Source organism: Schistocerca serialis, chromosome 11 (genome assembly GCF_023864345.2).
Source record: "Schistocerca serialis cubense isolate TAMUIC-IGC-003099 chromosome 11, iqSchSeri2.2, whole genome shotgun sequence".
Lineage (NCBI taxonomy): Eukaryota > Metazoa > Arthropoda > Insecta > Orthoptera > Acrididae > Schistocerca > Schistocerca serialis.
In genome coordinates, this window is record NC_064648.1 from 118,017,897 (window position 1) to 118,089,985 (window position 72,089).

The following is a 72,089-nucleotide window of genomic DNA, read 5'->3' on the forward strand; positions in this document are numbered from 1 at the left end:
TCATCAATGGTGGCTGGGAGAGGTGGCCGAAACACCATATCCTTAACATACCCCCATAAGAAAAAATCGCAGGGGGTAAGATCAGGGCTTCTTGGAGGCCAGTGATGAAGTGCTCTGTCACGGGCTGCCTGGCGGCCGATCCATCGCCTCGGGTAGTTGACGTTCAGGTAGTTACGGACAGATAAATGCCAATGTGGTGGCGCTCCATCCTGCTGAAATATGAATTGTTGTGCTTCTTGTTCGAGCTGAGGGAACAGCCAATTCTCTAACATCTCCAGATACTGTAGTCCAGTTACAGTAGCACCTTCGAAGAAAAAGGTACCAAAAACTTTATTGGCTGAAATGGCACAGAAAACGTTCACCTTAGGCGAGTCACGTTCATACTGAGTTGTTTCCCGCGGATTCTCAGTGCCCCATATACAGACATTGTGACGGTTGACTTTCCCGTTAGTGTGGAAAGTTGCTTCATCACTAAACACAATCTCTGAAACGAAAGATTCATCTGTTTCCATTTGAGCAAGGATAAAATCACAGAAATCGATTCTTTTAATCTTATCAGCTGCAGACAGTGCTTGAACCAATTTCAGACGATAAGGTTTCATAACTAACCTTTTTTGTAGGACTCTCCATACAGGTGATTGTGGAATTTGCAGCTCTCTGCTAGCTCTGCGAGTCGATTTTCCTGGGCTGCGAACAAATGCTTGCTGGATGCGTGCTACATTTTCATCACTCGTTCTCGGCCGTCCAGAACTTTTCCCTTTGCACAAACACCCATTCTCTGTAAACTGTTTATACCAACGTTTAATACACCACCTATCAGGAGGTTTAACACCATACTTCGTTCGAAATGCACGCTGAACAACTGTCGTTGATTCACTTCTGCTGTACTCAATAACACAAAAAGCTTTCTGTTGAGCGGTCGCCATCTTAGCATCAACTGACGCTGACGCCTAGTCAGCAGCGCCTCAAGCGAACAACTGTACAACTAAATGAAACTTTATAGCTCCCTTAATTCGCTGACAGATAGTGCTTAGCTTTGCCTTTTGTCGTTGCAGAGTTTTAAATTCCTAAAGTTGTGGTATTCTTTTTGAATCACCCTGTATATCATATTTAAGTGATGGTTAAAAGAGAAAATTGAAAGCCTGCTGAGATGAACAAGTTAAAAAGACGGTGGAGATAGACAGAATCTTCCAGTGATCAGCAAGACTCCCAGACCAGATGTGCACTAAAATTACTACCAAAAGTGAAGTTATTGGAGAAAAGTCTGGTGATTTAACCCTTTCAGACTGAATTTTTTCTGGAGGAAGGACAATTTTTCTTTAAGTGGTAATGCTCTTAGGTGATTTTTAATGATTTTAGATGCAAGGTTTTTCCAAAAAAGGTGTACGCATTTTCAAAACGTACTTCGTACATTTGGCTTCAATTTATGGACTAGAATAACTAATTAAAAAGTATTCTCTGTTATAATAAATAGTAAAATGATCACTTAATAATTACCATACAAAATAACAATAACAGCATTCAGTTCTACAGTGGAATACAGGGAGGCAACCACATCTGTGTATTCTGGTGATTACAAGCTGCTGTGCACTGCTACATTGACTTGCTGATATTGTCATGGTGATGCTCAACAATTGGCAGCACTTGTTTATAATGAAAAGGTTGAACATTCACAAATGTGTACCTTGTGTTTCCATTGGGAAAAAACACTTCTGTTGCAGCTAAGACACAGTAATCATTCATCTACACAATCGTAACCAGAGATCGGTTGCATATTCTGATGATACACAATATGTAAACTGACCTCCTGCAATAGATGCCAATTCAGCACCAACGTATTTTTCTTTTCAACTTCAAGATTATCAGCAAATTACACCACATAACACTGATACAGATAAACTAAATGAAGGGACTAAGATAAAAATTGAAAACAGCAAGCCATGTAAAACCCAGGGTTCTTCCCTAAAGACACAAAGACAAAAACATTGCTTAGCTGAGCTTTTTATTAAAATTATATTAAAACAAGTCAGGAAATTGAATGATTCTAGACATGCAATTCCCCAACTTAAAATGCTGTATATGGTGTAGTGTGCTGGTTATTCGGAGATGGAGAAAACCCATGGCGTGATTGACAAGTCAATGATTGGCAAGGTCTGTGCTACGTATTTAAATGTGTGATTTATTTACAGAATATGGAAACATGAAAGAACCATGAAAACACTTTTTAATGAAAGGTGTGACCAAATGCAATTTGTAATTTCTAGGATATTGGATATAACAAGGACATTAGCTCTGTGTCAAACTGTTTTACGCAGCCATGGTGAATCTGGGGGGGAAGGGGGGGGGGGAGGGGAACTACAACAAAATATTTAAGCCCACAAATTCAAAGCAAAATGATACATCTTTGAAATGATTGTGTTTTAGAGCACATCATCAGTGAAATTAAACAGCAGCCATTCTTTTTACTTACTGTAGACACAAGCCAGATGATCAAGAAAACACCGACTCAGTGTTTTTGTAAGATATCAGCACTAAGATTTAAGCAAACAGGATAGATCATGAGGTAAGTGGCCATGCTACTGAGTGTTTTTAAAAAGAAATAATAACTTATTTATAGAAGATGAACAAACAACCTGATAAGCGCTGAGCTCAAGGATCCAATGGTGCTGCATCTATTGTGGCATACCTGTGATTGTTTTCCTAACCAAATACCCAACTAGAAACCTATTTGTGACTTTACTAGGGTGAAGTACAGCTCTATTTCTACACACATGTATATATTCTGTAAACCACTGTGAGATGCATGGCAAAGGGCCCATTGTAGCAGTTTTTAGGGTTTCTTCCTGTTCCACTCTCATATGGAGCGTGGGAAGAATGATTGTTTGAATCCCTCTGTGCGTTCAGTAGTTATTCTAATCTTATCCTCACGATCCCTACATGAGCGATACATAGGGGGTTGTAGTATATTCCTACAGTAACCAAGCCATTTTTTGAAACTCTGTTAATAGGCTTTCTCTGGATAGTCTTCCGGTTCAGATCCTTCAGTGTCCCTGTGACACTCTCCCATGTATTAAGCAAACCTTTGACGATTCATGCTGCTTTTTCTGTTATTCCTATTTGGTACGGGTTCCACGCACTTGAGTGATTTGTGAGCAATCTCCTCTGAAGATTGATTGCACTCCTCCAGTATTCTACCAATAAACCGAAGTCTATCACCTGCTTTACCTACAACCGAACCTATGTGATCATTCCATTTCATATCCCTACAAAGTGTTACACACAGGTATTTTTATGAGTTGGCTGATTCTAACAGTGACTCATAGATATTATACTCATAAGATACTCTGTTCTATTCATTTTTTGAAGTGCAAAATTTCACATTTCTGAACATTTAAAACAAGTTACTAATCTCTGCACCCCTTGAAATCTTATCAAGATCTGACTGAATATTTATGTAGCTTCTTTCAGATGGTACTTCATTATAGAGAACTGCATTATCTGCCAGAAGCCTGATTTTGCAATTAGTGTTATCCACAAGGTCATTAATATACAGGGTGATTCAAAAAGAATACCACAACTTTAGGAATTTAAAACTCTGCAACGACAAAAGGCAGAGCTAAGCACTATCTGTCGGCGAATTAAGGGAGCTATAAAGTTTCATTTAGTCGTACATTTGTTCGCCATTTCAGGCAATAAAGTTTTAGGTAGCTTTTTCTTCGAAGGTGCTACTGTAACTGGACTACAGTATCTGGAGATGTTAGAGAATTGGCTGTTCCCTCAGCTCGAACAAGAAGCACAACAATTCATATTTCAGCAGGATGGAGCGCCACCACATTGGCACTTATCTGTCCGTAACTACCTGAACGTCAACTACCCGAGGCGATGGATCAGCCGCCAGGCAGCCCGTGACAGAGCACTTCATCACTGGCCTCCAAGAAACCCTGATCTTACCCCCTGCGATTTTTTCTTATGGGGGTATGTTAGGGATATGGTGTTTCGGCCACCTCTCCCAGCCACCATTGATGATTTGAAACGAGAAATAACAGCAGCTATCCAAACTGTTACCCCTGATATGCTACAGAGAGTGTGGAACGAGTTGGAGTATCGGGTTGATATTGCTCGAGTGTCTGGAGGGGGCCATATTGAACATCTCTGAACTTGTTTTTGAGTGAAAAAAAAACCTTTTTAAATACTCTTTGTAATGATGTATGACAGAAGGTTATATTATGTTTCTTTCATTAAATACACATTTTTAAAGTTGTGGTATTCTTTTTGAATCACCCTGTACAACATGAACAGCAAGGGTCCTGATACATTTCCAATGGGGCACACCCAAAGTTACATCTACATCTGACGATGACTCTCCATCCGAGATAACATGCTGTGTCCTCCCTACCGAAAAGTCCTCAACTCAGTCACAAATTTTACTTGATACACCATATGATCACACTTTTGATAATAAGTGTAAGTTTGGTACGGAGTCAAATGCCTTTTGGAAATCAAGAAATACACCATCTACCTGATTACCCCAATCCAAGGCTTTTCAGTATGTCATATGGGAAAAGTGTGACTTGGATTTCACATGATCAACGTTTTTAAAATCCATGCTGGTTGTTATTGACGAGGTCATTTTGTACAAGATATTTCATTTGCTTGAGCTCAGAATGTGTTCTAAGATTTTACAACAAATTGATGTCAACGATATCTGACAGTAGTTTTGTGGATCACTTCGACTACCCTTCTTGTAGATGGGTGTGACCCGTGCCTTTTTCAAGAAATGGAAATAGTTTTTGGTTGGATGGGTCAACAATAGATTATAGTTAGAAGAGGGGCTAACTCAGCTGCAAATTCAGTATAGAATCTGACAGGGATTCAATGGGGCCCTGGTCCTAGTGCTTTGTTCAATTGTAGTGATTTCAGCTGTTTCTCAACACCACTGACACTAATACTGGGGCAGTTCTCCTTGGTTTGAAAACCGAGTTAAGCATTTCGGCTTTTGCTGTATTGCCCTCAATTTCAGTTCCTATCTGATTCACTAGGGACTGGACACTAATTTTGGCACCACTGACAGCTTTTATATGCAACCAGAATTTCTTTGGGTTCTGTGAAAGATCATTTGACAATATGCTGCTACAATAGTCATCGAAGATACCATGCATCACTTTCTTGACAGCCAAACGCATTTCACTCCCCACCTCTCTGTCTATAGCCCTACACTTTGTTTTACACCTATTATGCAGTAATCTCTGTTTCTTTAAAGTGACATCTAGTTTACTGAACATATATGAATTAATAGAGGGAAACATTCCACGTGGGAAAAATACATCCAAAAACAAAGATGATGTGACTTACCAAACGAAAGTGCTGGCACGTCGATAGACACACAAACATACACACAAAATTCTAGCTTTCGCAACCAACGGTTGCTTCGTCAGGAAAGAGGGAAGGAGAGGGAAAGACGAAAGGATTTGGGTTTTAAGGGAGAGGGTAAGGAGTCATTCCAATCCCGGGAGCGGAAAGACTTACCTTAGGGGGAAAAAAGGACGGGTATACTCTTGCACAGCTTGTGTCTGTATATGTGTGGATGGATATGTGTGTGTGTGCATCTTTGTTTTTGGATGTATTTACTGAACATATATGTCTTTCTGCTTGTTTTACTTGTCTTTTGTACTTTGGTAATCATTTTTGCCCCAACTGCGTCATGGCCATGATACCAGTTTAGGAGAGGACATCCTCAAAGAGGTCAGGTCTGTTTGTTGCCATGTGATCCAACATATTTCCATCATGAGTGGGGCTCCTTAATATCCGTTCTAGATAGTTTTCAGAGAAGGCATTTACTTAACTTTCACACGATGTCTTATCACACTCACAATTAAGAAAACTGTAATTTACCCAATTAATTGTTGGGTGATCGAAGTCTCCACTGATGATTACAGTAAGATTGGGGAACTTGTGTAGAAGTAAACTAAAGTTTTCTCTAAAGGTTTCAGTTACATCAGGAGATGAGTCTGGTGGGTGATAGAAGGAACCGGTTACCATCTCATGCCCACCCCTGATACTGAGTCTTGCCCAAACGATCTCACAGGCAGCTTCAATTACTATCTCAGTGGGTTTGAGTTTCTTGTATACTGCGACAAATATATCACCTCCATTTTCCATTTGCCTATCCTTTTGATATCCTCTACAAACGAATGTGGCTCCAAATAGTCATAGGGTTAAGCCATACACATCTGCTTTCATGCCCAGCAGTATATTTCACTGCAGTATTGTAGTTTACCTTCGACATTGCAGTCATATTGCCCAAGCATTGGCATGTAATGCAAACAATTTGAAACATATTGAGAATAATAATAAACAAAATGGATTGAATTTCAGTGAATAATTGATGATGGTGACAACAAAATATTTAAGTTGTATGTACTAATTTATTCAATCAGACAAAACATCAAAACTATTAGAATGATGGCCCTACAGAGCTTCCTTTAAATATGCAACAAAATTAATGATGATTATTGACTGTAGTAAAACTTATGTAAAATGAATGGTAGCGCAATCCCCATGCTAACTAAACATCATCAGTTTATAAAACAGAGCTTCTGTAACACATCACTTGGAAAATTTATAAGTATTAGCAAAAGTCAAAGTATTTGCAGTCATTTACCACCCTGAAATCAGCACTTTACCTCATCCGTATGATCCATCTAGACCTCAGTGTCTCTTACAGAGTCCACTCCACATCGAATTCATCACCCAGATCTACACCATGTCTCACCTCCAGAGTCTCCATTGAGAGCGTCTTCCAAAACTGCTCCACAAATGCTTCCTAGCTCCCCAGAACCAATCAGAATGCTTGGGCGCCAAACTACTCGTGCCATTGAAAATGTGCATTACCCACCATTGCTACACAGTTTTACTTAAACTCTAATAAATGGACCACAGCCTGATTATTAACAAATATACAGATTAGGCATACTAAGTTCATTCAATAAATAACTGGAAAAGTTGTTCAAAAAATATGAAACTTTGACAAAGTTTGCGCTCCTTTACAATTTTTTGGTGGTGTCCTACATCTATTATCAGCTTGGGTTGGCATGCCTGCCTCACAAATAGGATGCTGGGGATCAGTGAAACAAAATGGCAGCACCCTTGCAGTTTACACCAGTGTGAAGCTGTAGAGTATCATTAGATTTGTGTTAGCCGATTGTTTGAAACCAGTCAAATTTTACCATTGGATGGCAGTGTAATATGGTGAAAGTTATTTGAGACAAACACAGGTATACAAGTGGGCAGATAAGTTTAGATGGAGTGTAACAAGTGAAGATTCACCACACCCAGGACAGTCACAGAGAACAACATTGCAATAGATGAGCCGATATAGAAAAACAGGCATATTACAGTGAGCAGTGCTCTTATTCTAAAAAAAAAAAAAAAAAAAAAAAAAAAATGCTCCTGCTGAGGATGCACAGAGACATCATGAGATTCTCCAAGACTTGACCCCTAGGGCAAGTATAGTTCAAGCCCCATAATACATTATGAGCAATGAAATCACCCAGAAGGAGAAATGGACAGGTGTTTTATAATATCTGTGAGAGTCTCCGAGTCTATCACATCCTGCAGAGGTAAGAACAGTGAGCAACTGGTCTTCTGGACCAACACCAACTACAATGGCTACTGCTCGTACGTAAGTAACTGAGGAGAGAACAGAGGAACTCCCTTGGCTCTTTCTGCAGAAATTTCATCCTTTTGGTGGAAGGTATGCCTCTACAGCACAGAGGCATCAGTGGTTTTAAAATGCATTTCTTGGAAACAAGCACAGGGCATGTGCCCGTGGCAGGAGTTTCAGTTCCTCCACATGTTACACTGTAGTATGGGAGCTATTTATCATGGGGGTTGCACTTTCACCCTGTCTTTCCACTAGGGAGGGGAGCCCACAATCGGAGGTTTAGCCTCGGGGCAAGATGGTTGTCCAGTTGACTTTGCGTTCTGCTAGCTCCAGAGCAGAGGCATCAGATTGAATGACATTAACATAGTCTGATGGTCTACTTCCTGTTTTTGCCCCTGGTGGAAGCTTCCCTTTTACTTTCCTGGCCTCAGAGGGATTTGTGGGAAATACCACAGGAGGGGCAGAGGCAGTGCTGGATTTTTTACCAGAGTTTGCCTTTGCAGGTCCCAGGAGCTCCACAATGGCGGCAGCTGCGGCTTTCTCTGGTATTCTGGGTGGGGGTGGGGGCTATGGGCTCTTGAACAACAGCAGCCTGACAAGTGTACTGGTGACAAATGTAGTGGCATTGGTTTACTCAACTGACTGTGGAGGAACTCTAGTAAAGGAGATAGTGAATATGGGGACTGCATGGTCTTGTTGTAGACCTTTTTGGCCTCACCATACAGGAAGCACTTCGTTCTCTTAATCTCCTGTATCTTCCTTTCTTCAAGGAACACACTGCGGTCCCTACTCTACACGGGATGATCCACAGAGCAAAAACACACTCAAAAGGAGATAAGCAACCATCTCCTTCGCGGATGGCCCTGCCGCATGTGGCTTCCTCCTTACATCCTAAAGTGGTGTGCCCAAAATGCTGGCATTTAAAATGGTGCACTAGGTTGTGGACATAGTGAAGAAAATTTGTCTTGGCATACTCTGGAACTACTGAATGTAACGATAAATGAGTCTGATTTGACCAGATCACAATCCACACTTTTCATTATTCGAGGGCTATCCACAAAGTACATTACGTTTTGGAATTAAAAATAAATAAAGTATTGGAAATTTTTTTTATTATATACAGATAAAAGCCACACTTAAATACTACTTTTCTACATAGTTGCCATTTAAATTAAGGCACTTATCGTAGCGATGGACGAGCTCGGAAATTCCTTCGTCGTAAAATTCGGCCACCTGCGCCTTCAACCACGTGGTTACCTCTTCTTGAAGCTGTGCATCGTCATCAAAACGCTGCATAGCCAACCACTTCTTCATTGCTGGGAATAAGTGGAAGTCGCTCGGTGCCAGGTCGGGACTGTACGACGGATGAGGAAATGACTCCCACTTAAAAGATTCGAGAACTTCACGAGTGGCATTAGCCGTGTGGGCCTGGGCGTTGTCATGAATCGGCAAGATCTTTGAGCCCGACTTTCCCCTGCGCTTGTTTTTTATTGCTCTTCTGAGGTTGTGCAGAGTTTGGCAATACCTTTGAGGGTTTATTGTAGGGCCTCTTTCCAGGAAATCCACAAAAATCACACCTTTTCTGTCCCAAAAGACAGTTGCCACATGGCGTAATGTACTTTGTGGATAGCCCTCGTACCTTGCACATCCACAATACCTTCTTAGGCCCACTCCACTTTCTGTGTCTCCTTGGGAATATCTATACGATCCCTGTGTGACACAACACCTTTGCTGTTGTTCGAAGGGTTGTGTAGCTCTATTTCTATGATATATTCCCAGAGACAGCAGGCCTTTTGGAGGTTCATTGCTTGCTGGGAACTAGAAGTTTTTCACCAACTGCATCTCCTGCTTCTGTTTTTAATACAGTATTTTCCAACATTTTAAATGAGCACCACAAGAACAAGGGTTCTTTGAAAAGTCTGTGCAAAAATAAAAACTACTTACGTGTTTGGGGTAAACCTTTTTTATTTTTCAACATAGTCTCCTTTTAGACTTATACACTTTGTCCAATGCTGTTCTAATTTGTTGATCTCTTCCGAATAATAGGAATTGTCTAAGTCTGCAAAATAGCTGTTAGTTGCTGCAATCACCTCCTCGTTTGAATAAAATCTTTGTCCTAGCAGCCATTTCTTCAAATTGGGGAACAAATAGTAGTCCAAGGGAGCCAAGTCTGGAGAATAGGGGGGATGTGAAATGAGTTGGAATCCTATTTCTATTAATTTTGCGACCACAGCTGCTGATGGAAAAGGACATTTTTGTGGTCCATTTTTCTTGCAGCTCAGTTTTCAAATGGTCCAATAACAATGAATAATATGCACCTGCAATAGTTTTACCCTTTTCCAGATAGTTGATGAGGACGATCCCTTACTAATCCCAAAAGACAGTCGCCATAACCTTTCTGGCCGAAGGAATGGTCTTTGTCTTTTTTGGTGCAGATTCTCCCTTGGTAACCCATTGTTTAGATTATTCTTTGGTCTCAGGAGTATAGTAATGTATCCATGTATCATCCACAGTCACAAAACGATGCTTAAAGTCCTGCGGATTCTTCCTGCACAGCTGCAAACCATCCTCGCAATACTTCACACGATTCCGTTTTTGGTAAAGTGTGAGCAATCGCGGAACCCATCTTGCAGATACCTTTTTCATGTCCAAATGTTTATGCAAAATATTATGTACCCATTGATTCGAGATGCCCACAGCACTAGCAATCTCACACACCTTAACTCTTCTGTCATCCATCACCATATCGTGGATTTTATCAATGATTTCTGCAGTCGTAACCTCCACAGGGCGTCCAGAACGTTCAGCATCACTTGTGCCCATATGGCCACTCTGAAAATTTTTCAATTACTTGTAAACTGTTCTAATCGAAGGTGCAGAGCCACCATAATCTTTATCAAGCTTCTCGTTAGTCTCCTGAGGCTTATTGCCTATCATAAACTAATGTTTAATCACCACATGAAATTCCTTTTCATCCATTTTTTGACAATCACTCAACTTCCTTGATTCACACGAATGCTAAACACAAAGAAATAGACCAATATGGCTGAAACTTGGTGTGCATTCTTTCCAAAGACACTACTAACTAAACATGACCTCAATACACGCCGATGGTGCCATCTCTCGGACTTTGCACGGACTTTCCAAACGGCCCTCGTAGGTAGCTGTATTCACAGATGGGTCTAAACAGGGGTATTCCGTTGGCTGCTCTGTTGTTTTCTTGTATTTTTTCCTCAAGATTTGGTTGTCTTCAGAGTTCACTGTATTTGACGCCAAATTATCTGTGATCTTGAGGGTGGTGAGCAGATGAGATGTGCCACACCTGCTAAATTCCTCATCTGTTCCAACTCCCTGAGTGCCATTCAGTGTCTGCAACATAAGTATGAAGCCGATTGATTTGTCCAAGATATCCAGGACAAGATGTATGAAACAGGCGAAATACCCTCAGACTTCAAGAAGAGTATAATAATTCCAATCCCAAAGAAAGTAGGTGTTGACAGATGTGAAAATAACCGAACTATCAGTTTAATAAGTCACAGCTGCAAAATACTAACACGAATTCTTTACAGACGAATGGAAAAACTAGTAGAAGCCAACCTCGGGGAAGATCAGTTTGGATTCCGTAGAAACACTGGAACACGTGAGGAAATACTGACCTTACGACTTATCTTAGAAGAAAGATTAAGAAAAGGCAAACCTACGTTTCTAGCATTTGTAGACTTAGAGAAAGCTTTTGACAATGTTGACTGGAATACTCTCTTTCAAATTCTAAAGGTGGCAGGGGTAAAATACAGGGAGCGAAAGGCTATTTACAATTTGTACAGAAACCAGATGGCAGTTATAAGAGTCGAGGGACATGAAAGGGAAGCAGTGGTTGGGAAGGGAGTAAGACAGGGTTGTAGCCTCTCCCCGATGTTGTTCAATCTGTATATTGAGCAAGCAGTAAAGGAAACAAAAGAAAAATTCGGAGTAGGTATTAAAATTCATGGAGAAGAAATAAAAACTTTGAGGTTCGCCGATGACATTGTAATTCTGTCAGAGACAGCAAAGGACTTGGAAGAGCAGTTGAATGGAATGGACAGTGTCTTGAAAGGAGGATATAAGATGAACATCAACAAAAGCAAAACAAAGATAATGGAATGTAGTCTAATTAAGTCGGGTGATGCTGAGGGAATTAGATTAGGAAATGAGGCACTTAAAGTAGTAAAGGAGTTTTGCTATTTGGGGAGCAAAATAACTGATGATGGTCGAAGTAGAGAGGATATAAAATGTAGGCTGGCAATGGCAAGGAAAGTGTTTCTGAAGAAGAGAAATTTGTTAACAACGAGTATAGATTTAAGTGTCAGGAAGTTATTTCTGAAAGTATTCGTATGGAGTGTAGCCATGTATGGAAGTGAAACATGGACAATAAATAGTTTGGACAAGAAGAGAATAGAAGCTTTCGAAATGTTGTGCTACAGAAGAATGCTGAAGATTAGATGGGTAGATCACATAACTAATGAGGAAGTATTGAATAGGATTGGGGAGAAGAGAAGTTTGTGGCACAACTTGACCAGAAGAAGGGATCGGTTGGTAGGACATATTCTTAGGCATCAAGGGATCACCAATTTAGTATTGGAGGGCAGCGTGCAGGGTAAAAATCGTAGAGGGAGACCAAGAGATGAATACACTAAGCAGATTCAGAAGGATGTACGCTGTAGTAGGTACTGGGAGATAAAGAAGCTTGCACAGGATAGAGTAGCATGGAGAGCTGCATCAAACCAGTCTCAGGACTGAAGACCACAACAACAACATCCAGGACACCCTTCTCCACTTATAACAGATGAGGAAGGAGGTATCTTTCTGCTGGGTGCCAGGGCACATGTGTATTTCAGGGAATGAAATGACAAGTGTAGCAGCCAAGTGGGAATGTCGTGATCCTCAGTTCAGTATGCCTATCATCTCACTGTTGAGGTGGATTGTCATGTGTCAATGCAAGGACAATTAGCTGGAAGTGACTGATAATAAGCTGTGCCTAATAAATTCCAGTATGCAGGTGTAGCAGACTTACTTCCAGCCATGCAGACGGAATAGTGTTCTACTTGCTCATCTTCACATAGGCCACAGTCGTCTGATGCATGGCTTCTTGCTCCAGTGAGAGGACCCTCCAGTGTGAGGTGCTTCCAGCATACAGATCACCATGTGTCGTGTTTTATTAGACTGTGTTTTATTTTCTGTGCAGTGGAGTGCAGCAGACTTCCCAACAAACCTGCCCTCTGTTTTAGGTAATGTTGAGACAAATGTAGAGTTTGTGATTTGTAGAGCTTGTTTCCTGAAGTTTTAGGGAGATGTTCTTAATGTGTTATCAGGACGATGAGCTCACCATGTTTTCTGTAAGTGGTCAGCCTATCAGATTTCCATTCCACTGCTACATTAGCTCCCCTGTCGTGTTCTTTATGTTTCAATCCCAGGTATAGTACCTTTCACCCTTTATTGTCTTAAGGTGTGCGAGATAGAGTGATTGTGTGGGTGTGGGTGGGAGTGAGTGAATAAGCCTGTCATTTTATAGATTTCCTCCTCACTGTGTGACAACAGTTGTACTCATTTTATTCACATTCGTAACCATGGACCTTGCCGTCAGTGGGGAGGCTTGCGTGCCTCAGTGATACAGGTAGCCGTACCGTAGGTGCAACCACAACGGAGGGGTATCTGTTGAGAGGCCAGACAAACGTGTGGTTCCTGAAGAGGGGCAGCAGCCTTTTCAGTAGTTGCAGGGGCAACAGTCTGGATGATTGACTGATCTGGCCTTGTAACACTAACCAAAACGGCCTTGCTGTGCTGGTACTGCGAACGGCTGAAAGCAAGGGGAAACTACGGCCGTAATTTTTCCCGAGGGCATGCAGCTTTACTGTATGGTTAAATGATGATGGCATCCTCTTGGGTAAAATATTCCGGAGGTAAAATAGTCCCCCATTCAGATCTCTGGGCGGGGGGACTACTCAGGAGGACATCGTTATTAGGAGAAAGAAAACTGGTGTTCTATGGATCGGAGCGTGGAATGTCAGATCCCTTAATCGGGCAGGTAGGTTAGAAAATTTAAAAAGGGAAATAGATAGGTTAAAATTAGATAAGAGAATAGAAGCTTTCAAAATGTGGTGCTACAGAAGAATGCTGAAGATTAGATGGCGAGATCACATAACTAATGAGGAGGTATTGAATACAATTGGGGAGAAGAGAAATTTGTGGCACAGCTTGACTAGAAGAAGGGATCGGTTGGTAGGACATGTTCTGAGACATCGAGGGATCACCAATTTAGTACTGGAGGGCAGCATGGAGGGTAAAAATCGTAGAGGGAGACCAAGAGATGAATACAGTAAGCAGATTCAGAAGGATGTAGGTTGCAGTAGGTACTGGGAGATGAAGAAGCTTGCACAGGATAGAGTAGCATGGAGAGCTGCATCAAACCAGTCTCAGGACTGAAGGCCACAACAACATCATCTCTTAATATGTGTATGGGTGCTGATAACCTGACTGTTGAGTGCCTGTAAGTTCCAACACACTCACACACACACACACACACACTCACACACACCAAATTACTTTCTCCAAGGCTAAATTAAAAAGCAGTGGTGAAGTGACATCATCTTGTCTCACACCTGTTCTTGGATAGCTCCCCATATATTTCACCTTTGCTGAGTGGTCAGTGCAACAGACTGTCAACCCTAAGGGCCCGGGTTCGATTCCCGGCTGGGTCAGAGATTTTCTTCGCTCAGGGACTGGGTGTCGTGTTGTCCTAATCATCATCATTTCATCCCCATCGACGCGCAAGTCTCCGAAGTGGGGTCAAATTGAAAGACTTGCACTCGGCGAATGCTCTACCCGACGGGGGGCCCTAGCCACACGACATTTACATTTTACCTTTGCTTTTGTCTCCACCGTGCACACTTTCCCGAAGCTACTTACCTTCCTTGGTATGCAGAGCTCATTCAAGATGTTGTACATGCTTAACCTGTGTACACTATATCATCTGAATGTAATTGAGTAAATTACTAAAGAAGCTGTTGGTTTCAAAAAAGCGGCACCTTCTCAGTTTCACTAAAACACTGAGGTGACAGAATTCATAGGACAGCGATACATACATGTACAGGTGGTGATACTATTGTGTACACCAGGTATACACTCCTGGAAATGGAAAAAAGAACACATTGACACCGGTGTGTCAGACCCACCATACTTGCTCCAGACACTGCGAGAGGGCTGTACAAGCAATGATCACACGCACGGCACAGCGGACACACCAGGAACCGCGGTGTTGGCCGTCGAATGGCGCTAGCTGCGCAGCATTTGTGCACCGCCGCCGTCAGTGTCAGCCAGTTTGCCGTGGCATACGGAGCTCCATCGCAGTCTTTAACACTGGTAGCATGCCGCGACAGCGTGGACGTGAACCGTATGTGCAGTTGACGGACTTTGAGCGAGGGCGTATAGTGGGCATGCGGGAGGCTGGGTGGACGTACCGCCGAATTGCTCAACACGCGGGGCGTGAGGTCTCCACAGTACATCGATGTTGTCGCCAGTGGTCGGCGGAAGGTGCACGTGCCCGTCGACCTGGGACTGGACCGCAGCGACGCACGGATGCACGCCAAGACCGTAGGATCCTACGCAGTGCCGTAGGGGACCGCACCGCCACTTCCCAGCAAATTACGGACACTGTTGCTCCTGGGGTATCGGCGAGGACCATTCGCAACCGTCTCCATGAAGCTGTGCTACGGTCCCGCACACCGTTAGGCCGTCTTCCGCTCACACCCCAAAATCGTGCAGCCCGCCTCCAGTGGTGTCACGACAGGCGTGAGTGGAGGGACGAATGGAGACGTGTCGTCTTCAGCGATGAGAGTCGCTTCTGCCTTGGTGCCAATGATGGTCGTATGCGTGTTTGGCGCCGTGCAGGTGAGCGCCACAATCAGGACTGCATACGACCGAGGCACACAGGGCCAACACCCGGCATCATGGTGTGGGGAGCGATCTCCTACACTGGCCGTACACCACTGGTGATCGTCGAGGGGACACTGAATAGTGCACAGTACATCCAAACCGTCATCGAACCCATTGTTCTACCATTCCTAGACCGGCAAGGGAACTTGCTGTTCCAACAGGACAATGCACGTCCGCATGTATCCCGTGCCACCCAACGTGCTCTAGAAGGTGTAAGTCAACTACCCTGGCCAGCAAGATCTCCGGATCTGTCCCCCATTGAGCATGTTTGGGACTGGATGAAGCGTCGTCTCACGCGGTCTGCACGTCCAGCACGAACGCTGGTCCAGTTGAGGCGCCAGGTGGAAATGGCATGGCAAGCCGTTCCACAGGACTACATCCAGCATCTCTACGATCGTCTCCATGGGAGAATAGCAGCCTGCATTGCTGCGAAAGGTGGATATACACTGTACTAGTGCCGACATTGTGCATGCTCTGTTGCCTGTGTCTATGTGCCTGTGGTTCTGTCAGTGTGATCATGTGATGTATCTGACCCCAGGAATGTGTCAATAAAGTTTCCCCTTCGTGGGACAATGAATTCACGGTGTTCTTATTTCAATTTCCAGGAGTGTAGAAGAGCAGTGAATTGGTGGGGCTGTCATTTGTAATCAGGTGATCAATGTGAAAAGATTTCCGACATGATTATGCCCATATGATGGGAATTAACAGTCTTTGAATAAGGAATGGTAGTTGGAGCTAGATGCAGGGACGTTCCATTTCAGAAATCATTAGGGAATTCAATGTTCTCAGAGCCACAGTGTCAAGAGTCTATTGAGAATAACAAATTTCAGGCATTACCTCTCAGATCTGACAATGCTGTGGCCAACAGCCTTCACTCAATGACTGAGAGCATCAGTTTTTGCTATAGCCGTCACTGCTAACAGACAAGAAACTCTGTATGAAATAACCATGGAAATCGATGTCGTACGTACAATTAACATATCCATTAGGACACTGCAGCAAAACTGGGCATTAATGGGGTTACGGCAGCAGATGACCGACACAAGTGCTAACAGTGTGACGTCACCAGCAGCAACTCTCCTGGGCCTATGACCGTATCGGCCGGACCCTAGATGACTGGAAAATTGTTGACTGGTCAGATGTGTTCCAATTTCAGTAGGTAAGAGCCAACAGCAGGTTTCGAGTGTGACGCAGACCCCACAAAGCCGTGGACGTAGGTTGTCAATGAGGCACTGTGCAGGATGCTGGTGGTAGTACAATGGTGTGGGTTGTGTCTCCAGTCAATAGATTGAGTCCTTTGGTCCAACAGAACTGATCATTGATTGGAAATGATCATGTCTGGCTATATGGAAACAATTTGCTGCCACTCATGGACTTGATGTTCCCAAACAACAAAGGAATTTTTATGGATTACAGTGCACCATGCTACCAGGTCATAATTATTCGTGATTAGTTTGAAGAACATTCTGGACAATTTGGGTGAATGATTTGGCCACCCAGATCATCTTATACTACTGGCCATTAAAATTGCTACTCCAAGAAGAAATGCAGATGATGAATGGGTATTCATTGGACAAATATATTATACTAGAACTGACATGTGATTACATTTTCACGCAGCTTGGCTGCATAGATCCTGAGAAATCAGTACCCAGAACAACCACCTCTGGCCGTAATGACAGCCTTGATATGCCTGGGCATTGAGTCAAACAGAGCTCGGATGCCGTGTACAGGTACATCTGCCCATGCAGCTTCAGCACGATACCACAGTTCATCGAGAGTAGTGACTGGCGTATTGTGACGAGCCAGTTGCTCAGCCACTATTGACTAAAAGTTTTCAATTGGTGAGAGATCTGGAGAATGTGCTGGCCAGGGCAGCAGTCGAACATTTTCTGTATCCAGAAACGCCTGTACACGACCTGCAACATGCGGTCGTGCATTATCCTGCTGAAATTTAGGGTTTCGCATGGATCGAATGGAGGGTAGAGCCACGGGTCGTAACACATCTGAAATGTAGTGTCCACTGTTCAAAGTGCCGTAAATGCAAACAAGAGGTGACCGAGACGTGTAACCAATGGCACCCCATACCATCACGCCGGGTGATACACCAGTATGGCGACGACAAATACACGCTTCCAATGTGCGTTCACCACAATGTCGCCAAACCTGGATGCGACCATCGTGATGCTCTAAACAGAACCTGCATTCGTCCGAAAAAATGACGTTTTGCCATTCATGCACCCAGGTTCGTCACTGAGCACACCATAACAGGCGCTCCTGTCTGTGATGCAGCGTCAGGGGTACCCGCAGCCACGGTCTCCGAGCTGATAGTCCGTGCTGCTGCAAACATTGTCAAACTGTTCATGCAGATGATTGTTGTCTTGCAAACGTCTCCATCTGTTGACTCAGGGATCGAGAGGTGGCTGCACGATCCGTTACAGCCGTGCGGATAAGATGCCTGTCATCTCGACTGCTAGTGATACGAGGCCGTTGGGATCCAGCACGGTGTTCCGTATTACCCTCCTGAACCCACCGATTCCATATTCTGCTAACAGTCATTGGATCTTGACCAACGTGAGCAGCAATGTCGCGATACAATAAACCGCAATTGCTATAGGCTACAATCCGACCTTTATCTTAGTCGGAAACGTGATGGTACGCTTTTCTCCTCCTTACACGAGGCATCACAACAACGTTTCGTCAGGCAACACTGGTCGACTGCTGTTTGTGTATGTGAAATCGGTTGGAAACTTTCCTCATGTCAGCACGTTGTAGGTGTCGCCACCAGTGCCAACCTTGTGTGAATGCTCTGAAAAGCTAATCATTTGCATATCACAGAAACTTCTTCCGGTCGGTTAAATTTTGTGTCTGTAACACGTCATCTTCGTGGTATAACAATTTTAATGGCCTGTAGTGTACATGGAGACCATCAAACATTTTTGGTACATAATTGAGAGATTGTTGATGCACCAAATTGTCCACTGGCAACACTTTCACAATTATGGGTGACTATAGTGGCCACATGGCTCAGTATTCCTGCAGGGGGCTTTCAATGACATGTTGAGTCCATATTATGTCAAGTTGCTACATTATGCTGGACAAAAGGAGGTCCAACACAATATTAGGACATATTCCGTGACTTTTGTCACATCAGTATGTAGCTGCTGTTTACCTGCTATTAGTAGCTTAAAATTTACATGATTACAATGGTAGTTTTCAAAGAATATATTTTTTACATCTATAAATACTGATTCATACTGTGATTTTACCCTCCCGCACATCACTATCAAATTCACTGTCTTAGTATCTTCACTATTTTCAAAAGCTTCGTGAGGAGTAAGATTAAAAGAAACAACTTTTTTACTTATCTTGATTATCTTGTTGTTGATGTTGATGGCTCAAAGTCTGGTCTAGGAGTACATTTTTGCTGCTGAAAATTTTGATTTGACTTTAAGGGTTCTTGCTATACTAAACAACTGTTGAAGATTTGCCTGTTGCTGTAAATATCTTTTTATTTTATCCCATTCTTCTAAATCACACTGACTTCACAATTTCCACATTCAGAAAAACAATAATTACATTATTTTTGACAAGTTTAGCAAAATACATGCATTTTCATTCTGCACTAATCACTATTTTTCAAAGACTTTACAAATAAAAAGAGTTTACAAACCAAAAGATGAATCATCACTAAAATATATCATTGTTTTATAAATTAATCCAGAAACAAATTTAAGAATTGTTGTTAGATTGTGCAATGAACAATATGAATTTAAGTGTGACACAATTTTTGTAATTTCAAATATTTTTAAAAGAAGAGTAATTTTAACTGTTAGTACATATCAATTGTAACACATTAATTTCTTTTTTATAAATTTTAGCCTGAAATATAATACATTGTATACAAAATCATATGAATGATGATTCGTTACAATATGTATAGTACATTATTGTTTATCATACAGCTTTCTAACAAACACTGCTCCTTGCCACGTAAATAACATGAATTTCTAATCCTTGAGTTTACATAATTGGCTGATTTATAGGAGTGGCTGACCAGGTATGATTTTAATTTTCCTCTGAAATGGTAACGGTTCCTAATTTATTGTTTATGTTACATGGGAATGTGTTATATATTTTACTACCAGAGTCCATAGCTACATTCTGATCTATGTACAAGCAGGCAAAATCTACATCAAAATTATTTTTGTGCCTTATACTGTGACCGTGTACATCACACTTCAGCGGAAACTGATTTTTATTATCAATAACAAATACATCTCAGTAGTAAATGTGTTGGGAACGGAGTGTAAGAATTTGTATTCTTGAAAAGGCTTCTGCAAGATCCGCTTTACACAGTAGCCTTATTGCTCACTTTTGCTTAGTAAACAATTTCACTGCCTCTTCCCTTAATGCTCTTGCCATCTGAACCAGATCTTGCTCATTCTGTGCTATTAAAATAACATAATCCACATAGGCCGTGGTGTTGATCCTTCTACCCAGCCGAATTCCTGTGTTTAAGGTTGTTACATTTTCCAGTGCTTTTTCCAGAACCAGGTTAAACAGAACAGTGGAGAGGTAGTTCATTGTGCATGTTGTCTCTTGTGCACAGTGAGTGATAATAATTGAATGCTCTGGTCTTTGTGGTAACACAGCGGGCATAACACAATGAACTCATTATTTTTTAAAACATTACTGGAGGTATCAGCAATCAAAATATAATCTATGAAATTAATTATAACAGTCTAGCTCACAAGGCATTACTAAAAGGTGACCAACCGGTTTCAAGCATCTTCTGACCTACAGCCATAGTGATGGACAATGGCTGTGCATGGAGCAGAAACCACTGAATTACAGTAGTCAACTCATTTAACTATTTTAGTTCAGCAGTTCTTGCTTTGTGCTCAGCCATTGTCCATCAGTATGGCTGTAGGTCTGAAGACAATCAGGTGATGATCAAAACTGAGTGCCTTTTAATAAACATGCCTTGTGACCTAGACTGTTATAATTAATTTCAAACACTGAACTCAGTTTTTTTATTAGTTTAGCCATGTGTTGACCCCATTTTAACTAGTTATCCAGCGGGATCCCAAGGAACTTCACACACTGTACTACATTCAGTTGGTGACCATTAATGTCTATTTATTTTTTGCAAATCCCTGTCATCCTTGGGTCTTCATGATTTGCTCCCCCTCCCACTGCCGCCCGCATCTAATATCGCAAACCCTGTCCCCCTTTCCACGAAGAGTTTCAAAAGTTAGGAACCATTATTTCTAAATAACATGTTTTCCGGTAGTAAAACCATAAAGGCCTTACTGCCATCAGACACATTAAATATATGTTGGGAAGAAAAGAGAATGAAGAAGAGCACATGGTTCAATGAGACATGTCTGAACGCTACAGAAAAGAGAAGAAAGGTGAGAGAGAAGTGGCTGGCTGACAAGGAGAATGAGCAGAAAAGGGAACATTTTCTCAACATCAGAAAGGAGATGAAGCGAATCCTGAGAGCTGAGAAGAGAATATACACTATGTGGTCAAAAGTATCTGAACACCCCAAAAAACATATGTTTTTCACATTAGGTGCATTTTGCTGCCATCTACTGCCAGGTACTCCATATCAGCGATCTCAGTAGACATCGTGAGAGAGCAGAGTGCGGTGCTCTGCGGAACTCACGGACTTTGAACGTGGTCAGGTGATTGGGTGTCACTTGTGTCATACATCTGTATGTGAGACTTGCACTCTCCTAAACACCCCTAGGTCCACTGTTTCTGATGTGGTAGTGAAGTGGAAACGTGAAGGGACACGTACAGCACAAAAGCGTACAGGCCGACCTCGTCTGTTGACTCACAGAGACCACCGACAGTTGAAGAGGGTCGTAATGTGTGATAGGCAGACATCTATCCACAACATCACACAGGAATAACAAACTGCATGAGCATCCACTGCAAGTACTATGACAGCTAGGAGGGAGGTGATCAAACTTGGAATTCATGGTGGAGCGGCTACTCATAAGCCACACATCACGCCGGTAAATGCCAAACGACGCCTTGCTCAGTCTAAGGAGGGTAAACATTGGACAATTGAATAGTGGAGAAATGTTGTGTGGAGTGATGATTCATGGTACACAGTGTGGAAATCCTATGGCAGGGTGTGGGTATGGCGAATGTCCAGTGAACGTCATCTGTATTCGCGTGTAGTTCCAACAGTAAAATTCGGAGGCGGTGGTGTTATGGTGTGGTCATGTTTTTCTTGGAGGGTGCTTGCACCCCCTGTTGTTTTGCATGGTACTATCACAGCACAGGCTTACATTGGTGTTTTAAGCACCTTCATGCTTCCCACTGTTGAAGAGCAATTCGGGGATGGTGATTGTATCTTTCAACATGGTCGAGCACCTGTTCATAATGCACGGCATGTGGCAGAGTGGTTACATGACAATAACATCCCTATAATGTACTGGCCTACACAGAGTGCTGACCTAAATCCCATGGAACACCTTTGGGATGTTTTGGAACGCCGACTACAGGCCAGGCCTCACCGACCGACATTGATACCTCTCCTCAGTGCTGCACTCCATGAAGAATCTGATGCCATTCCCCAAGAAACCTTCCAGCACCTGATTGAATGTATTCCTGCGAGAGTGGAAGCTGTCATCAAGGCTCAGGGTGAGCCAAAACCATATTGAATTCCAGCATTACCGATGGAGGGCGCCACGAAACTACACTACTGGAAATTGAAATAAGAACACCGTGAATTCATTGTCCCAGGAAGGGGAAACTTTATTGACACATTCCTGGGGTCAGATACATCACATGATCACACTGACAGAACCACAGGCACATAGACACAGGCAACAGAGCATGCACAATGTCGGCACTAGTACAGTGTATATCCACCTTTCGCAGCAATGCAGGCTGCTATTCTCCCATGGAGACGATCGTAGAGATGCTGGATGTAGTCCTGTGGAACGGCTTGTCATGCCATTTCCACCTGGCGCCTCAGTTGGACCAGCGTTCGTGCTGGACGTGCAGACCGCGTGAGACGACGCTTCATCCAGTCCCAAACATGCTCAATGGGGGACAGATCCGGAGATCTTGCTGGCCAGGGTAGTTGACTTACAGCTTCTAGAGCACGTTGGGTGGCACGGGATACATGCGGACGTGCATTATCCTGTTGGAACAGCAAGTTGCCGGTCTAGGAATGGTAGAACGATGGGTTCGATGACGGTTTGGATGTACCGTGGACTATTCAGTGTCCCCTCGACGATCACCAGTGGTGTACGGCCAGTGTAGGAGATCGCTCCCCACACCATGATGCCGGGTGTTGGCCCTGTGTGCCTCGGTCGTATGCAGTCCTGATTGTGGCGCTCACCTGCACGGCGCCAAACACGCATACGACCATCATTGGCACCAAGGCAGAAGCGACTCTCATCGCTGAAGACGACACGTCTCCATTCGTCCCTCCATTCACGCCTGTTGCGACACCACTGGAGGCGGGCTGCACGATGTTGGGGCGTGAGCGGAAGACGGCCTAACGGTGTGCGGGACCGTAGCCCAGCTTCATGGAGACGGTTGCGAATGGTCCTCGCCGATACCCCAGGAGCAACAGTGTCCCTAATTTGCTGGGAAGTGGCGGTGCGGTCCCCTACGGCACTGCGTAGGATCCTACAGTCTTGGCGTGCATCTGTGCGTCGCTGCGGTCCGGTCCCAGGTCGACGGGCACGTGCACCTTCCGCCGACCACTGGCGACAACATCGATGTACTGTGGAGACCTCACGCCCCACGTGTTGAGCAATTCGGCGGTACGTCCACCCGGCCTTCCGCATGCCCACTATATGCCCACGCTCAAAGTCCGTCAACTGCACATACGGTTCACGTCCACTCTGTCGCGGCATGCTACCAGTGTTAAAGACTGCGATGGAGCTCCGTATGCCACGGCAAACTGGCTGACACTGACGGTGGCGGTGCACAAATGCTGCGCAGCTAGCGCCATTCGACGGCCAACACCGCGGTTCCTGGTGTGTCCGCTGTGCCGTGCGTGTGATCATTGCTTGTACAGCCCTCTCGCAGTGTCCGGAGCAAGTATGGTGGGTCTGACACACCGGTGTCAATGTGTTCTTTTTTCCATTTCCAGGAGTGTAGTAAGGCATTTTCAACCAGGTGTCCAGATAGTTTTGAACACATAGCGTATCTAATACGTTCGTTAGAACAAGTTGAGGCATAAAGCGATAACAAGAATTCAAGACCATTTTCCCAATTGAATCCAAAATCAGAAACATGGGTTTCTGAGCCCAGCCTTTTTCATTAGACATTACTTGCAATTTGATAAATGACAAGGAAAGAATTATAGAAAAGTAGAGATGATATAGTACCACTAAGTGAATTGAACCAGGAGTTGAAAGAAATCTACCAGAAAGTGGACATTTATGCACAGGAGGTCGGACTGAAGGTGAATCGAGACAAAATGGAGTCTGTGGTCTGTGCCGTGGGGAAGAAGACAAGAGCAGGAATAATTTGTTGAGTTAAATGGCTTGAAATTCAAGAAAGTTAACCAGTTAAATACTTGGCATATTGACTTACCGGTTTCAGATTCTTTATTAGCCATAGACCACATGTTGTGGAATGGTGTTTACATCGATGTGCAATAGCCGTCACTATATTAATTAGTGTTCACATTGCATGCGCAAATAATTTATTCTATACTAACCTGTTGTACAGAATTATAATCCTAATTCTAAAACTCAATTTCTACACTACTAGTATCCAAGAATTCTCTTCAACTGTAGACTGGATTGTTTATTAACCATTTATACAAGTTACATTTGAAATTATTGAAAGGTCTATTCATTGCAGAATGTGGCAATTTATTAAAAATTTCAAAGAGTTTGTGAGAGTTGCCTGTTTTTATTAGCCTATGTCTAGGAATGTCAATACACTTGTTTGTTTCCGGTGTTACAACAGTGTACATTCTCTCTGGTGTCAAATTCTGCAATGTTGTTTTTTGGAGATACGAATGATGCATAGATATAAAGATTTATCACTGTCATTATTTTGCTCTTAGTGAATAAAGAGCAGCAGTGTTCCCTTGGGCCAATTTTACACATTATTCTTAGGGCTTTTTTTTTTCAACCAGTGATACATCACTGATGTAACATGAGCAACCCCATAACAACAGCCCCTAAGATATGTGAGATTTAAAAAGTCCAAAGCAATGCTAAGATATTCTTTTCCCACTAAACCAGATAATTTCCATAAGAGATACACCACCCTTCTTATCTTTCTGCAAACATGATTAACACACCCCTATTCCTATAATTAGGACCATTCAAAAATTCACTTTTGATTCTCGTCTGTTCTGCTTCTGACCGATATTTATTTCAAAAACTTTTCTCGAAACTCTGATATGTTCCCACTGACTTAAATTTAAATTTACCCATGACAGAGCTTTGCATTCAAGAAATCTTTTAACAAATTTAATTTTTTGATTGTCATTCGCGCCTGACACAAAGCTATCCCTGCAGTGGTGCAGAAAATCCACTGGATGTAAATTGTCTGACAGAAAACTTTTGATAGGAGTGTTGGACCATGCAATACCATTGTTTGCACACAGATTTTTGTTAATACAACATTTCTGAACTGCTGAAATTTTTTGATCTAACAAAGCCGAGATTATATTGTTCACATCTATTATACAAAACTACGTCTGATCACATCAAAGGCAAGCTTATGACTCCCACACTCTGCAGAAATAAAAATATTCCTAAGGGTTTACAATTTTTCTTAATAAATAAATTCCTGCTAGTTTTCGCTACATTATTAATTCCGATTATTATTTCATAAATGAATCTAGAAGTAAACATAGTAATCAGTAAAGGACTGAGTAATTAATAATACAAACTTCAAGCATTCAAATATTTCGTAGTTTTAGCTGTACATTCAGAACTAGTACTTATCAATTATAGCATCAAAACTAAAATATTTTATCAAGTTATTTCTTTTCATAAATTTTAGCTTGAAATATAACATACTGTGTATAAAATTATATGAAAGTTTTCAGAAAAGCAAGTGAGATAATACTGTCCTGTCCAAAATTCGAAAAATAATACTGGTATTGACAACTAATGTTGAGGGAAAATAACGGTAGAGTAGGTTGCCCCTTTACAGGCTCATCTGAGCTGCACAACTCTATGTTGAAATCACCACATACTGCAACATAAGTTGTGAGTTCCAAAATTTTTCTCATCATTTGTTTAAATTTCTCAAAAAATAAATTAACATTACCATTTGGAGATCTATACAAATTGACAATTATGATTTTTGTTCAATCAGTTTTATACAACTAAATTCTCGATTTAACTCAAAGGAGCATGAACTTACATCTATTTTAGAAAATTGCATGTATTGTCTAATAAATATTGCTATCCTACCATTTTTTTTCTCTCATTTCTGCACATTATAGCTGCCAGAATGTACTCCTTAGGTATGAAATAATCTACTTGATTTTCTGTAAGCCAATGTTCTGAGACACATAATACATCACTTTTTTTTGTATTACAAAAATGTTACAAATCTAATAATTTATTTCTAATACTGCGAATGTTGAGTTGCATGAGTGTAAATAATTTGCATTTGTTTTGCTCTCTCTCTAAGCGATTAGCAAACTGTTTTTTTACATTAAATGTTTCTACTTTGTGATGACTTTGTAACTAAACTATTACAATTTTCTCTAAAAAAGAGACTGAACACTCCTTGAATATACAATTTGTTGAACCCATTCTTTTATTTGTTTCAAGTCTTTTTTAAATTATTCTGTTAACTTGTTCACACAAAAAAGTTTCCCTTTAATTACGTAATATAAATGTAGCCCATATTTGGTATGCAACGATCTATCAATATTGCCTCTATCATTAACATCACAATTCTCATACTTTGAACATAGCTGTATGATCTGGATGTTTGTTTTTGTACTTCTCTGTTGATACATGACAATGGGATGTGAATGAGCATCAAGGAAAGAATAACAGTGGGAATTAAATGCATGCTTACCCTCAGTGAACTGTTCAATTCAAAATCAATATCACAAATACTAAGATGAGAAAATATAGTATAGCGATAAGTTTAGCAGTCACATATGGCTCAGAAGCCTGGAGAATGACTAGCGACAAAATGAAAAACTATTAATATTTGAAAGAAGAATAATGAGGAAGATATGGGGACCATCTTAGATGAAGGAGAATTTGAAGCTGAGTTAGCCCCTCTTCTCACTTTAATCTATTGGACAGAGTGATTATAATTAAAGTTAAACTTTCAAAATGCTGTAGAAATAACACCACTGGTCAGAATGACATCAATTTGCAACGAAATATTATTGGAGAAGGCGGAAAACATATGGCAGAAGAAAAAACATAGTGTGAAAATTGATCAATAGATGGTGCTGTATGTTAAGAATACGTAAATGAAACCACCTGTCATGTGCACGACCCACTGAAGTTGGTATAAAGACGCCAGGTACACGGCTTTACCTCCTTTCGCGTCTGCGACATTCGCCATGACTGTCGGAATGCAGGATTGCAGTCTGCTTGTAAAGCTGTATTACAAGAATGATGACTGTGCACACGTGGCTCTGCAGAAGTTCCAGACACTAAGGGTTTGAAAAAAGATGTTGGTCCGATGACTGCTGGGGTCTGGAGAAAATGATTTGGAAATTCAAAAAGACAGGTTCTTTTGGTGTGCAGCCTAGTGGAGGGGGGAAATGAATTGATTTGACATCAGTGGAAGCAGTGGCCACAGCAATGCAGGAGGAGACGAGTGGTGGTGTGCAATTCACGGAAAATTGCCCGAACGTTGGGCATACCCACGAGCACGGTGCGTAAAATCCTACGAAACATTCTTCTTTGCAATCCATTCCAAATTACCCTTGTACACGAGTTGCTTCCTGTTGACCCGCCAGCAAGAGAGACGTTTGCTTTAGAATTTCTTGCCCACATCAAAGTGGACAGTGATTGGCTGTGGAACAGACAAAGCCCACTCCCATACCCTGTCAATACACAGAATTGTCAAATATGGGCAACGGAAAATCCACACGCAAATCAACCGGTACCACTTCATCGTGAAAAGGTCTCTGTGTGGTGCAGGTTTACAGCATCATTTATCATAGGGCCATATTTTTTCGAAGAGACAGATGCTTCCGGTCCTGTTACCTGTACTGTCACTTGTAAGCGCTGTGAGTGACTTTTGCACAACCGTGTTATTGCAGCTCTCCGACAGTGTGGATAGGATCATTTTTATGCAAGATGGCACACCACCACACATTGCAAATCAAGTTAAGCAGCTGCTGAAGTGCCATTTCAGAAATGCTAGAATTATCAGTCGCCATTTTCCTACAGCCTGGCCATCCCGATCACCTGATCTTAATCCGTGTGACTTCCGGCTGTGGGGCTGTCTGAAAGATGTTGTGTTCAGTGCTCTGATTGCAGACTTAGCTGCATTGAAGGCATGCATTGCACAGCACATTCTGAATGTGACTCCGGAAACACTTTGATCAGTTGTGGAACATGCTGTTTCTCGATTTCAACTTGTTGCAGAAAATGGTGGACAGCATATTGAACATGTTTTGCGCCAGTCACATGGAAATTAACAATCTGATTTCACACTGGACTCGCATTTGGGAGGATGACGGTTCAATCCCGCTTCCGGCCATCCTGATTTAGGTTTTCCGTGATTTGCCTGAATCGATCCAGGCAAATGCCGGGATGGTTCCCTTGAAAGGGCACGGCCGATTTCCTTCCCCATCATTCCCTAATCCGATGAGACCGATGACCTCGCTGTCTGGTCTCCTTCCCGAAAAACAACAACCAACAATTTGATTTAATTTTGATTGATGTTTTAATGCAGTTTTGGGCCTCAGGACAATTAAAAACCAATGTGATTGATGCTTTTTATGCGGTTTTTGGCCTCAGAAAAATTAAAAACCTATGTGATTAAGATGCTTTTTATGCAGTTTTTGGCCTCAGGACAATTAAAAACCAATTTTTCCCATCCAATGTGATATGACCTTGCCGTGGTCAATGGGCTTACGTAACTAACAGTATCACATCTGTACACCCATGCGCACTGAGTGGTACAGTTTGGTTAATGTCAAACGTACAGATTAGGCATTGTTGTATGATCCATTTGTCATTTGTAGTTGACCACTATTAAATTATGATGCTTACAGTGGCATCAATTGCTACATTTTGTAACTATTTATTTTTCTTCTACCATACATTTTCCCTCTTCTCCAAAAATATTCTGTTGCAATTGGACATCTTTCTGACCACTGGTGTTATTTCTACAGTGGTTTGAAAGTTTAACTTTAATTATAATCACCTTGTAGATCCCTCGAACAAAAAACCGTGTGCAGTTCTTGGAAAAAGGCACAGGTCACACCCATCTTTAAGAAGAGTAGTAGAAATGATCCACAAAACTACTGCCCAATGTCCTTGACATCGATTTGTTGTAGAATCTTAGAACATATTCTGTTGTCAAACTTAATGAGGTATCTTGAACAGAATGATCTCCTCTGTGCCAACCACCATGGATTTCAACAATATCGATCATGTGAAACCCAACTCACTTTTCTCTCATGACATACTGAAAGCTTTGGATCAAGGTAATCAGGTAGATGGAGCAGTTCTTGATTTCCGAAAAGGATTTGACTCAGTACCACATCTACATTTATTGCCAAAAGTGAGATCTTGTGGCGTATCAAGTGAAATTTGAGACTAGAGTGTGGACTTTTTGGTAGGTAGGACACAACACGTTATCTCGGATGGAGAGTCATCCTCAGATGTAGAAGTAACTTGAGATGTGCCGCAGGGAAGTGTGTTGGAACCCTTGCTGTTCATGTTGTATATTAATTACCTAGCAGACAATATTAATAGTAAAATCAGGCTTTTCGCAGATGATGCAGTTATCCATAATGAAGTACTATCTGAAAGAAGCTGCATAAATATTCAGTCAGATCTTGATGAAATTTCAAAGTGGTGAAGAGATTGGCAACTTGCTCTAAATGCTCCAAAATGTAAAATTCTGCACTTCACAAAATGATGGAAAGTAATATCTTATGACTATAATATCAATGAGTCATTGTTGGAATCAGCCAACTCGTACAAATACCTGGGTGTAACACTTTGTAGAGATATGAACTGGAATGCCTCTGAGCACTACGGGACTTAACATCTGTGGTCATCAGTCCCTAGAACTTAGAACTACTTAAACCTAACTGACCTAAGGACAGCACACACATCCATGCCCGAGGCAGGATTCAAACCTGTGACCGTAGTGGTCACACGGTTCCAGACTGAAGCACCTAGAACCGCATGGCCACACCGGCCAGCTATGAACTGGAATGATCACACAGGTTCAGTCATGGGTAAAGCAGGCAATAGACTTCAGTTTATTGGTAGAATTTTGGGGAAGTGCAATCAGTCTACAAAAGAGAATGCTTAAAAATCATTCGTGTGACCCATCCTAGAGTATTGCTCAGATATGTGGGACCAGCACCAGACAGAATTAACAGGGACACTGAACATATACGGAAAAGGGCAGCATGAATGGACATAGGACTGTTTAATGCACGGGAGAGTGTCACAGGGATACTGAAGGAACTGAAATGGCAGACTCTTGCAGGCAGACATAAACTACCCCGAGAAGTCTATTAACAAAGTTCCCAGAACTGGCTTTAAATGATTACTGTAGGAATATACTACAATCCTTTACGTATCGCTGACACAGGGATCGTGAGGATAAGATTAGAATAATTACTGCACGCACAGAGGCATTCAGTTATTCTTAGCATGCTTCATATGTGAATGGGACAGGAAAAAATCCTAATAGCTGGTACAGCGGTACAAACCGTCTGCCATGCACCTCATGGTAGTTTGCAGAGTATAGATATAGATGTAGAGGAGGAGGAAGAATAGGGAAATCTACCTCATGATGCCACAACTGACAATCATACAGAAGCTAAAAAGCAGAAGAATGAAGTGGACATGCCATGTAGCTAATATGCCACAAGAAAGACAGCTGAAGAAAGCATTTGAGGGGAAACCAATCACCAGATCTCTGACAGGATGACCGAGGCAGCACCAGATGGACAACCTGGTGAAGGACGTGGGGACAGAAGACTGAGCACAAAACAGAAATGTATGGATGTAGTTTGTGTAAGTAGCATGTGGTCTGCAGGGCCTGCGATCACTGGATACATATGTAATACTTTCGAAAATGTGGAGCTTTGAAAATGAATTAATCAATTCTAGCAGCACTGTACAATGCAGTACAGTCTGAAAAATCTGCACAAATATTTAGTCCAATCTTGATGAGATCTGAAAGTAGTTCAAAGATATGTACAGAGTGACACAGAAAAATGGGAACATTTCCACAATCCAATAAAACTAGAAGTGATGAAGGAAAGGAATTACATTCATAGTAATTGAAACGTTACAACTTTGCCAGTTACTAAACAACGATGACATTTATTATGTTTCAAAAATTACGCCCTTTAGATGGCGCCCACCTGTACGAACACATTCGCGTTGAGATTCCTCATTGACCGTTACAACATCTCAGTCAGGATACTGTGCATTGCATCCTGAATTCTCTATTTGAACTCATCCAAGATTCTTGGTCAAGTCACATAGACATTACTCTTGAAGTAGCCCCATAAGAAGAAAATCACAAATGGATAAATCAGGCGATCTAGGGGGCCAGGGAATCTTACCAAATCGTGAGATCACATGGCTGCCAAACAATTCTCACACATATGCTGTTGATTGCCATGCAGTGTGTGATGTTGCTCCATCCTTCTGAAACCAGGCTTCTTGAACATTTGGGAAGTTGTTCAATGCAGATGTAATGAAAGTTCGTAACAACTCCACCAAACGATCGGCATTGACATTTATTGTGTTTCCCTGTTCGTTTGCAAAAAATGTTGTTGTTATTGTGGTCTTTGGTCCAGAGACTGGTTTGTTGCAGCTCTCCATGCTACTCTATACTGTGCAAGCTTTTTCATCTCCCAGTACCAACTGCAACCTACATCCTTCTGAATCTGCTTAGTGTATTCATCTCTTGGTCTCCCTCTACAATTTTTACCCTCCACACTGCCCTCCAATACTAAATTGGTTATCCCTTGACGCCTCAGAACATGTCCTACCAACCGATCCCTTCTTCTAGTCGAGTTGTGCCACAAATTTCTCTTCTCCCCAATCCTATTCAATACCTCCTCATTAGTTATGTGATCTACCCACCTTATCTTCAGCATTCTTCTGTAGCACCACATTTCAAAAGCTTCCACTCTCTTCTTGTCCAAACTATTTATCATCCACGTTTCACTTCCATACGTGGCTACACTCCTTACAAACACTGTCAGAAACACTTCCTGACACTTAAATCTATGCTCGATGTTAACAAATTGCTCTTCTTCAGAAATGCTTTGCTTGCCATTGCCAGTCTGCATTTTATATCCTCTCTACTTTGGCCATCATCAGTTATTTTACTCCCCAAATAACAAAACTCCTTTACTACTTTAAGCGTCTCATTTCCTAATCTAATTCCCTCAGCATCAACCTACTTAATTTGTCTACATTCAATTACCCTCGTTTTGCTTTTGTTGATGTTCATCTTATATCCTTCTTTCAACATACTGTCCATTCCATTCAACTGCTCCTCCAGGTCCTTTGCTGTCTCTGACAGAATTACAATGTCATCGGCGAACCTCAAAGTTTTTATTTCTACTCCTCGGATTTTAATTCCTACCCTGAATTTTTCTTTTGTTTCCTTTACTGCTTGCTCAGTATACAGATTGAATAACATCGGGGATAGGCTACAACCCTGTCTCACTCCCTTCCCAACCACTGCTTCCCTTTCATGCCCCTCGACTCTCATAACTGCCATCTGCTTTCTGTACAAATTGTAAATAGCCTTTTGCTCCCTGTATTTTACCTTTGCCACCTTCAGAATTTGAAAGAGAGTATTCCAGTCAACATTGTCAAAAGCTTTCTCTAAGTCTACAAATTCTAGAAATGTAGGTTTGGCTTTCCTTAATCTATCTTCTAAGATAAGTTGTTCCAACATTTCTACAGAATCCAAACTGATCTTCCCCGAGGTCAGCTTCAACCAGATTTTCCATTCTTCTGTAAATGATTCATGTAAGTACTTTGCAGCCATGACTTATTAAACTGATAGTTCAGTAATTTTCACTTCTGTGAACACCTGCTTTCTTTGGGATTGGAATTAGAAAACATACAGTCCGATAATCCCATGTGAATGAAATACTACGCCATACTGTCACTTTACTAGCGTCTAGAGGGTGGTCACGAGCGTGATTTTCCCTAGAAGTGGTAGCTCTGTTTATTCAGAAAAACTGTAAGGTGAAAATGTGCCCCATCTGATATCCACAACTTGTTGGGAAATTCATCGTCATTGTTTATTTTTGTTATCATTTGTTGACAGAATCCTAACCATAACTAGTAATCGTTGTCCTTCAATTGTTGCACCATCTGTAGTTTGTACAGATGAAATTTTAAATTGAGATGAAGAATTCTGCAAACACTCTCCCGGGACAATGCAACCACTGCTGCTTGCTTACGAATTGGAATGCCTTGGGCTCCATAAGACAGACTCACCTACAACATCAATGTTTGCTGGAGAACGCACACTTCTTGGTCGTCCTGTTAGTTTCTTCTTGAGGGCAGATCCAGTCTCTTAAAAGTTATTAAAACAACATTTTATCATGTGTTTGTACGGAATGGCATCATGACATCCTAAATTATAAAAATGTCGAAACTCCCTCTGCGCCGTTACCAAACTATTGTTGTATTTATAAAACATTTTTATGGCTAATGCATGCTGTTGTCTGTTCCACTGATCCACGATTACTGAAATGGCAGACTGTTTACTTGCTAACTGTTATGAACCCGCAGTGCTGCCACCTGCCCATGGTTTCCACTACTCATTTCAAACATTTCCATTATTCTGTGTCACCCAGTATTTGCTCTACATTTTAAGAAATGTAAAATTGTGCACTTCTCAAAATGTAGTATACTATGACCAAAATATTGATGGAACGTAACTGGAATCTTCTTGATGCCGTAATGGATCAACGAAGAATAACTGGAATCAGTCAACTCAAATAAATACGTGGGTGTAACAGTTTGTAGTGATATGAAAAGGAATCATCACATGGGCTCAGTCAAAGGTAAAGCAGCTGGCAGACATCATACTGGGAGAAGAAATTCAGTCTACAAAGGAGATTTCTGACAAACACTCGTGTGGCCCCTCCTGGAATGCTGCTCAAGTGTGTGAGAGCTGTACCAAATGCAACCAACAGGGGATACTGAATAACACAAAAGGAACTTTTCTTTATTCCAACAGGAGAGCATAACAGAGATGCCGAAAGTCCAAACAGGCTCATCCTTGTCAAGTCACTGACTATAAATGAAATTCCAATAGCACGGTTTCAAGTATTAGTATCTGTGAATATATTACGGCCCCCTACATATCAATGACACATGGATTGTGAAAAGTGGTTTAGACTAATTACGCTCATTTAAGCAGTCATTCTTTCTGGACTCCATACACAGAAGAAACAGTGGCATCCAGTGTAAAGTGGCTTGCAGAGTAACAGAAGGGTTATACTGTATTTTTGATTCCTTATTGGTTTTCAGCCTTTTAGCTGTATGATCATCTTCCATGAACACATTTACAGTAAATACACACTGAAAATATAAAACTTTATTAAAGTACTGGTACCTTACTGAACAGGATGTACAACGCAATGAGGGTGTAGATTCAAGTTTTAAGATAGTAGAATAATTACTGATAACATATTACATCACATCAAAAACACTACAGTCATAATTTTTGCTTCATTGATGTTACATTATTTTCTGTGCATACGTACAGTTACTTTTCTATTGTGAACATGCAGTAAATACATACATTAGCTTTGTTTAGGTACAGTGTGTTTCAAAAAGAATATACATATTTTGAATGCATATATTTATTAAACTTTAAGCCATATTAATATGAAACTTTACACGCATATTTCCAAACCTCTCAAGTTCAGATTACAGGTGTTAAATATATCCTCCCTCATCGACACAAACAACATCACACTGACACTCTAATCCCTCCCATACTCGGGCAAGCATGTCCTTCGTCACTGATGTTATGGCATTGCGGATCCGGTTCTTCAACTCTTCCAGGTTCTATGGCAGTGGTGGTACATGAACGTTGTCTTTAACGAAACCCCACAGGAAGAAGTCAGAGGGTGTCAAATCCGGTGACCGTGGAGCCCAGCTGAGACATGCTAAGTCGCCAGCTCCAATCCAATGGTTCAGTAAAGTTTCATCCACATATTTATGCACTTGGCTACTCCAGTGCGGGGGTGCCCCATCTTGTTGAAAAATGAAGTTGTCTTCGTGCACCCTAGGGGACAACCAGTTTTGTAACATAGCGAGATACTGCTGACTGTTAACCGTGTTTCGATCGAAGAAGAATGGGCTGTAAACAGATGATCAGGATATCACATAAAACACATTGACTTTAGGTAAATCTCGTTCGTTTTCAATGGCTGCCCCAAATTTGAACATTGTGTTTGTTTATCTGACCACTAACATGGGAAGCTGCTTCATCACTGAATATGATGCACTGTTTGAAAGTGTTATCATTGTCAATAGCATCAAGAATCTCGCTGCAAAATGCCACACGTATGCGTTTGTCATCAGGACGCAGAGCTTTTGATGGGTGTAACTTGTACAGCTTCATAACGAACCGATGTCTCACAACACACCAAATTGTTGTTGTAGGCAGTTGCAACTCCTGACCGGCACAACGAGTTGATTTTAAAGGACTACGCTGGAAAGCAGTTTGAATTCGTGCAACATTTCCTTCAGGAACACGAGGGCGGCCAGGACTCTTTCCTTTACATACACATCCTGTACCTAGAAACTGTCAACGCCATCTGCGAATATTCCAATTTGGAACCTCAACCTGAAATGTCTTTCCACTGTAATCACGAAATTGCTCTTCGCAAACTCGGGAACACAAAATTATTTCTTATACATATGATGGTTACCAAGCAAAACAGAAGAGAACTGACAACTAGTCGCTGTTAATATAAATTATACTACACTACTGGCCATTAAAATTGCTACACCACAAAGATGACGTGCTACAGATGCAAAATTTAACTGACAGGAAGAAGATGCTGTGATATGCAAATGATTAGCTTTTCACAGCATTTGCACTAGGTTGGCACCGGTGGTGACACCTACAATGTGCTGACATGAGGAAAGTTTCCAACCAATTTCTCATACACAAACAGCAGTTGACCGGCATTGCCTGGTGAAATGTTGTTGTGATGCCTCGTGTAAGGAGAAGAAACGCGTACCATCACATTTCCGACTTTGATAAAGGTCGGATTGTAGCCTATCGCGATTGCGGTTTATCGTATCGCACCATTGCTGCTCACGTTGGTTGAGATCCAGAATATGGAATCGGAGGGTTCAGGAGGGTAATATGGAACACCATGCTGGATCCCAATGGCCTCGCATCACTAGCAGCCAAGATGACAGGCATCTTATTTGCACAGCTGTAACGGATCGTGCAGCCACATCTCGATCCCTGAGTCAACAGATGGGGACGTTTGCAAGACAACAACCATCTGCACGAACAGTTCGACGACGTTTGCAGCAGCTCGGACTATCAGCTCGGAGACCGAGGCTGCGGTTACCCTTGACGCTGCATCACAGACAGGAGTGCCTGCGATGGTGTACTCGATGACGAACCTGGGTGCACGAATGGCATAACATCATTTTTTCGGATGACTCCAGGTTCTGTTTACAGCATCACGATGGTCGGATCGTTGTTTGGCAACATCGCGGTGAACGCACATTGGAAGCGTCTATTTGTCATCGCTATAGCTCGCGTATCACCTGGCGTGTGGTACGGGATTCCATCGGTTACACGTCTCGGTCACCTCTTGTTCGCAGTGGACTTTTGAACAGTGGACATTACATTTCAGATGTGTTATGACCCGTGGCTCTACCCTTCATTCGATCCCTGCAAAACGCTAAATTTTGGCAGGATAATGCACGACATCATGTTGCAGGTCCTGTACAGGCCTTTCTGGATACAGAAAATGTTTGTCTGCTGCCCTGGCCAGCACATTCTCCAGATCTCTCACCAATTGAAAACATGTGGTCAATGGTGGCCGAGCAACTGTCTTGTCACAATACGCCAGTCACTACTCTTGATGAACTATGGTATCGTGTTGAAGCTGCATGGGCAGCTGTACGTGTACACGCCATCCGAGCTCTGTTTGAGTCAATGCCCAGGCATGTCAAGGCCGTTATTATGGCCAGAGGTGGTTGTTCTGGGTCCTGATTTCACAGGATCTATGCACCCAAATTGTGTGAAAATGTAATCACATGTCAGTTGTAGTATAATATATTTGTCCAATGAATACCCGTTTATCATCTGCATTTCTTCTTGGTGTAGCAATTTTAATGACTAGTAGTGTATGTATTTGTTTCTCCAATAGCTGAGCCAAGGCGTACCAATTGATAGTTTGGACAAAATATTTCACGGGAGTACTGCTGGCCAGTTCATAGTGTCCAATGGGCACAATATTTCGACGATCAGATGCGTCACCATCGTCCAGTGTGCTGACGAACTGAGCTCCTGAGGGCGGGCGGCCACCTTATATCCCCTCTCCCCGTGGGCTGTTCCCTCTGAGTGAGCAGTGATGGAGGCACAGGGGTCGGCGTCTGTGGGAACATCAGTGTACTTGGTATGTCTGCCCAGCTAAACACTGGTACACAGGGTGCGGGGCATCTCAAATGCAGAGAGTCTGCCCCAGGAGCTGGAACACCTCAGAACTGTATTCCGAAAGAACAGGTTCCTGGAAAAGGTAAGTTAGACACGATCTCCGCCCCACCACTACAGTACAACCTTTTGAGACAGAAGAAGTCACGGAGGAAGAAGTAGCCACTGCATTTATCCCATACACTGGTGCACTATTGGGGAAAATTGGATGCATATTAAAGAAACACCGAGAGTAAAGCTGTCTTTTTCCCGCCAAATAAAATACACTCCTGGAAATGTAAAAAAGAACACATTGACACCGGTGTGTCAGACCCACCATACTTGCTCCGGAGACTGCGAGAGGGCTGTACAAGCAATGATCACACGCATGGCACAGCGGACACACCAGGAACCGCGGTGTTGGCCGTCGAATGGCGCTAGCTGCGCAGCATTTGTGCACCGCCGCCGTCAGTGTCAGCCAGTTTGCCGTGGCATACGGAGCTCCATCGCAGTCTTTAACACTGGTAGCATGCCGCGACAGCGTGGACGTGAACCGTATGTGCAGTTGACGGACTTTGAGCGAGGGCGTATAGTGGGCATGCAGGAGGCCGGGTGGACGTACCGCCGAATTGCTCAACACGTGGGGCGTGAGGTCTCCACAGTACATCGATGCTGTCGCCAGTGGTCGGCGGAAGGTGCACGTGCCCGTCGACCTGGGACCGGACCGCAGCGACGCACGGATGCACGCCAAGACCGTAGGATCCTACGCAGTGCCGTAGGGGACCGCACCGCCACTTCCCAGCAAATTAGGGACACTGTTGCTCCTGGGGTATCGGCGAGGACCATTCGCAACCGTCTCCATGAAGCTGGGCTACGGTCCCGCACACCGTTAGGCCGTCTTCCGCTCACGCCCCAACATCGTTCAGCCCGCCTCCAGTGGTGTCGCGACAGGCGTGAATGGAGGGACGAATGGAGACGTGTCGTCTTCAGCGATGAGAGTCGCTTCTTCCTTGGTGCCAATGATGGTCGTATGCGTGTTTGGCGCCGTGCAGGTGAGCGCCACAATCAGGACTGCATACGACCGAGGCACACAGGGCCAACACCCGGCATCATGGTGTGGGGAGCGATCTCCTACACTGGCCGTACACCACTGGTGATCGTCGAGGGGACACTGAATAGTGCACGGTACATCCAAACCATCATCGAACCCATCGTTCTACCATTCCTAGACCGGCAAGGGAACTTGCTGTTCCAACAGGACAATGCACGTCCGCATGTATCCCGTGCCACCCAACGTGCTCTAGAAGGTGTAAGTCAACTACCCTGGCCAGCAAGATCTCCGGATCTGTCCCCCATTGAGCATGTTTGGGACTGGATGAAGCGTCGTCTCACGCGGTCTGCACGTCCAGCACGAACGCTGGTCCAACTGAGGCGCCAGGTGGAAATGGCATGGCAAGCCGTTCCACAGGACTACATCCAGCATCTCTACGATCGTCTCCACGGGAGAATAGCAGCCTGCATTGCTGCGAAAGGTGGATATACACTGTACTACTGCCGACATTGTGCATGCTCTGTTGCCTGTGTCTATGTGCCTGTGGTTCTGTCAGTGTGATCATGTGATGTATCTGACCCCAGGAATGTGTCAATAAAGTTTCCCCTTCCTGGGACAATGAATTCACGGTGTTCTTATTTCAAATTCCAGGAGTGTATGAGCGTTATTGGGAAGTGTGATAGGTGATCTCACCTTGCAGAAGACTGGCATATAGCAGATTTTAAATGTTGTGGAGAAAATAGGATCTAGATCTTCACTAGAAGAGGCAAGGCTACTAATAGAAGAGGCCATACCTGTGCAGTTTGAAACAACTGTATTTCCACCAACCTCTCCCTCTGAAATCAGTAAAATAATAAACTCACTGAAAAGTAAAAGCTCTCACGGAATTGATGGCATTTCCAGCAAGGTACTTAAAGCTTGTTCCCCACAGATAAGTAGGATTCTCAGCCATGTGTATAATAGCTCTTTGGACCATGGTGTTTTCCCCGATAGACTGAAATATGCCATTGTAAAACCATTGCATAAAAAGGGGGATACGTCGGATGTCAACAACTACCGCCCAATCTCTCTTCTGACAGCTCTATCAAAAATTTTTGAGAAAGTAATGTATTCAAGAGTAGCCTCCCATATTTGTAAAAATAAAGTACTAACAAAATGTCAGTTCGGTTTTCAGAGAGGCTTTTCAACAGAAAATGCTATATACGCTTTCACTGATCAAATATTAAATGCTCTGAATAACCGGACATCACCCATTGGTATTTTCTGTGATCTCTCAAAGGCCTTTGATTGTGTAAATCTTGGAATTCTTTTACATAAGCTAAATCATTATGGTTTGAGGGGGGCAGTGCACAAATGGTTTAACTCATACTTAACTGGAAGAATGCAGAAAGTTGAAATAAGTGGTTCACGTAATGTTAAAACAACTGATTCCTCAAACTGGGGGGCTATCAGATACGGGGTCCCACAGGGTTCGGTCTTAGGTCCTTTACTGTTCTTGATATACATTAATGACTTACGATTCCACATTGATGAAGATGCAAATTTAGTTCTTTTTGCTGATGATACAAGTATAGTAATAACATCCAAAAACCAAGAACTAAGTGATGTAATTGTAAATGATGTTTCTCACCAAATTATTAAGTGGTTCTCAGCAAACGGACTCTCTTTAAATTTTGATAAAACACAGTATATACAGTACCGTACAGTGAATGGCACAACTCCAGTAATAAATGTAGACTTTGAACAGAAGTCTGTAGCTAAGGTAGAATTTTCAAAATTTTTAAGTGTGTCCATTGATGAGAGGTTAAACTGGAAGCAACATATTGGTGGTCTGCTGAAATGTCTGAGTTCAGCTACGTATGCTATTAGGGTTATTGCAAATTTTAGTGATAAGAATCTCAGTAAATTAGCTTACTATGCCTACTTTCATTCACTGCTTTCATATGGCATCATATTCTGGGGTAATTCACTGTTGAGTAGAAAAGTATTCATTGCTCAAAAAGTGTAATCAGGATAATTGCTGGTGCCCACCCACGGTCATCCTGCAGACATCTATTTAAGGATCTAGGGATCCTCACAGTAACCTCACAGTATGTATATTCACTTATGAATAATCCAACCCAGTTCAAAAGTAATAGCAGTGTGCATAGCTATAACACCAGGAGAAAGGATGATCTTCACTATGCAGGGTTAAATCTGACTTTGGCACAGAAAGGGGTAAATTATGCTGCCACAAAAGACTTTGGTCACCTACCAAACAGCATCAAAAGCCTGACAGATAGCCAACCAACATTTAAAAATAAATTAAAAGAATTTCTAGATGACAACTCGTTCTACTCATTGGCTGAATTTTTAGATATAAATTAAGGGAGGGGGAAAAAAACAACTTAAACATTAGTGTCATGCAATATTTTGTGTAATGTAATATCTTGTACAGACATCTTTTATTAACCTGACATGTTCCACATCATTACGAAGTGTCGTATTCATGATCTATGGAACAAGTATTAATCTAATCTAATCTCATCTAATTCCCTGTCAGTGTGGTAAGACTTATATCAGACAGACAGTGTGCACCATCAAAGACTATTGCCGAGAACATCAAAGGAACACAGGAATGAAGTATCCTAACAAGTCAGTGGTCGTCAGAGAGGCCAACAAAATTCACACCGGGGACAAACTCATCAACCGAGACTGCGGTTATTATCTTAGCAAGGCACAGGAATCAACACTGAGTATAATTGAGAAGACACTCAGCAACGAAAATGATCTGGCGAGCTGGGCGGATGTAACAACTACGTCGACACAGCCGCAGATACCAACTCCTGTGTCTCCACAACTGCCGAAGTGTGCCAGTGGGTGCGGAACGGCCCGCAGGTGTGAGGGGATATAAGGCAGCTGCCCGCCCTCAGGAGCTCAGTTCGGCAGCACACCGGGCGACGGGGACACGACTGATCGCTGAAACATTGTGCCCGTCGGACACTGTGGACCGACAGTACACCTGTGGACTCTTTGATCAAACAGAAGGTAATTCATTATGGCAACCACTTCATTTCCACACTCAAATAGTGTGATTCACAAAGACTGAGGCAGTACCGATGTCTCGGAAGATTCATCCTTACTAAACAGGAGGTTTTTCTTCTATTGTACGAGGGCAGTTCAGAAAGTAACCTCCGATTGGTCACAGTGCGGGTTGTGGGGGGAGTAGCGACGCCATCTGTGCGTTCACGCACTCAACAGGTCAGTCGGCATCAAGCCGTGGTCGAGTGAACGTCGTACCTGTGCTAGTTTAGTTTTTGTGGCAGTTTGAAATGTGTGCTGCAATAGAAAACCCTGCCAAATGTGAAGTGCATGCTGTCATAAGGTTTTTTACAGCCAAAGGATATTCTGCAGCAGCTATTCATCGTGAGCTTTGTGCCGTGTACGGACCGAGAGTTATGAGTGAAGGAGTTGTCCGTGAATGGGTACATTTATTTAAAAGTGGACGAGAAAATGTTCATGATGAAGAGAGGAGTGGTAGACCATCATTGGCGACTGACGAACTCGTTCAGATAGTTGATGCAAAAGTTCGTGAAAATCGACGTTTCTCAATGTCGGAGTTGTCTACTGGTTTTCCACAGATTTCTAAGACTCTCTTGTACGAGATAGTGACAGCAAGATGGGGTACCGTAAGTTCTGTGCACGATGGGTGCCCAAAATTCTTACCGACCACCACAAAACTCAAAGAATGGCCTCTGCATTAGACTTTCCGTCACGTTATGAGGACGAAGGAGAACCATTGTTAAACAGAATCGTGACCGGTGACGAAACCTGGATTAAGTACGTGAACCCTGAGACAAAAGAACAATCAAAGATGTGGGCACATTCAAATTTGCCTACCAAACCAAGAAAAGCCTCGCAAGATTTTTCTGCCAGAAAACTGATGGCAACGGTGTTTTGGGATGCCAAAGGGGTGTTGTTGGTTGAATTCATGGAACGTGGTACGACCATTAATCAAGACGTGTACTGTGAAACAATAAAAAAGTTACGACGGGCTATACAGAACAAACACCGTGGTATGCTGACTTCCGGTATCGTTTTTTTGCACGATAACGCCCGTCCTCACTCTGCTCGCAGAACAACGGCCCTTCTTGAGTCCTTCAAGTGGGACGTTATCAACCATCCACCTTACAGCCCAGACCTGGCGCCAAGTGATTATCACCTCTTCATGCATTTGAAGAAATGGCTCGGGTCACAGCGGTTTGATGATGACGAAGAGCTCAAAGATGCGGTCACAGGCTGTCTCCAGGCACAAGCGGGTGATTTTTATGCAGAAGGAATTTCAAAGCTTGTGAAGAGATACGATAAGTGCCTCAATCGCTATGGAGGCTATGTAGAAAAATAGTGCAAAGATGTAGTTGTAAGATGTATATATTAAAATATTTTTATTTAACTTGGTGTATTTTTTTAAATCAACCGGAGGTTACTTTCTGAACGGCCCTCGTAGTTTGTTTTCTGGAAGCAAAAAGTTTCAATAGGATCTTGTCTTGAACTGCTTCATGAGGATTGCCCTTTACTTGCCTTGATGAGTTCTAGTATTATCACCAAAGGAAATTAAATCTCTGTTGATCCATCATGGAAAGGGGACATCAGCTGGTTAAGTAATTGTCAATATCAATTAAATTCTTGAACATCCGTGTAACTGAGGTGTTATATTTTATTTTGATGACTAACAGTTTCGGCATTCCTTTCAGAGTACGCAGACACAATAGCGCCTTCCTAAGCAATCATATACAACAGCTCACTTGACGAAAGGTCTGTTCCTACAGACTGGAAAGCAGTACAGCTCACACCAATATTCAAGAAAGGAAACAGGAGTAACCCATTGAATTACAGATCCTATCACCGACCTTAATTTGCAGTAGGAGTTTGGAACATATACTGTACTCGAACATTATGAATCACCTTGAAGAAAATGAATTATTGATACATAACCAACACAGATTCAGAAAATATCGTTCTTGTGCAATTCCCATGAAAAATGAGTGCTGTCAGCAAGGGATCTCAGATTCATTCCATATTCCTGGATATCCAGAAGGCTTTTGGTACCGTTCCTCACAAGCGACTATTAATCAAATTGCGTGCATATGGATTATTGTCTCAGTTGTGTGACTAGAGTCGTGATTTCCTCTCAGAGAGGTCACAGTTCGTAGTGACAGACTGTAAATCATCGATCAGAACAGAAGTAATATCTGGCATTCCGCAATATAGTGCATAAGCCCTCTGCTGTTCCTGATTTACATAAATGATCTAGGTGATAATCTTAGATTGTTTGCAGATGACGCTGTAATTTACCGTCTAGTAAAATCATCAGATGATGAATTCCAATTACAAAATGATCTAGAGAGAATTTCTGTATGGTGCAAAAAGTCGCAATTGGCACTAAACAAAGAAAAGTGCGAGGTCATCCACAAGGGTACCAAAAGAAATCCGGTAAATTTTGAGTATACGATAAATCGCACAAATCAAAGGCCTGTCAATTCGACTAACTACCTAGGAATTACAATTACGAGCAACTTATATTGGAAAGACCACATACATAATACTGTGGGGAAGGCAAAACAAAGACTGCACTTTGTTGGCAGGACACTTAGAAGATGACACAAACCCACTAAAGAGACAGCCTTCATTACACTTGTCTGTCTTCTGCTGAAATATTGCTGCATGGTGTGGGATCCTTACCAGGTAGGACTGATGGAGGACATCCAAAAAGTGCAAAGAAGGGCAGCTTGTTTCGTGTTATCGTGCAATAGGGGTGAGGGTGTCACTGAAATGATACGTGAGTTGGGGTGGCAGTCACTGAAACAAAGGCGGTGAGATCTATTTATGAAATTTCAATCACCAACTTTCTCTTCCAAATGCGAAAATATTTTGTTGACACCCACCTACTTAGGGAGAAATGATCATCATCATAAAGTAAGAGATATCAGAGCTCTAACAGAAAGATTTAGGTGTTCCTTCTTCCCACACACCATTCGAGAGTGGAATGGTAGAGTAGTATGAAAATGGTTTGATGAACCCTCTGCCAGGCACTAAAGTGTGAATTGCAGAGTAACCATGTAGATGTAGATGTAGATGTGTGCCATCTTCAGGCCCCATATGCCTCTCTCAAAAGAAACAATAATGTCATACAGAGCCGTATATCCCTGGATTTCATGAATTCTAACTTCGAATGAATTCTAAATTCAAATGAAGCACTTGTAAAACAGTTTGAATTTGCAACATCCAGGGATACATGGCTCGTGAATTCAAACCATTTCACAAGTGCTTCCAATGGAGCACTTGTGAAAGATTTGAATTTGCAACATCCAGAGATATGTGGCTCTGTATGACATTATCATTTATTTTGAAAGATGTGTATGTGGCAATGGCATAGTGGAATACCAATCCTGATAGTCCTCAAAATAAAATGGCTGTTAGAGAATTTCATTGATATTGACAAAGGAAATTAATATTGGATTTGATAATGTTACAAAATCTGTATGTGGTAATTTTATACTTAAATATGTCCTTGTTGTTACTGTTTCCTTTGCAAGTTCATCCAGTTTTCCATTTTACCTGACTCGCTAGCGAGCTTCTCCTAAATAATCTCTATGTGTTTTCCTTTTCTGTTACACTGAAAGCATTGTTCTATTACATTGATGCTATAATTATTCAAAGATGCTCTCCAGTCCTTTGTTGTCAGTGACTTTAAAAGAGGCATAGAATCAGTGACTACCAAAATTTTGTTGGGAGCTGTGTGCACAGCATACTTTAGCACGATTGATTCTGCAGTAAAAATTGAAGTGTATTCTGGTAACCGACATTTTCTGTACTCTCCTGACCATGAGCAGTAAAATGCGCATCCTGCATACTCATTTAAGGTTTACTTGGATCCATCAGTGTAGATGAAGAAATAATCTGACCATTCACTTTGTATGTCCTCATATATTTTTGAATAAATATTGGCAGATTTCCTCTGGATTAGCGATTAGACTTTTACATCTACATGGGTACCCTGAAAATCACACTTAAGTCCCTGGCAGAGGGTTCATTGAACCACCTTCACAATAATTCTCTGTTATTTCACTGTCGAACAGCATGCGGAAAAAATGAACACCTATCTCTTTCCGTGTGAGCTCTGATTTCCCTTATTTTATTATGATGATCATTCCTTCCTACGAAGGCCAGTGTCAACAAAATATTTTCATATTCGGAGGATAAAGTTGGTAACTGAAATTTCGTGAGAAAATTCTGCTGCAGCGAAAAATGCCTTTGTTTCAACAGTGTCCATCCCAAATCCTGAAACATGTCCATACCACTCTCTCCCTTATTTTGTGATAATACAAAACATGTTCTTCTTCTTTGAACTTTCTTGAAGTATGCTGTTAATCCTATCTGGTATGGATCCCAGACCGTGCAGCAGAGCTCCTAAAGTGTTGGGAGTCTCTTTAGTAGATCTGTTACATTTTCTAAGTGTTCTGCCAATAAAACAAAGTCTTTGGTTTGCCTTCCCCACAATATTTTCTACATGTTCTTTCCAATTAAAATTGTTCATAATTGTAATTCCTAGGTATTTACTTGAATTTACAGCCTTTGCAGTAGACTGATTTACCGTGCAACCAAAGTTTAATAGATTCCTTTTAGCACTCATGTGGATGATATCACTTGTAGGTAAGAGGTACTTTATAGTGGAATAGACAGTTTGAAGAGGTCTTCATGACAATGATTTTAATTTTTTAAATAATTGTACAACTCATTACTACTGTGTATGGCTGAGGTGATCATTCTTCATCTTTGGCCACAATAGAGAATTAGTCTGTGCTTTTGATTAGAACAGCCTGTTTAAATAATAGTTATATGCCAGCAGCTGTCTGCATAGATGAAGCAGGAGACACTGATGGAGTTGATGTCACTGCTCCTAATAATAGACCTACCCTCATATATCTGCCCCTGCAATTTATCCAACTTGTTTAAACTAGCCTCCATTCATTGTGATATGTAAAAGATCTGTAGCCAATTTTGGTTCTTACGAGTGGTCCAAATGTAGTGACTAACACTATAAGGGAAGTTACCCACATGCATGACACAGTGCTTTGATTATACACTCCTGGAAATGGAAAAAAGAACACATTGACACCGGTGTGTCAGACCCACCATACTTGCTCCGGACACTGCGAGCGGGCTGTACAAGCAATGATCACACGCACGGCACAGCGGACACACCAGGAACCGCGGTGTTGGCCGTCGAATGGCGCTAGCTGCGCAGCATTTGTGCACCGCCGCCGTCAGTGTCAGCCAGTTTGCCGTGGCATACGGAGCTCCATCGCAGTCTTTAACACTGGTAGCATGCCGCGACAGCATGGACGTGAACCGTATGTGCAGTTGACGGACTTTGAGCGAGGGCGTATAGTGGGCGTGCGGGAGGCCGGGTGGACGTACCGCCGAATTGCTCAACACGTGGGGCGTGAGGTCTCGACAGTACATCGATGTTGTCGCCAGTGGTCGGCGGAAGGTGCACGTGCCCGTCGACCTGGGACCGGACCGCAGCGACTCACGGATGCACGCCAAGACTGTAGGATCCTACGCAGTGCCGTAGGGGACCGCACCGCCACTTCCCAGCAAATTAGGGACACTGTTGCTCCTGGGGTATCGGCGAGGACCATTCGCAACCGTCTCCATGAAGCTGGGCTACGGTCCCGCACACCGTTAGGCCGTCTTCCGCTCACGCCCCAACATCGTGCAGCCCGCCTCCAGTGGTGTCGCGACAGGCGTGAATGGAGGGACGAATGGAGACGTGTCGTCTTCAGCGATGAGAGTCGCTTCTGCCTTGGTGCCAATGATGGTCGTACGCATGTTTGGCGCCGTGCAGGTGAGCGCCACAATCAGGACTGCATACGACCGAGGCACACAGGGCCAACACCCGGCATCGTGGTGTGGGGAGCGATCTCCTACACTGGCCGTACACCACTGGTGATCGTCGAGGGGACACTGAATAGTGCACGGTACATCCAAACCGTCATCGAACCCATCGTTCTATCATTCCTAGACCGGCAAGGGAACTTGCTGTTCCAACAGGACAATGCACGTCCACATGTATCCTGTGCCACCCAACGTGCTCTAGAAGTTGTAAGTCAACTACCCTGGCCAGCAAGATCTCCGGATCTGTCCCCCATTGAGCATGTTTGGGACTGGATGAAGCGTCGTCTCACGCGGTCTGCACGTCCAGCACGAACGCTGGTCCAACTGAGGCGCCAGGTGGAAATGGCATGGCAAGCCGTTCCACAGGACTACATCCAGCATCTCTACGATCGTCTCCATGGGAGAATAGCAGCCTGCATTGCTGCGAAAGGTGGATATACACTGTACTAGTGCCGACATTGTGCATGCTCTGTTGCCTGTGTCTATGTGCCTGTGGTTCTGTCAGTGTGATCGTGTGATGTATCTGACCCCAGGAATGTGTCAATAAAGTTTCCCCTTCCTGGGACAATGAATTCACGGTGTTCTTATTTCAATTTCCAGGAGTGTATTTATAACTTTCTCACAGAAATAAATCAAGTTGTTTATATGGGGAGCCCCGGTTAAGAGAGAGTCAAACACCAGTCCAAGAAATTTGGTATGCGATTTTACTGAGAAAGGTTGTGAACCTAAGCTTGTGTTTACTGCTGCATAACTGATGTACTGCCGTCTGAAGATGATTGCTGTGGTTTTTTAGTTGATGTTTCTAATCCATAGTGATAGGGCGACACATTGGTGCATTTCATTCACTTATGTAGATTGTCTACTGCATGTTCTTCCTGCAGGAATATACAGGTGATCCTTGTAAATGGTCACACAGTGCTACAAACGATCCCTGGGGGGATAACAAACAAATAAGGTCTTGTGGTTGGAACAGGGGAGGATAAAGGACATGAAGATGATGAGATCCATATTTTAGAAAGTGAAGTACTTTAGGTGTTGAGAACAGGAAAAAATGGTAAATCACCGGGACAGGCAATATCAATCTGGAGTGTCTGAAATATGGTGGTGACAAAATTGTGAAACTGATAACACAGCTCTTCAACAAAATGATACATGGAGATTCAATACCCAACAAAATAAAGCTAGGTTACATTAATACAATATTTAAGAAAGGGGATCGCAAAATTTGTTCAAACTATCGAGGAATTTGTGTTACAAACACATTAATGAGAATTTTTGCGAAAGTAATTAAAAACAAACTGGAAAAAAATTTTAGAACCCAAGAAGAACAATGTGGATTCACGGCTGGGAGATCATGTGTAGACCATATTTTCACATTACGACAGATTTTGGAGAAACATAGGGAAAAATCAAAAAGTATAGGATTAATTTTCATAGATCTAGAAAAAGCGTATGATACTGTTCCAAGAAAATTACTTTGGAGAGCACTACATATGGCAAACATAAACCCTTCCTTGATTAAAATAATACAACAGATGTATAAAGATAACATTTGCCAAGTGAAAGTTGGTAATAAACTTTCACAGAAATTTAGAACAAGCAAAGGCCTTTTACAGGGCTGTCCCATGTCACCATCATTATTTAAAATCTATATAGATATTAGCCTTAGAGCATGGTTTCGTAAATGTAATACTATGGGATTAGAAATAAGAGATGGAGTTTACCTACATCATTTATTATTTGCTGATGATCAAGTAGTCGTAGCACAAGATGGGGAGGATGCTAACTATATGTGCAATCAACTAGCAGTAGCATACAAAACTTGGGGTTTGAAGATTAATTACCAAAAAACAGAATACTTGACTAATGATTCAGATGAGCTATACATTGAAGGAAAGAAAATCAAAAAGATAAACACTTTCTGTTATTTGGGATCCATTTTAGAAATCGAGGGAAAATCAGAGTCAGAAATCAATAAAAGAATTAGTAGCGGACGGAGGGTCATTGGGATGCTTAACTCAGTCTTATGGAGCAGGAATGTAATGAGCAGAACTAAAAAATTAACATACAAATCCATATTAGAGAGTGTGGTTCCATATGGAACGGAGACCTGGACAATTAACATGAAGCACATTAAAAAATTACAAGCTCTAGAGATGGACTTTTGGAGAAGATCGGCAAGAATCTCCAGGAAAGAAAAGGTAAGGAACACCGAAGTAATAAGGAGAATGGAAATAAAAGAAAGAATATATGACGTAATGGATAGGAAGAAATTACAGTGGTACGGTCATGTACGACGAATGGAGGAAGCCAGAATACCAAAATTGATACTGGAGTGGGAACCGGAGCGGAGAAGAAGAAGAGGACGACCTGTGACCACCTAGCTCCAAAATGTACAGCACACAATGAGGAGAATGGGCGCAGAGGAAGAGGACACGCAAGATCGAAACACCTGGAGAAATATTTTGAGAGTATAGTTTAAGAACGTTTATTGTTTGTATTGTCATTTCCAGGTAAATTATTATGTTGGAGATAAGCCTCTGTAATGAGGGAAAGCTCAAAAATAATAATAACAATGGTTGGAAATGCATCCCAAGTAAGGTACATCCAACTCAAGGTGGGAATAAAAGATCTTTGACAGTGCCGGTTTCAATTATTTGAAGGACACAGGAGGACACACCAGGCAAGTAGGATTTTTCTGTCCATATCAGGGTTTTAGCTCCACGATCACTGGCTCAGCCTCAATGTGTGGGCAGCAATTATTAGCTGCCACCTCATGGGACCAGTCATCCTTTCACAGTTCAGGCATATCTGCACTTCCATGTAACGTAGCACCACTCATTTGTGGCCACATGTCCAGATGTTCTTTTCTGCTTCTTATCTCTTGTGGATAATTTCCTCATTTAGCAAAGGGAAGAATATCAGTTTCCAGATGTGGTGGTCCGTAGGTCGTGGTATAGTGGCTAGTGTTGCTGCCTCTGGATCACGGGGTCCCCGGTTCAATTCCCAGCCAGGATGGGATTTTTCTCTGCCCGGGTACTGGGTGTTTTGGGTGTTTGTGTTGTCCTCATCATTTCATCATCATTCGTGAAAGTTACTAGACTGGACTGTGTAAAGATTGGGAGTTTGTACGGGCACTGATGACCGCACAGTTGAGTGCCCAACAAACCAAACATCATCCTCATAATCATCAAGATATGGTGTGTACGTTGTGTACAGGATGTTTCACCATTCGTGGTACACACTTCTAGAGGTTGCAGGGGGGACATAGTAGAACAGTTTTACATAGCATGTCTGGAAATGTTATCCAGTGACACTACAGACTGTCAAAGTTATAGGCACCAGTGCATGTAAATTTATGTATACAGGGTGTGGTAGATAAGTAATGAGACTGGCCGCCGTGCGGCGCCCCAGTCGCTCGCAGGGCGGTCTCCACCTGTACGTCACGTGGTGGGGGATCTGAGCTAACAATAGAACCGGTTCGCAGTCGCGTCGGAGCTCTGGTGCAGTGAGGGTCGAGCTTCGCGTATTACGCTGTTTGTGTGCCCGTGACACTTGTGAAAACGCTGAAGATGGATCGCTCGATAGAACAGCGGTATGCAATCAAATTTTGCTTTCGTTTGGGCAAAACTGCTTCGGAAACTTTTGCTATGATTACGGAAGCCTACAAAGAAGACTCCCTATCAAGAGCTCAAGTGTTCCGGTGGTTTAATGAATTTAAAAACGGGAGGGAATCCGTTGAAGACATGGAACGATCTGGACGCCCTTCAACGAGTCGTGTGGATGAAACGGTGGCCAAAGTGAAAGAACTCCTGGACTCCGACCGTCGTTTAAGTGTCAAAATGATTGTCGATGAGGTCTCCGTGAATAAATTTACAGTTCACCAAATTGTTACGCAAGATTTGACGATGAGGAAGGTTTGCGCAAAATTGGTTCCCCGAGTGCTCACCGCCGAACAAAAGCAACAACGAGTGGACGTTTGCCGTGAGATGTTGAATGATTTGGGAAATAATCCACACTTTTTAGACAATGTAGTAACAGGCGACGAATCGTGGACATTCCAGTACGACCCGGAGACGAAAGCCCAGAGCTCGGAGTGGCACACACCGGCATCCCCGTGGCCGAAGAAAGCGAGAATGTCAAAGTCCCGCATCGAGACAATGCTGATTGTGTTTTTCGACAAGTGTGGGTTAATTCACAAAGAGTTTGTCCCTCAGGGGAAGACTGTCAATGCCGAATTCTACAAAGAAGTCCTTCAGCGATTGCACAGAGCCGTCAAACGGAAGCGACAGGACCTCGCTCAACGCTGGCGTCTGCACAACGACAACGCTCTGGCACACACAGCGTTCCTCGTGACCTCCTACTTAACCCGAATTGGAGTTGAAGTTTTGCCACAGCCAACATACAGCCCTGACTTGAGTCCTCCTGATTTCTTCCTATTTCCGAAGGTCAAAAGATGCCTGAAGGGTCATCGTTTCGACGATATTCCGAACATCCGACGTGCTGTCACAAAGGCACTAACTGGGATAGCTCAAACGGACTACAGTGGGGCCTATGAAGCTTGGAAAATGCGCTGGCAACATTGTGTCGATGCCCAAGCCGAGTACTTTGAAGAATATTAACGTTTTGTACAAATTGGATCAATAAATTTGTTTTTCTAGACTGAGTCTCATTACTTATCTACCACACCCTGTATACAGGGTAATTCTGTGATGATGTCACAAACTTTTTAAGATGATGGAGAAGGATAGATGTCTCAGTCTGAGGTAAGGATCTCTGTAGCAGAAACAAATGAGTTGAAAGCTATAAGCGAAAACCATTCTGATACTTCTGACAGTGGAATATGTGTACCGGTACTGTTGTTGCTAAGATTGTAGGGTAGACAACTTTCAGAGGTGGTAGTCTGAACCAAAACAAGATAAAATGCAAATGAGGGCTGCAAAATACATACCTGAGGAATTATGCGCACTTGCCCAATTGCACTATGAGCTCTATTTATAACTCTATGCAATCAAAGTAGTCCACAGATCTTTCAGAACTGAGTGTTGGGCAAGCTGTATTGCAACCAGGATGGAAATATACTGATCAAGTCTTACCACCAACAATATTCACTGTAACAGGATATCAAATTAAACATAAAACATGAATGCTCTTATTGATCTAATTGCAATGTATGACATGGTTTGGAGGCATGGGCCACTTTATATGCTGAAAATCCAAAACATTATGACCACTACCCACCAGGATGCTGGATCCTACCTGGTGGCATTGTGGGCCTGTGATGCGGTAACAAAAGTACGAGGGCGGTTCAGAAAGTAACCTCCGATTGGTCACAGTGCGGGTTGTAGGGGGAGTAGCGACGCCATCTGTGCGTTCACGCACTCAACAGGTCAGTCAGCATCAAGCCGTGGTCGAGTGAACGTCGTACCTGCGCTAGTTTAGTTTTTGTGGCAGTTTGAAATGTGTGCTGCAATAGAAAACCCCGCCAAATGTGAAGTGCGTGCTGTGATAAGGTTTTTTACAGCCAAAGGATATTCTGCAGCAGCTATTCATCGTGAGCTTTGTGCCGTGTACGGACCAAGAGTTATGAGTGAAGGAGTTGTCCGTGAATGGGTACGTTTATTTAAAAGTGGACGAGAAAATGTTCATGTTGAAGAGAGGAGTGGTAGACCATCATTGGTGACTGACGAACTCGTTCAGACAGTTGATACAAAAGTTCGTGAAAATCAACGTTTCTCAATGTCGGAGATGTCTACTGGTTTTCCACAGATTTCTAAGACTCTCTTGTACGAGATAGTGACAGCAAGATTGGGTTACCGTAAATTCTGTGCACGATGGGTGCCCAAAATTCTTACCGACCACCACAAAACTCAAAGAATGGCCTCTGCATTAGACTTTCTGTCACGTTATGAGGACGAAGGAGAACCATTGTTAAACAGAATCGTGACCGGTGATGAAACCTGGATTAAGTACGTGAACCCTGAGACAAAAGAGCAATCAAAGATGTGGACACATTCAAATTCGCCTACCAAACCAAGAAAAGCCTCGCAAGATTTTTCTGCCAGAAAACTGATGGCAACGGTGTTTTGGGATGCCAAAGGGGTGTTGTTGGTTGAATTCATGGAACGTGGTACGACCATTAATCAAGACGTGTACTGTGAAACAATAAAAAAGTTACGACGGGCTATACAGAACAAACGCCGTGGTATGCTGACTTCCGGTATCGTTTTTTTGCACGATAACGCCCGTCCTCACTCTGCTCGCAGAACAACGGCCCTTCTTGAGTCCTTCAAGTGGGACGTTATCAACCATCCACCTTACAGCCCAGACCTGGCGCCAAGTGATTATCACCTCTTCATGCATTTGAAGAAATGGCTCGGGTCACAGCGGTTTGATGATGACGAAGAGCTCAAAGATGCGGTCACAGGCTGGCTTCAGGCACAAGCGGGTGATTTTTATGCAGAAGGAATTTCAAAGCTTGTGAAGAGATACGATAAGTGCCTCAATCGCTATGGAGACTATGTAGAAAAATAGTGCAAAGATGTAGTTGTAAGATGTATATATTAAAATATTTTTATTTAACTTGGTGTATTTTTTTAAATCAACCGGAGGTTACTTTCTGAACGGCCCTCGTATGTAAGTGGAGCAGTCAAGGATGAGGGGTCACCCTAGTGAAGATATGGGCAGCAAATGGGGAAATGCATTGAGATAAGTGAGCCTGATGAGGGGCAGATTATTATCATGCAGAGCCTGTGAACAAATATCTTGAAAATGGTGAAGCTAGTCAAATGTTCACGTACTACTGTAATGAGCATCTATGGAAAGAGGTAGAAGGACACTGAAACTATCACTAAGTGCTTAATGGTTGGACACCCATGACTCGTTACAGAATGTAACAACAAAAACAATCAATTATTAATAAAATCATTTAATTGGACGGATAAAAAAGGCGGCAGAACACACGCATAAAAGATTGTTGTAATTGGCAAGCTTTTGGAGCCAGTGGATCCTTCCTCAGGCAGAAGGGTTGAAGGGGAAGGAAGAAGGGTGAAGGGAAAGGACTGGAGAGGTCTAGGAAAAGGGGTAGATTTCAGGAAAGTCACCCTGTACCGCAGGTCAGGGGGACTTATCATACAGGATGAGAAGGAGAGACTGATTGTTGGGAACTGCATTGGACGAGATTTGAAAACCTGAGAGCTTGAAGGTGGAAGACAGGGTAATATGCAAGACAGAGATTACTACTAAAACAGTGTGCACGAGTTAGTAAGGGCAAAAACCTAAGTGCATTGTACATACAGTGGTGGGAGGAGGCGGTGAAAAATAGACAGGAAAGACAATTAAAGAGGCAGAAAACTAAAATGGAGTGAAGCAAAGAGTAGTTACAGTGAAGAAATGCTGAGAAAGAAGAAATTATTATTTTTTTTTTATTTATTTATTGTTCTCTGAATCAATACTGAACATCACATGCACATGGTGATGCACAAACATACATTTGATGTTGGAGTTTTTGATAATTTGCTGGCATGAAGTAATATGCCGAAAGCTTACACAAACATGAGTTTACATACATATTTTCTGAGAAGTTATGGACACACAAATTTATGAACACACAAATTACATACTCAGTTACACATTTCTATTTTATTGCTGTATTCCTCTCACACATATAACAACAGTAACTAGTTGGATATTCTTTCTGCACTTAATTTGCTTAATAGCAGATGGTATAGATGCAAGATTTTTGCATATACTTGCATTAATGTTTCACTCTTTACAAAATTCTTTGCTGCAATTTGTTTCATGTTTCTTTCCAGGCATGTGGAGCAGAAATTCACTTGCACTGTAGAAACAATAATCAAGTAGGAATGATTTTAATTTTTTATTAAATACAGTCAGGGACTTACTGTTTTTTATTTCTGAACGCAGGCAGTTGTATATTTTAATGCCTTTATTGAAGGGAGTGTTTTTAAAGGCAGAGGTGTGCATTTCTTTAACACAGAGTTTCATTTTCTGCCTATTACCATAGTCATAGACATTTACATTTTTATTAAATTTTGCAATATTACTTTTTACAAATTTGGTTGGTTGGTTGTTGGGGAAGGAGACCAGACAGCGAGGTCATCGGTCTCATCGGATTAGGAAAGGACGGGGAAGGAAGTCGGCCGTGCCCTTTGAAAGGAACCATCCCGGCATTTGCCTGGAGCGATTGAGGGAAATCACGGAAAACCTAAATCAGGATGGCCGGACGCAGGTTTGAACCGTCGTCCTTCCGAATGCGAGTCCAGTGTCTAACCACTGTGCCACTTCACTCAGTTTTACAAATTTGCATAGTTCTAGTATATACAGGCTGCCAAGGGATAGGATGAGCAACTTTCGGAAGAGAGGTCTGCAGCTGTCAGTCGACTCGTAATTTCTCTGAATTAAATGGAGAATTTAGTTGTATAAGGCTGATTGAACAGAATATCATAATTGTCAATTTGTATAGACCTACAAATGGTGATGTTAATTTATTTTTCGAGAAATTTCAACAAATGATGAGAAAAATTTTAAAATTCAAAACTAATGTCGCAGTATGTGGCGATTTCAACATAGAGTTGTCTGGCTCAGATGAGCCTGTAAAGGAACAACCTCCTCTAGCACTACTTTTCCTCAACAGTAGTTGTCAGTACCAGTACTATTTTTCAAATTTTGGACAGATCAATGTTATCTCAGTTGCTTTTCTCAAAACTTTCAGATAATTTGATAAGCAGTATGTTATATTTCAAGCTAAAATTTATGAAACATAATTTATGTTAATTCCTTCTGTGTCAGCATTTCTTCATTGTAATTACTCTTTGCTTCAGTCTGTTTTAGTTTTCTACATCTTTCGTTGTCTGTCCCATCTATTTTTCACCGCCCCCTCCCACCTCTGTTACGTACACTGCACTTAGCTCTTCACCCTTATTAACTTGTGCAAAATGTTTTATTAGTAAACTCTGTCTTGCATATTACCCTGTCTTACACCTTTAAGCTCTCAAGTTTTCAAATCTCTTCCGATCTCTTCCGATGCAGTCCCTAACGATCAGTCTTTCCTTCTCATCCTGTACGGTAAGTCTCCCCTGACCCGCGGTTCGGGGTGACTTTCCCGAAATCTAACCTAAACCTCTCCAGTCCTTTTCCTTCAGCCTTCTTCCTTCAAATTCAACCCTTCTGCCTGAAGGAGGAGCCACTGGCTCCAAAAGCTTGCCAATTACAACAGTCTTTTATGTGTCCTTACAGAATGTGGAGTTTTGACAATTGTCTGCTTTGTAAAGTAGGATGGATGGTGATCTGTGGCTTCTCTGCCAAAACAGCACGATTCTGGTGCACACACAGGTATTTTGGAGCGCACCATGCATCATACATTGTTGAACATGGAATCCCACAGCAGACCACCCCTACGTGTTCACATGTTGAACCAATGTCATCATTAGTTATGACTGCAGGTGGCATGGGATCATTGGTATTCAACTGTCAATCAATGGAAACATATCAGCTCTTCAGATGAATCACATTTTTGTTACACTAGGTTGGCAGTGATCTCCACAAACACCATCATTGAGGTAAACGGTGGATCAAAACATGCAGTGCGCCATGGACGCAAGTAGATGGGAGCAAATATTATGCTGTGGGAGACATTCTCCTGCACTTGCATGGGATCTGTGGTAGTAATCAAAGACATACTCACAGCTGCAAACTACGTGCACCCCTTCACAGTTGATGTCTTCTCCGACCGCAATGTCATCTTTCAGCACAATAATAGTCAGTGTCTCAGAGCCAGAACTGTGCTACAGCAGTTTGAGGAGCATTATAGTGATCTCACATTGATGTCATAGTGACCAAATTTGCCTGATGTACAGTAAATCCTATGGATTCCACCTATGGTTTTCAAGGCAAATCTCTTAGCTGGATGTCATCATACTTGGCAAACAGAAAACAAAGAGTACTTATTAACATCACCGGCAAGAAATTTCTCTCTGGCTGGAAAAAAACACTCAATTAGGTGTTCCACAAGGTTCAATATTAGGTCCACTGCTTTTTCTGTATTATATTAATGATATGGCGATGACAGGTCCAGTCTGATAATATCCTCTATGCAGATGACTCAACAGCTGTAGTCTGTTGTAAAAATGAGGTAGACCTGATTCGTCATATTCAACAAACACTTGGGGAAGTAGAGGCATGGGTCAAAAACAATAACTTGACATTAAATTTTACAAAAAAAGAAATTGTTCATTTTACCATAAAAGGAACTGCACAGTCTATAAGTGAAATAAGGTATATGGACAAAAAATTAGAGACTGCAGACTGTGTCAAATTCCTTGGTGTGTTAGTCAATAAAAACCTGTTACGGAGTCACCATGTGGACAACATACTGGGTCGACTGAATACCTTTGTATATATTATGAATATCTTGTATAGTATTACTGATTTAGCTGTAAGAAAAACCGTATATAATGCATATTTAGTTTCAGTCATTACGTATAGTATAATTTTCTGGGGGTCTGAAAAAACAAATTTACTTAGAACTTTTAGACTACAAAAAAGAATCATCCGAGCAATAGTGAGAGCAAAACCAAAGCAACATTGCAAACCTTTATTTGTAAAACTAAATCTAATGAGCATTCCAAGCATATACATCTATGAAACTCTCACTTTCACGAAAAGAAACCCACAACTTTTTGAGGGCAACTTCTTTTTGCATCAATATGATACTAGATATAGAACGAGCTACATGTTACCTACCCACCGTTTAAAATCATATGAAAAAACCCCATACTATATGGGCATGAAATTTGTAAATAAAATATGGAAATATATGGATGACCCAAATGTAAAAGGTACCAAAAGAGACCTGGAAAAATATCTGAAAGATAAATGTTACTATGGTGTGGAAGTTTTCATGAATAGCAACAATGCATTATAATTGTAATTAAAATACCTCTTTGAAGATGTTACGCCATATATATTATTAGTTTATTGTCTGTTTTTAGTAATATATAATGTAAAACTGACAAGTCACCTATGTCACAATCTTTGACTGTATAAGACATGTTATGTGATAATAAAAATTGAATTGAATTGAATATGTTGCTGTCAGTTGTCATCACCGTGTACGAAAATCAGCGACCTGTTATTCATGCACATTACATGATCTGAGTGTACACATCAAATCTCACATGTGTCCCCAAACCTAACAACAAACAGTTGGATCCCTGATATGCAGAATCAGCAATGTATTTCATTTCAAAGACTGACAAATATGCTATTGAGCAGGTGGTTGTAATGTTTTGCCTCATCAGTGTAAATTATTGCCAGTTATTCCACGCAGAAAGACATCAAACCTAATTGACAACATGTTTTGTAAGTACATGAAAAGACACTAGCTGTCTAGTGTGCCCACACATGGGAGCAAAATGGTCCGCAACCCCCACCCCCTAGTTCTCATGAAAAGGGAAAAGAGTGTGTAATCCGGTGTTTTACTTTCAAGAAAATGATTTAAAAGTCAGAATTATGTAGGTTTATAAGAAGACCTTACAAGTAGCCATTCATCTTCCCAAATATTACAAATATTCCATACCCTCAGGCGTAGGACCACCATCCAAACTGCTGTATGCATCCTTTTACTAGGTGTACAAAAGTATTTGATAATGGCTTACTGCAGGGATCTGTCCTTTCTCCTCTCTTAATTAATTTATAGGTATCTAGTATTGCTACAAAATGGTCCACAAAGTTTGGCTGTGTGAATGATTGGGCAAAACCTTTGAAACAACTGAAGAAATCCTAACTTCTGATTAGACATCTTAAGACAATACCTCCATAAATGGAGGTTACAACTTAACTCAAAACAGAATTTGCATGTTTTCATATTTCCAATAAAGAGCCCTTGATGTCTTGATTCTTCATAATATACCAGGTGATCAAAAAGTCAGTATAAATTTGAAAACTGAATAAATCACGGAATAATGTAGATACAGAGGTGCAAATTGACACACATGCTTTGAATGACATGGGGTTTTATTAGAACCAAAGAAATACAAAAGCTCAAAAAATGTCCGACAGATGGAGCTTCATCTGATCAGAATAGCAATAATTAGCACAACAAAGTAAGACAAAGCAAAGATGATGTTCTTTACAGGAAATGTTCAATAGGTCCACCATCATTCCTCAACAATAGCTGTAGTCGAGGTATAATGTTGTGAACAGAACTGTAAAGCATGTCCGGAGTTACGGTGAGGCATTGGCGTCGGATGTTGTCTTTCAGCATTCCTAGAGATGTCGGTCGATCACGATACACTTGTGACTTCAGGTAATACCCAAGCCAATAATCGAACGGACTGAGGTCTGGGGACCTGGGAGGCCAAGCATGATGAAAGTGGCGGCTGAGCAAATGATCGTCACCAAAAGACGCGCGCAAGAGATCTTTCACGCGTCTAGCAATATGGGGTGGAGCGCCATCCTGCATGAACATCATACGTTCCAGCAGGTGTTTATCAGCCAGGCTGGGGATGATGCGATTCTGTAACATGTCGGCATACCTCTCTCTCGACACGGTAGCAGTTACAAAACTAGAATCACGCATTTCCTCGAAGAAAAAAGGCCTGATAACGGTAGATGTGGTAAATCCAACCCATACCGTGACTTTCTCGTCATGCAATGGAGTTTCCACAACAGTTCTAGGATATTCAGTAGCCCAAATTCTGCAGTTGTGGGCGTTGACAGACCCTCGGAGTGTGAAATGAGCTTCGTCGGTCCACAACATGTTACCATTCGTCATCTTCCGCCATCTTTTGAAGCACACACACCGTAAATACCCTCCGCTTCACTAAATTGCCAGGTAACAGTTCATGATGCTGATGGATTTTGTACGGATAGCATCGGAGGGTACGCCTAAGTGCCAACCAAACAGTAGTGTATGGATGGAATGCCGGTGCGAAGTGCGACTGCACGAGCGCTGACTTCCCCGTGCATAGACGAACCCGCTACAGTCTCCATTTCTTCCTGAACTGTCTCAGCAGCATTACGCCTTGTGCTCAGTCGGCCACTACGGGGTCTATCGTCTAAACAAACCGTGGCTTCACACTTCGAAATCATTCTCGCCACAGCTGCATTTGTCAACGGGCCTTTACCCATTCGTATTCCCTTCCTTTCAGATAACGTCAGCATGCTGCGATTGCTGGCGCATCTGATTCTCTCTCTCATTGCAGCTCCTTTTATACACGATTGTCATGCGCAGTCACTGTCGTTTTGCTGTCCAGCATCATCTTTCGGACATTTTGGGAACTTTTTTTTTTTTTCTAGTAAAACCCCACGTCATTCCAAGCATGTGTCTCAATTTTTACCTCTTGTAACCTCCCCACAAAAAAAATGTTAAATGGAAATGAAAATGAGCCAAGTGTAAACTCCCCACAAAATAATAATTAAATGGATTTTTTTAATATTGTGACCTCTGAACAAAATTGGCTCCCATTTATAGTCTGTGTGGAAAAATGCATTCACATTTAATATTCCCACAAAATTCTTTTCTCATTTAATGTCAAGTTCGAAACAGAAAAATTCCTAAACACCAAATTAATAAAAAAGTATTGTAACCTGATAAATTTTATAAGGACAGCAGCGCTGCCCTTCGGCCCTGTATTCAGAATAAAAAAAGCAAAAATTCTTACCTCAATAAAAACTGCAATTATATCTGCTCTTAATTAGATATTTTTTGACACAGCTTCGTGCAATGCTGGCGTATATTTTTTTTTTTTATTCTTGGAAGGAATGATCATGCATTGGAAATATTCTTTAAATTGAAATGAATGCTTTTCTTTAAAGGAGTTACTTCATATTATAAAAATTATTACTGGCCCATCTTTTTGGAACAAATTAAATTACATTAACATACATTATTAAATATGTGCAAGGCTGCTTCTTTACCTTCTACAACAATACTCATCCTCCAGAGTCCTGAACAGAGTCGCGAGCAGAGCACACAGCCGACGCATGCCGACTCCCGCCGACTACGCAGACTATTACAGTCAACTCGCGCAGACTAGCGACAAGCAACAACTAATGATAAACTACTCTCTGGTCAGAGATTCTGTCATGCTTCGCCCATCGCCGGCGAAGCATACGTCTTAAATTCTCTATCTACATTATTCCGTAGTTTATTAAGTTTTCAAATTTATACTGACTTTTTGATCACCCGGTACATCCAAAATACCTTAGGATTGCCTTACACAGAACACTTTCTTTTAAGGAGCATTTGATGCAAACATCTGCTAATTTCAAAAGCAGAAATAATATTCTTCATGAACTCTGTGGCTGGGGATCATCAGCAGACACACTTCAAGTTTTGGCACTTTGATTGTTGTACTCAACAGTAGAGTACTGTGTATCTGTCTGGCTTAATAGTCCATATATATGAAAAAGGTAGAAGAATAACAAAGTCCCAGGCACTATTGGTGGGTCAATACGATCGACTCCAATATACTGGTTACTTGTACTGGTCATGTGCCACCTTTCAGTATCATATGGAAGAGTGAGCTACCATGTCAGAATCAGAAGGCTGTTGATAATTGCGATCTTTCTGTATTGAATGATGCATTCTCTACAGAGTGAAAAAGATTGACATCAAGATCTCCTACTCTCATAACAGTCAGGATTCTAGATGAAAAAGGATTCATTGTCGCTGTTTTGTGGAAATGCTTCTGGCAACAAAACTGCCCTCCACAATTCCTGAAATTGCCCTGTGGCCAGAAGTATCCCCCTGGATTTGACCAGTCTTGAGCAATTTGGACTACTCCGATTTGCATCCAAACGGGTGATGGAAGATGTGCACTCTCCACAAGTAGGGCAAATCTTCACCACCTGAACCGTGAATTTTTCTTCCAAAATCTTTTCTTAAAGAATTTACTTTACTTACTGGCAATTCATCAAGAACATTGACACATTTAATCACACTAGTTGCCAGGAAGTAACTGGTGGAAAATTACCTTTAACAAATATGAATTTATTCCTGAAAGCTTTTTCAAAACAGATTTAAAATTATAAGCAGAAAAGCACATTTGAAATATCAAGTCACAATTTAACAAATGTGAATTTTATTCCTAAAAGCCTTTTCAAAACAGATTTAAAATTATAAGCAGAAAAGCACACTCGTAATATCAAGTTACGGTTTTATTTAGAGGCAAGAACAATATTACAGTAGGAGCCTTCGGGCTGAGAAGCTTGCCTGCTCCCTTTCAACACGGCCGTAGTCATGACCGCTCACAACAACCTGTACACTGGTGCAAATCTGCAGCACACCAGATTACTTTAAACAAAAGAATGTTGAACAACTCATACAAACATGTAAACTATGCACACCATAAGAGGAATGGAAATGGTACAACCCTCAAATTATTTGCCACTGAGTGTAACTTGTTTTTAAAGAACTCTTATGGTGAAAGACTGGCCACTTTATCAACTAAAATGAGTATTTAAATAAAACCCATAAAATCCAGATTTACATAAAATGTACAACAGGCTCTACATTACACATATACCACCTCGCAAGATGATAGGCAAGGTAAAAACATATTTCAAGAATTTGGCCTTTAAGCAAATATATTCGTTAACACTGAATCTGATTAACATGACAGAGGCAGCTCTGAATGACAGACATATTAGCACTCCGACCGACAATCCGACCAATTTCCAACCGTCAGATCCAACTGCACAAACAAGAGAAATATGGCCGATGTCGAGTAAACCAAGATACCTACACTTTCTAACTCAGCCTGACCAAGTTCAAGGCATCAAACACCACTCAAGACAAGTTTAAAGAATACAGAAAACACAAGTCAAAACTGTCAAATCACAATGGAAGAAGGCTGCGGGTTCTAGACAGCAACACCAACCACTTGTTATCACAGGCGTGAACAATCCACAAATAATGAACAAATCGTAACAGTCGAGATTTTAAAAGAAGTCGCTAATTACTCAACTTGAGGATCCTGCTTCAGAGGAAATCAAAGAGTCGCTCTCACAGCTAGCGCCTCCACACGCAACCGCGCGTGCCCGCCGCCAAAAGCCCCGGCCTGGCTTCGCACTTTGGACACTACGTCGCTGCTCAGTTCCGACGAACCGGCAAGGTCCAACCACATCCCGACTCGGAAAATGGTGTTCATCCTAATGATCCGAGATGTCGTTGACTAAGACGACTGGCCAAGGAAACGACCAACGGCAGCCCGCTTTCACCGACAGCAGTCCTGGCGCATAATAACACCGTACGGACCCGATGGTTGCTGGCTGCCAATTCTTCTCGACTGATACTAGTGTCCGCCATCCGATGACCAGCCGAACGATTGACCAACGGCCTTCTGTCTGCGTCGACCACGGCCCGGCATGTACTTGCACCATGCAGACCTGCCTGCTGCTGACTGCCAACTCATCCAACCGCGGAGTAATGACGAAACCGACTCAGTCCACAACCCAACAGCGACTGAGACTTAGAGCCGACCGACTAACATGTGAGTGTCTGCCTTCTGCCTGATTCTGTCGCCTCACTGCACCGACTCCCAGACTGACCGACTGACCAGACTGCCCGACACTGACAGACTCAGACTGACTGACCAACTGCTGAGCTCATAACTTAAATGCACGTGAACAGCCAACCTTTCCCCTTTCCCACCAGAGGGAGACACCAAAGCTGCGATTGCCACAGCGGCGCCACCGCCAGAAACGGAGGGCGACTGCTTTACACTACGCGCTGCAGCGCGCTTTTCAAAACAACAATTTTTACTACGGCTCACCACCATTTTGTGACTTTGGTGCTGAATGACAGACAGTTACTCATATTGAATCAACATGTCATCCCTGTGCCTAAAAGAGAATTTTCAAAGATTTTTTGACAGGGCCAAATGTAATGATGAACTATATAAAAGACCTTGATCTTCACCTACGACTATTGTCATTTGTATTATACACTGAGCTGTAAAAGTCATGGGACACCTCGTAACATTGTGTCGGGCTTCCTTTGACTGGCATAGTGCAGCAACTTGATGTGGCACGGACTCAACAAGTCACCTGCAGAAATACGCAGCCATGCTGCTTCTGTAACCATTCAAAATTACGAAAGTGTTGCCAGTGGAGGATGTTGTGCATGAACTGATGTCTCAATTATTTCCCATAAATGTTCAGTGGAATTCATGTCGAGTGGTGTGGATGGCCAAATCATTTACTCAAGTTGTCTAGAAAGTACCTCAAACCAGTCACAAGCAATTGTGGTCCGGTGACATGACATCGTTATTTGGAGACACTAAGTCCACGAATGGCCGTAAATGGCCTCCGAGTAGCCGAACGTAACCATTTCCAATTAACGATCAGTTCAGTTGGACCAGAGGGCCCGATCTACTGCACGTAAACACAGCCCACACCATTATGGAACCACTACCAGCTTGCACAGTGCCTTGTTGACAATTTGAGTGCACGGTTTCATTGTGTCTCTGTCAGACTGGAATCCCACCATCAGCTCTTACAAGCTGAAATTGGGCCTCATCTGAGCAGGGCACAGGTTTTAGTCATATGTCCCACATTGATTTCTGTGGTTATTTCAAGCAGTATTGCTTGTCTGTTAACACCGACAACTGTACGCAAGTTTCACTGCACTTGCCCTGGCTGCATTGTTCGTGGTCAGTGGTAATCCCTGAAATTTGGTATTTGCAACACACTCCTGCATTGCAGCCCTCGAGAAAATTGAGTTCCCTAATGATTTCTAAAATCGAATGTCCCGTGCGTCCAGTTCCAACTACTACTCTGCATTCAAAGACTGTTAACCCGTGTTGTGTGACCATAGTCACGATGGTAACATTTCCACATCTGAGTGCAAATGACAGTTCCACCAATGCTTTGCCCTTTTATACCTTACGAATGCAATAATACTGCCATTTGTATATGTGCATATTGTTATCCCATGATTTTGTCAGTCTTATTGCTGCAGAACGGTGTTGAAGTATTGATACAAAGTAGTTTAGTAATCTTTGTATATGGTCAGCCACTCTTGTGATTCAAAAACTCTTACTGTATGCTATACCAGTACAATAAATAATAACAATAATATGAAACAGCTTGACTGAAATAATCAGTTGATAGGACAGATACCCCTGTATTCACATAACCAGAAGTCTTGTTCCTCCTGCCACTGAACTTCACTAATTCCCACTATATCTAACTTTAACCTATCCATTTCCCTTTTTAAATTTTCTAACCTACCTGCCCGATTACGGGATCTGATATTCCACACTCCAACCCGTAGGATGCCAGTTTTCTTTCTCCTGATAACGACGTCCTCCTGAGTAGTCCCCACCCGGAGATCCGAATGGGGGACTATTTTACCCAAAAGGACGCCATCACCATTTAACCATACAGTAAAGCTGCATGCCCTCGGGAAAAATTACGGGCGTAGTTTCTCCTTGCTTTCAACCATTCGCAGTACCAGCACAGCAAGGCCATTTTGGTTAATGTTACAAGGCCAGATCAGTCAATCATCCAGACAAAATCAAACAGGGGTAATGCAGGAGTAGGTTTAATAATGAATAAGAAAATAGGAATGCAGGTAATCTACTACAAATAGAATAGTGAAAGCATTATTGTGGCCAAGATAGATACGAAGCCCACGCCTACCACAGTGGTACAAGTTTATATGCCAACTAGCTCCGTAGAAATTATTCAGATAGTGAAGGGAGACGAAAATTTAATAGTCATGGGTGACTGGAATTCGACAGTAGGAAATGGAAGAGAAGGAAATGAAGTAGGTGAATATGGAATGGGGGTAAGGAATGAAAGAGGAAGCCGCCTGGTAGAATTTTGCACAGAGCATAACTCAATCATAGCTAACACTTGGTTCAAGATTCATGAAAGGAGGTCGTATACATGGAAGAAGCCTGGAGATACTGACAGGTTTCAGATAGATTATATAATGGTAAGACAGAGATTTAGGAACCAGGTATTAAATCATAAGACATTTCTAGGGGCAGATGTGGTCGATGACCACAATCTACTGGTTATGAACTGTAGATTAAAACTGAAGAAGCTGCAAAAAGGGGGGAATTTAAGGAGATGGGACCTGGATAAACTGACATAACCAGAGGTTGGAGAGAGTTTCAGGGAGAGCATTAGGGAAAGACTGACAAGAATGGGGGAAAGAAATACAGTTGAAGAAGAATGGGTAGCTTTGAGGGATGAAATAGTGAAGGTAGCAGGGGATCAAGTAGGTAAAAAGATGAGCGCTAGTCGAAATCCTTGAGTAACAGAAGAGATATTGACTTTAATTGATGAAAGGAGAAAATACAAAAATGCCGTAAATGATGCAGGCAAAAAGGTATACAAACATTTCAAAAATAAGATTGACAGGAAGTGCCAAATGGCTACGCAGGGATGGCTAGAGGACAAATGTAAGAATGTAGAGGTGCATATCACTAGGGATAAGATAGATACTGCCTATAAGAAAATTAAAGAGACATTTAGAGAAAAGAGAACCACTTGCATGAATATCAAGAGCTCATGTGGAAACCCAGTCCTAGGCAGAGAAGGGAAAGCAGAAAGGTGGAAGGAGTATATAGAGGGTCTATACTAGGGCGATGTACTTGAGGACAGTATTATGGAAATGGAAGTGGATGTAGATGAAGATGAAGTGGGAGATACAATACTGCATGAAGAGTTTGACAGAGCACTGAAAGACCTGAGTCGAAACAAGGCCCCGGGAGTAGACAACATTCCATTAGAACTACTGACGGCCTTGGGAGAGTCAGTCCTGACAAAACTCTACCATCTGGTGAGCAAGATGTATGAGACAGGCGAAATACCCTCGGAGTTCAAGAAGAATATAGTAATTCAAATCTCCAAGAAAGCAGGTATTGACAGATCTGAAAATTACCAAACTATCAGTTTAATAAGACACGGCTGCAAAATCTAACACAAATTCTTTACAGATGAATGGAAAAACTGGTAGAAGCCGACCTAGGGGAAGATCAGTTTGGATTCCGTAAAAATGTTGGAACATGTGATGCAATACTGACCCTGCAACTTATCTTAGAAAATAGATTAAGGAAAGGCAAACCTACATTTCTAGCATCTGTAGACTTAGAGAAAGCTTTTGACAATGTTGACTGGAATACTCTCTTTCAAGTTCTGAAGCTGGCAAGGGTAAAATACAGGGAGCGAAAGGCTATTTACAATTTGTACAGAAACCAGATGGCAGTTATAAGAGTCGAGGGGCATGAAAGGGAAGCAGTGGTTGGGAAGGGAGTGAGACAGGGTTGTAGCCTCTCCCCGATGTTATTCAATCTGTATATTGAGCAAGCAGTAAAGGAAACAAAAGAAAAATTCGGAGTAGGTATTAGTGTGGGGGGGTAAAAATCGTAGAGGGAGACCAAGAGATGAATACACTAAGCAGATTCAGAAGGATGTAGGTACTGAGAGATGAAGAAGCTTGCACAGGATAGAGTAGCATGGAGCGCTGCATCAAACCAGTCTCTGGACTGAAGACCACAACAACAACAACAACTTATTATGTCTAAGAGTTGGGAAGCAAATAGGAAAACACATTACATTGAATTATGAAACAGACCGTGGTGGACTTAGATCGAACGAGAAACAAACCGCTAGGAAGAAGTGGACAGATCCAGTGTAGAGCTGATTTGATAAAGGTGGTGGTCGATGACTAGAAGAGACTGAAAGAAGGGCGGGCATGCCATTCATGGTAAAGAAAGGGGCATATTTGAGCATGTAAACACTAATTGGTTTTACTGTTAAACTGTAATGATGTTAAGGGACTCACTATTTGGCTCTCCTATTGATTGAACTCTAGCAAAGGGAAACAAACATTTCGGTACCAGTCTAGGAACCTTGCAGTCCATCAAACTGGGAAACAACATCCAACGGGATTCTTCCGAAGCTCAGTCCCGGGTTCTGTTGATGACAGAAAGGTAGAGGTCAAGCGTTTTGGGTAGCCCTTGGGCAAGGGACCATTTTGTACTCAACAGAAGCATCATCTTTTTGTCACTATCCTGCAGTACAGGGCTAAAGTACGAATATTACACACTTCCTCCAGCTTACGCAAATGGAGCAAATCGGTTGGTTCTTTTTGCATTTGATGTGGGTTACGGTGGGCCTTAAGGGACCGTTAGTTTATTGGTGCATCTTTCAAACCTCCTCCCCCAAAAAGGATTTTTTACCATTTTTATACTAAAACCGAGCCGCGGATTCCAAGATGGATATTCCCAGCAAATGGCCGAATTTTTTACGATATATTCCTCAGACCACGATCTCGAAAAACCTTTAAAGTTTCCTTGATATCTTCAACCGTTCCTGAGGCACAAAGTTACTTTCTATGTAGGCCTATACGTAAAATACGAAAGTAATGCACGTAAAATACGAACGTAAATTCCGGTGTGAGGCGAAATCTAAATAATAAATAAACGCAGCAAATTGCTCAAATTTGAACACTTTATATTTTCTATGTCCGCAGTTCGTGGTATCGCGGTAGCGTTCTCGCTTCCCGAGCGCGGGGCCCCGGGTTCGATCCCCGGCAGGGTGGGATTTTCACCTGCCTCGAGATGACTGGGTGTTGTTGTGCCGTCTTCATCATCAACATTCGTCCCCATTACGGTCGGAGGAAGACAATAGCAAACCACCTCCGCTAGGATCTTGCGTAGTACGGTGGTGCGGGTCTCCCGTATCGTCCCCTAAGCTATGTCAATGCGTACGGGACTTTATCGTCATCATTCTCTATTGCCAAGTATTTATCTAGAGTGTCACTTGGCGTCTCTAAAAATCTTTTATCGAGAAAGACGGCTAGGCACTTCAGTCCGGAACCGTGCTGCTGTTGCAGTCGCAGGTTCGAATCCTGCCTCGGACATGGATATGTGTGATGTCCTTAGGTTATTTAGGTTTAAGTAGTTCTAAGTCTAGGGGACTGATGACCTCAGATGTTAAGTGGCATAGTGCTTAGAGCCATTTGAACCAGACAGCTATGCACGGTAAATGGGTGTATACTACACATTCCTAAGAGCCCGATCTCCAGCAACTTTGGAAATTTTATTGATGTCTTTATCCGTATCTAAATAACAAATAAACGCAGAAAATTGCTCAAGTTTTAACGTTATATTACCTATGTCCGCAGCTCGTGGTCTCGTGTCCTGGGTTCGATTCCCAGCGGGGTCAGGGATTTTCACCTGCCTCAAGATGACTGGGTGTTATCGTGTCGTCTTCATCATCAACATTCGTCCCCATTACGGTCGGAGGAAGGCAATAGCAAACCACCTCCGCTAGGATGTTGCGTAGTACGGTGGTGCGGGTCTCCCGTATCGTCCCCTATGCTAAGTCAAGGCGTACATGACTTCATCGTCATCATTCTCTATCGATAAGTATTTATCTAGAGGCTCACTTGGCGTTTTTAAAAATCTTTTATCGAGAAACACCCCAAATCATGGTTTTTGGGTGCCAAACCCAGACAGCTAGGCACTTCAGTCTGGAACCGTGCTGCTGCTGCGGTCGCAGGTTCGAATCCTGCCTCGGGCATGGATATGTGTGATGTCCTTAGGTTAGTTAGGTTTGAATACACTCCTGGAAATTGAAATAAGAACACCGTGAATTCATTGTCCCAGGAAGGGGAAACTTTATTGACACATTCCTGGGGTTAGATACATCACATGATCACACTGACAGAACCACAGGCACATAGACACAGACAACAGAGCATGCACAATGTCGGCACTAGTACAGTGTATATCCACCTTTCGCAGCAATGCAGGCTGCTATTCTCCCATGGAGACGATCGTAGAGATGCTGGATGTAGTCCTGTGGAACGGCTTGCCATGCCATTTCCACCTGGCGCCTCAGTTGGACCAGCGTTCGTGCTGGACGTGCAGACCGCGTGAGACGACGCTTCATCCAGTCCCAAACATGCTCAATGGGGGACAGATCCGGAGATCTTGCTGGCCAGGGTAGTTGACTTACACCTTCTAGAGCACGTTGGGTGGCACGGGATACATGCGGACGTGCATTGTCCTGTTGGAACAGCAAGTTCCCTTGCCGGTCTAGGAATGGTAGAACGATGGGTTCGATGGCGGTTTGGATGTACCGTGCACTATTCAGTGTCCCCTCGACGATCACCAGTGGTGTACGGCCAGTGTAGGAGATCGCTCCCCACACCATGATGCCGGGTGTTGGCCCTGTGTGCCTCGGTCGTATGCAGTCCTGATTGTGGCGCTCACCTGCACGGCGCCAAACACGCATACGACCATCATTGGCACCAAGGCAGAAGCGACTCTCATCGCTGAAGACGACACGTCTCCATTCGTCCCTCCATTCACGCCTGTCGCGACACCACTGGAGGTGGACTGCACGATGTTGGGGCGTGAGCGGAAGACGGCCTAACGGTGTGCGGGACCGTAGCCCAGCTTCATGGAGACGGTTGCGAATGGTCCTCGCCGATACCCCAGGAGCAACAGTGTCCCTAATTTGCTGGGAAGTGGCGGTGCGGTCCCCTACGGCACTGCGTAGGATCCTACGGTCTTTGCGCGCATCCGTGCGTCACTGCGGTCCGGTCCCAGGTCGACGGGCACGTGCACCTTCCGCCGACCACTGGCGACAACATCGATGTACTGTGGAGACCTCACGCCCCAAGTGTTGAGCAATTCGGCGGTACGTCCACCCGGCCTCCCGCATGCCCACTATACGACCTCGCTCAAAGTCCGTCAACTGCACATACGGTTCACGTCCGCGCTCTCGCGGCATGCTACCAGTGTTAAAGACTGCGATGGAGCTCCGTATGCCACGGCAAACTGGCTGACACTGACGGCGGCGGTGCACAAATGCTGCGCAGCTAGCGCCATTCGACGGCCAACACCGCGGTTCCTGGTGTGTCCGCTGTGCCGCGCGTGTGATCATTGCTTGTACAGCCCTCTCGCAGTGTCCGGAGCAAGTATGGTGGGTCTGACACACCGGTGTCAATGTGTTCTTTTTTCTATTTCCAGGAGTGTAGTTCTAAGTCTAGGGGACTGATCACCTCAGATGTTAAGTATCATAGTGCTTAGAGCCATTTGAACCAGACGGCTATGCACGGTAAATGGGTGTATACAAATATTCCTAGGATCCCGATCTCCAGCAACTTTGGAAATTTTATTGATGTCTTTATCCGTATCACGTAAAATCCTGTGTGAGGCGGAAAGGTAGTTTATAAAATGACATAGCATGAACAGATATACTGTGAAGGGTCTCCGTTGCCATCACAAGGGTGCTGCAACCATTTTGTAGTGCTTAAGCCCACGGAAATTTTTTTTTTTCACGTAAAATCCGATCTGAGTTGAAAATTATTTTGTGTTATTTCAATTTCGGAATGACGTGCCCGGATGTAGCATGTAAAAGACGGGAACCAGAGTAAACATGCTCCTACCGGAGCACAAAAACACGAATACTGTCCTGTTTAAAAGACCCTGACCTAAAAGTGAGGTACCAGCTACCTCGTTCTATCTTCCTCAGCACCTTTAAAAAAATTTCCAAAAATTTTGCTATGGTAACATACTAGTGTTTTCTTATACTGGAAGAGAAGCAGACAGTGGCAATGGAAAATAGTAG